The sequence below is a fragment of the Mirounga angustirostris genome, unplaced genomic scaffold, assembly GCF_029215605.1.
Source record: "Mirounga angustirostris isolate CCGP_5_RB_7025 unplaced genomic scaffold, mMirAng1.0.hap1 SCAF_3, whole genome shotgun sequence".
Classification (NCBI taxonomy): Eukaryota; Metazoa; Chordata; class Mammalia; order Carnivora; family Phocidae; genus Mirounga; species Mirounga angustirostris.
This window is the reverse complement of record NW_026991711.1, coordinates 98,870,081-98,942,169: the sequence shown is the minus strand read 5'-3', so window position 1 is coordinate 98,942,169 and position 72,089 is coordinate 98,870,081. Positions and strand designations below refer to the sequence as shown.

General features: G+C 37.5%; 1 pseudogene; it reads left to right on the top strand.

Moving 5' to 3' along the window:
• The first annotated feature begins 70,292 nt into the window (after positions 1–70,292).
• On the top strand, positions 70,293–71,317 carry LOC123839151 (nucleophosmin-like; annotated as a pseudogene).
• The last annotated feature ends 772 nt before the right edge of the window (positions 71,318–72,089 follow it).

The following is a 72,089-nucleotide window of genomic DNA, read 5'->3' as shown; positions in this document are numbered from 1 at the left end:
GTAGCTCATACACAAATGATTTCAAAATAGAAGTTACAATTATGGCAAAATGCCAATACCTATTAAATTTGGGGGGAAGATATAAGATAACTGATTTTACTCTTTCTAAATTTCTGCATGTTTAAGTTTTTTTTCTTTTAATGAAAAATCTTATTGACAATGTACTTAGGACCCAGAGTAAAATCATTTAGGATGTCAGTCTATGCAATCTCATCCTCAATTTACTGTTGTTTTAGTGTCCTCTATTTATTTTACTTGTTTAAAACCTGTATGCAGAAGACATCAGTAAGCTACATAAAGATCAGTACCCAGTTTCATACTTGTTTTCACTTCACCCAAGTATTCAGTGGATATTTGTGTAAATATATTAGTCGTCCAATTAAAGATGATATAAAGAACTTCTTAAATTATTATTGGTTAGTACATTAACAACTGTATATATAGCCCTTCTTTGTCCTTATTAGTAGAAGCATAGTCTATGTTTACGTGGTTTCTCATCCTAGGAATTAGTTGGTTAAATCTGCTTAAGCATTGCCCACTTGAACCACTAGTGAAGCCAGTCAACCAGCTGGTTTTAACTAGTTAGTTATCAGCCACTGCAACTGTTCAAGATTGCTCTATGTGTCAGATAATACAGAGAGCAAGGTAACAGCTTGTGTGTTTAAATGCCTAATGGGTCTACACAATTTCTTTCTCTGGGTTTCTATCATGCGACAAATACATTTTGAAAGGAGAATGATTGGGGTGCCTGGGTGGCTCAGTGGGTCAGACTTTTGGTTTTGGCTGAGGTCATGATCTCATAGGTAGTGGTATGGAGCCCCGAGTTGGGCTCCGCACTCATCAGGGAGTCTGCTGGAGATTCCCTCCCTCTGCTCCTCCCTCCACTAGTGTGCATGCACTCTCAAATAAATAAATAAATCTTAAAAAAAGGAAAGAACTATGACATAAACAGATATCAAGATATTCAAAATGATTATTTCAATAACAATAAGATGACCATCATATTAATATCAACAGAGTAGTTATACCATATTTAAAATCTTCTAACCAAGTGTCTCATACTTGTAATTGGCAAGATACTGGAATTGATAAGCTTTGCAAATTCCTCAAACATAATTTTTTTTAAATTTATTTATTTGACAGAGAGAGAGAGCACAAATGGGGAGGAGCAGAGAGAGAGAAGGAGAAACAGGCTCTCCACTGAGCAGGGACCCTGATGTGGGACTCGATCCCAGGACCTTGGGATCATGACCTGAGCCGAAGGCAGACTCTTAACCTACTGACCTATCCAAGTGCCCCCCTCAAACATAATTTTTCAAAAAGGAAGTACATAGTAATTTTAATATAGTGATTAGCCTTACATATTCAACTACTAATATCATGTATACAGGTTTCTCTATTGGTTTTTATAGCAACAGAGAGCCCAGAAAAGTGAGGCCTTCTTAAAAAAGATGAAAAGTGGTAGTTACTATCATGTGGATGTACTCTCTTCCAAATATTAACAATGAAGATGATGATGCAATCATTCATTTTGAAATGGCCAGGTCCCAGGAAACACCAGATACTCCAGGTTATTCATAATATTCTCATTAATACCCTGCCAGATCAATAAACTATTTCCTGTTTCTTTTTCACAGATGAGAAAACTAATGTGGAATGGAAAATAAATTCTGAAAGATCATTCGTTAATACAAAGCTAAGTAAAAACTTGAACTCAGGTCTCCTTGAGAATCTAAATGACACATTCTTCCCACTACTCTCTTAAAAATGTTTTTAAAGGTAATGGGCAGGGAGAAGTTTCACCAAAAGTCTGCATGTTTGCAATATTACTATTTTAAATAACAATAGTCCTGGTAGGGATTAAAACATAACAAAGCAAAATAATAAGTCATTAAGTTGGTGCCATGTAGACTTTATATGGAAGATTGCATTTTTCATTTTTTATTTTTGTGTGGCATTAGGTAAATTGAACACCAGATCAATATAATCAGTATAAAATAAAGTGGTATATTAAATCAAATATCCTAAGAATTAAAGCCAGAGATAGCACTCTTTATATGTAAAACAAAAGAACAAGGGGTGTTTATTTTTTTAATGGTCTAGATAAAAGCCACAATTTCTACAATACTCTTAATGTATAGATACAAGCTTGAGAGCTCAAAGTTAAGCATTATCAGGAATCATTGATACTGCTTAGAAAGAAGATGTAGCAAGGAAGCAATGGGTCAGCACATTGTAAAGGAAAGATCGTGTTGCGGGATATTGACAGGGATTTATTCCTTGTCAGTAAGACTGGCTGAATGATTTAGACTTTGTAATTAGGAATGAGATAAGAACTTTACAGCAGTGGAGAACAGTATGGATTATGATGAATAACCATCAGAAGGATTGGAGAATATACATTTATCCATATGTGTAATGAGGGTAAAATTTAAGAAAAATGGAAGGAAGTAAAATCTTTTGTTGTGGTTTAGAAACATTTGAAAACATGCAAGTATAATTAACATGAAGCATGGAAATATTTGACAGAAAGTCAAATGTAGTTTAAACAATCTAAAACAATAATATAATTTCCAAATAGCCAGCTGAAAATGCAAATGTCAAAGTGTTCTTAACATTTTTTCAAACATTAAATATTTGAACAATTTTGCTTCATCCATTGAAAATAATCCTATTTTATCTCTTCCCATTCCAACCTACTTCCCTGAATAAATTGATCTCCCAAAAAATTGCTTTCATCAGGTTCCTGCTAAGCTACCAAAAAAAAAAAAAAAAGGATAAAAAAATTGACAGAAGCTTCCCTTTAGCACATCGGTTCTGTGACTGCAAGAGATGAATCTATTCCGATATGCTTGTCAGTATATGATTCTCTTAAACCCCTTGTGAATACATTTTCTTCTGTTTCTACTTGCAGCCCCTCTGCATGGGGCTCAGATTAAAGGACCTGCGGGGCAATTTCTATAAATATTATCTTTATCACTACATCAGCATCAACAGCCCTATTATTACTAGTGCCATTTCCACTCTTCTTGCTACTAATACTATAGCCATAGCTTACTTGTTCTATTTAAACTAGCTTTCTCCTATCCTTTTCCATGTTAGCCCCAAAATGAAACCCTCATTTAAAAAATTGTTTTAGGACTGTTCACCAGTTATTTTTAAAAAGTCCTAAAAATCTATTTATGCTTAAGCCACAACTCCTACAGTATCATATTGTATTAAACTTAGTGTTTGCTATGCTCATCTTTTCCTATTAGACTATGAACTTTCAATGGTGGAAATTATGTTTTGTTAATTTTCTCTTCCTAGTACCCAGCCAGTATTTAGGAAAGTATGTTATATAAATGGAAAAGTAACTTATATGAAAAAAACTTGGAAAGACGAGTTAGGAAGTAAATCTCTGACCTCATAGGTTTTTCAGTGTGGCAAAGAGAAAGCAACATTTATACACAGAATATGTGAGCAGGACTTATCCCCTAGGTCTTTGGGATCTTAGGTGGCATATGAGGGACCTACTTTGCAGGAATATTTGAGGATTAGCTATAATAAGAAATAAGGATGAAACTTGAGGCAAAGAAAATAAAGGGCTTGGGTATGTCATTTTCAAGGAATAACTGGACCAGTTTTTCTAAAGGGAAAGGGAGTTGAGGTGGCTGTTAGGATAATGTTTATAGGCTCATTATTGCCTTATTTGAAATCATTTTTCCTATTCAGAACATTAATTTTACTGATTATAGTGGACTGACACTGTGATGATTTAATTAAGGTTAAGCAGGAAAATCTAGTATTTAATTAAGGGTGGAAAAAAAAACTATCATAGAGTATTCTAAATCCTTGTGCCTTCCACTTTTGCCTCAAGAATTATCTGGAAATTCTTTTTGCACTTGATAGAGCTAAACCCTATGTTCTATTTGGTTTTATGTCTGTGTTTTAAAGAGTGTATTCAGAAGATTTCAGAGGAAAGTACTAGAGCAATCAATGGGCAAACTGAAAACTTCAGATTGTGTCCCTGTCCCTTATACCCACTGCAAAAACCTCCTTTATCTATTCTCATAATGGACTTTTCACTCAGATGAACAAATATTCAGCACCTTGTTGACTTATGCGTGATTTTCTCACTCATCTTTCTATAGGTATCTGTGAATATCTTCAAACCTCTGCTTTTGGCACTAATTACATGTTGTTTCAGAAATCTGGTGGAATTGATAAAATGAGAATCAGCAACTGAATTATATTTTATTTTTAAATAAAATATATTTTATTTAAAAATATATTTTAAATATATTTTTATTTAAATATATAATATTTAATATATAAAAATATATTTATAATACTTGGACCATAATAATATTATTATGGTCCAAGTAAATACAAGCTAAAACTTAGATACAGATGAGAAACCCTTGTGGAGTTCTAAGAAAAGAGATGAACCTGGTCCTAGCTCTCATTTGATTTTTCTCTCCACTGAGAATGAAACCAATGGAAATAGGATTGAAAATAAAACAAGAATCAGCATTGAATTTACCCAGCTGGATATTAGGCAAATGCTTTTATGTGTAGTGTTCACTTTTCCCAAGATTAAGGAGATAGTTGTAATGCTTAGGTTTTGAATTTCTCTAAATCAAACCTAATCCCATTTATGTCTTATATATTCCCCAAATCACATAATGGTAAATCTTATCTTTGCTAATGTTTATTGCTTTCCCAACTGCATGGAACGAAGCTCTTTATTTGCACCATCTTATTTCATATTCGCATTCCCATATAGGTCCCTCACTACAAATTCTATAAGGCTTAAGAAGGTTATGTAATTTGCTTAATCTCACACAGATTCTAAATGGTGGATATTGGGCTGAAATCAAGGTCTGTCTCCAAAGTCTAACCTCTTAATGTCTATTTTATATATTAATGGATCATTAAGTATATATATTAAATTCTGTTTTTCCAGATGCAGGTAATCCCACTGCATATGATGAAATTCATAGGAATTAGAAGGGATCTTCAAAAGCCTTTTAGACCATCTTTAAAGTTTCAGTAGGATGGCCCTAACTCTTTCTTCCTGTACTTCCTAAACTTTCCTCCACTCCCTTCATAAATAAATAAATGCACAGAGGCCCTTTCATTTTATAGGTACAGTTTTCCTCAGTTAATCATTTCTTTTTCTTTCTTTTTTTTTTTTAGAGTAGGGGGAGGGGCAGAGGGAGAGGGAGATAGAGAATCTTAAGCAGGCTCCATACCCAATGCAGAGCCTGACATGGGGCTTGATCTCACAACCTGGAGATCATGACCTGAGCTGGAATCAAGAGTCAGTCACTTAACCAACTGAGCCACCCAGGCACCTCCCTCAGTTAGTCATTTCTATATTTATTACATCTTCTGCTTGTACATGCTTCCAAATGTGTAATCCAATTTTCTCAAAGTGTGATTTGATCTCACAGTCAGTCCAAGGATGCAGAGGGCCTCTGTGTAGAGTGAGTGATTGATTAGTCCTGAGCTAGGTGCTAGGGCAGGGCACAAAGAAATGATCTCAGCCGATAAGGAGCTTAAAAATTAGTTGGTAAGACAAGGCATTTGCACATCTAGCATATAGAAGCTGTACTTACTGTGTGCAATTAAGTGCTAAATTGTATAACGGGCTCTAATAGGACTTTAGCAGATACAGATGAGAAGACAGGAGTAGTGGAAGATGATTCCTTATATGAGATGAACCCATGCTTGGTCTTGAAGAACACTAGCTTTTATTAAGTGCCTACTATTTGGCAAGCAATTTGGTACATGGCAGATATTTGACTTCTGCTTACTCATTCGATCTTCATAAAGTGGGCATTATTGTCATTTCACATTTTACAGAGAAGAAAACAAGTTGAAAAGGAATTAATTGCCTGGATAAAACCACACTGTAAGTTTTTGAATTGGATATTGTCCCCATGTGATGAATCTATATTTACTGTTTTTGTTTGTTTTGTTTTGTTTCTTGCATTACCTTACAATTGTCTCAAGGATTGCTGTATCTTTTATAGGTAATATTTACTCTTTCTTGCCCAGAACCCATTGCCCTTCTGGTAATAGCTCTTCTATTTTTCTTTGAGGGATTATACCACCCTTACTCGCAGTGTGTGTCCTGGTAGTGCTGACATCTTTCTATCAACTCTAGGGCTGGACATGTGGCATAGGTCTGGACAATTAACAATATCAATTTCCAAGATCACAGTAACTAGTTCAGGTGGTATAAATGGCCATCTTTTCCTTAAGGATTTAAGCTCTGAAGATAGGAGTTCATCATTTTTAGTTGCCATCTTGCTACCAAAAGTGAGAAGATATTTGAGGATACCATTAGAAAAGAAAGCAAGGTCAAGTAAAGAGAACAGAAAGATTTGGGTACCAGAATTCACTTGTGTGGGCAGGGGTGAATTAACTTTTAATTCTTGTCTCAAGCAGTTGGGTTTGAAGTTCTGCTGTATAAAACCAAATGAACCCAGACATTCATGGAAAGTACTATGAAAATGGTTGACAATTTGGGTATGGCAAGATAAAACAAGGTTCTAATGAGGAAAGTGGCATGTTTTAAATAAAAGCATTCAGAATGTAAGGCTAAAATGAAGTGGAGGTCAACACCTCTTCATAAGAGATTGTAGGAGTCAAAACCCTTTCATTAGCTTTTACCTCTCACAGAAAAGGAGAATTTGACTGATCTAGGCTGCTGGCGTACTGACATTTAAAGGAACACAGCAAATATACACTGAGTATTATAATGCACGGTAGAAATAATGTGCATCCTCTATCTATGATAAAAAGAAAGATAGATATAATTGTAGTCACACTATCACAAGTAGAAAATCTCTTGTGAAATGTACTTACAGATACAGACAATATTTTGTGCATATTAAAACCTTCTCCAAAATGGTACCATTGCCAGCAGCACCATTGTTCATTTTAAAAGACAAATATATTCTAAAAACAAAATAGATGAACTATAAAACACATTATTTGTTCAAATTATATTCTGAGGTCAACCAAGATACACTCCTAGTTTCTTACAATTTGAGGTATTTTTATAAAACTGATTTTCATCTGAGATTCTGAGAAACACCAAGTCTGGTCAAAATCTTTCATGACCTTATTCAATCAAAAAATGGCAGTGACTTTTTTTCATCTTTTGTAAAAAGCTTTACAACAGCAAAGGTAACCAAGCAAAGAGCTCAAATAAAGAGCTCCATAGCACAAATAATTACTTGTGCTTTCTTCTGAGAAAAGTCAGACTATCAGTCTATTCCAGTAGGTGGATCTATATCACAGGAGTTATTCAATCCAAACATATTTATTGCATTATCTAAAAACTGCTGTTGAGAAATAGATTTTCTTTAAATAAATTATTTAAATTAGTTATTAAAATATCCAAATAATCCAGTGGTTACTGAGCAATTACTAGGTGCCTTGAACATCGTATTTAAAATATAAAAGCAAAATGGGGGCACCTGGGTGGCTCAGTTGGTTAAGCGACTGCCTTCACTTCAGGTCATGATCCTGGAGTCCTGGGATCGAGTCCCGCATCAGGCTCCCCGCTCAGCAGGGAGTCTGCTTCTCCCTCTGACCCTCCCCGCTGTCATGTGCTCTCTCTCATTCTCTCTTCTTCAAATAAATAAATAAATAAAATCTTTAAAATAAAATATAAAAGCAAAATGGATTTAATCCATCAAGGAAGGGCCTGGGTTTCCTCACTTGTCAAATTTGATGGTAGTGATACTTAAGATTGTTGGGGTGAAAAAATTAGTTTAATGTAGATAAAAGCATTGAAACAGTGACTGGTGCTTAATAAATATTCTATAAATGGTAGTTATTGTTACACTGTGAAAAGATAGATTCTGTGAATGTATCCCTTTACAGAACTGTGAAAGCATTGAAAAGAGAATGATTGGCTCTATTTTTGAGATTAGAGAAGTCTTTATAAGAAAGGATAATTTTAGGAAGATCATTAAGGATGAGTGAAAGTTAAATGGAAAAATTGGCTCTCCATAGAGCCATAGAAATGCTTGGTAAGTTCAGGGAATGATGAACAGACAGTTGGGTGTGAAGAGGTGCTTAAATTTCATCCCCTGGGGCATAGTAGATAATTGATTTTTTTTTTAATTTTAATTTTTTATTTTTTTGCAGACTAATGGTGTAATATGGTTTGGTCTCAGAAAGGCCTCTGATTGTCATGTGAATATTAAACTATAGGAATAGTATGGTATGAAGTCAGAATTGTCTGATTCCAAACCGAATCAACTATTTAATGATTTCTTCTCTTAAAAATGTGAATAATAGTTATATCAGAGATTTTAACTTAGAGATTTATAGACTCCCATATATATTAGGTATCATGTGGTGTTTTCCTGCACATCTGACAATGAGTAAATAAGATAAATGCATTATAAAAGTGTTACATACAGTATTATTACTAATAGGTTGATGTCCATTTTAAAAGTCATTGGCTTAATGAACAAATATGAGACTTTGTTAAACTCTTTAATGAACAAAAATTTCAAGCTAACAGAAACAGAATAGCATAACGAATTATAATGAACCCCATCATCCATCTTCAATGATTATCTATTCATGCCCATCTTGTTTCATCCATACTCCCATTTATTTCCCCCACTCCTGGATTCGAAGCACATGTCAAAGAAGTATTTTATTTGTAAATAATCAAACATGCATCTCCAAGAGGTGAGGACTCATGACTCATTATATATATATCCTAAAACCTTTATCACACATAAAAAAATAAGGATAATTTCTTAATACTTCCAAATATCCAGATTTTTCTCCCAATGATGTTCAGTTTGTTTGAATCATGATTCAAATCAAATTCAAATACTCTCTAATGTCTTTATCTACTTTTCTCTTTTTGTGTCTTTGCGGCCAATTATTTTATTGTTGGGTTTTTGAAGATACCAGGTTGTGTGTCCTGTAGTTTCCCACCTTATGGATTTTGCTTACTGCATTTTTGAGATCTTCTGGCTCCAATATTTTCTGTCAATTGTTGGTTAGATCAAGAGGTTGGATCAGATTTACATATGCCTTTTTTGACAAGATTGTTTTATAGGCAGTATTGTGATGTTTGTTACATTTTCTTTCATCTTTCATTTTGTGATATTATCAGTCATTGGTGACCATGATTTAAGACTTGCAAAATGGCAGTGATACAGTCCTGTCTTTCCTTCTTCATTTAAGCTGAGATACTGGTTACCCTGAGGTACAACAAGATACATGCTTGAAGTTTTTTTACTTCCCAGATTTCAAAACCATGAGTAGATACCCTAATAGTTTCCAGTGATAATCAATGGATTTTTAGAAAATACCGTTATGAATGAACGGATTGAGAAATATTTGATGTGTTTCAAATCGCTGCACTTGCTAACATTACTGAGGCTCACATTTTCCATCTTTGGGCACGGAGGCTAATTCGAGTCGGCACTTTAATACTTTTAGAAGCTTTTCTTCTGATATATAAGGTACTGCAGGCTCTCTCATGTATGTCCTGCTGCAGCTCTGGAATTAACCAGTTCTCCAAGAAACAGTGGTTCCTTTTTTTTTTTAAGATTTTATTTATTTATTTGTCAGAAAGAGAGAGCACAAGCAGGGGGAGTGGCAGGCAGAAGGAGAAGCAGGCTTCCCGCTGAGCAGGGAGCCCGATGCGGGGCTCGATCCCGGGACCCTGGGATCATGACCTGAGCCCAAGGCAGACGCTTAACCAGCTGAGCCACCCAGGCGCCCCAAAATGCAGGTTCTGATTGCGTACATCTGGGGTAGGGTCTGAGATTCTGCATTTCTTTTTTTTTTAATTTTTTTTATTATTTTTATTATTTTTAAAGATTTTATTTATTTATCTGAGACAGAGAGAATGAGAGAGACAGAGAGCATGAGAGGGAGGAGGGTCAGAAGGAGAAGCAGGCTCCCTGCTGAGCAGGGAGCCCGATGCGGGACTCGATCCCGGGACTCCAGGATCATGACCTGAGCCGAAGGCAGTCGCTTAACCAGCTGAGCCACCCAGGCGCCCCCTCATCACAGCTTCTAATTACCCTCCTATATAACAAATGTATATGTAAAGCAACAGTAGGGAATGCTTACTTATATGCCATATAAACAAATCTATTTTTTTATTTATCATATTCTTTTAATACTCAGGGTGCTCTAATTAAATCATAGTGCCAACTACTATGAATTAAAATACAAAAAAAAAAAAAAAGGGATGGCAATACTCCAGGTTAGGACTAGAAATCAATGGAGTGCCTAGAACTAAAAGAAATAGCACCAGCTCCTATGAAGGGAATGTTTGAGAAGGTAGAGAGTAACTACACAATTTGTTATATATTTTTTTGTAGTAGAAAAAAGAATAAATTTTTGTGGAGGACGCTTCATGTATCTCCTAATTATTTTTTTTTTAAAGATTTATTTATTTGAGAGAGCGAGAAAGTACATGAGAGGGGGGAGGGTCAGAGGGAGAAGCAGACCCCCCACTGAGCAGGGAGCCCGATGCGGGACTCGATCCCGGGACTCCAGGATCATGACCTGAGCTGAAGGCAGTCGCTTAACCAGCTGAGGCACTCAGCATCCCCCTGGCTCCTTTCAGTAGAAAATAGAATTTCTCTAGAGAGTAAGATCTAGGAATTAAAAATGCTTATTGTTACTGGGTTAGTCATTATTTCTATGTCTTTTCATTGACAGAGCATAAGGGATTTTCTAAAAAATTCATACGAGTTGATCTTGATGACCAATTCATATTCAGGGCTGTAGAATTTTAATGTAGTCTCACCAACTCTATTTTCTTACTCCCATGTCAAAAATCCTGGTTTTCAACAACACAAATCTAATTACTCTTGCCTTTAGCCCACACTATGTATAAAATACACACTAGAAAACTACCACCAACAATATGATTACTCAAAACACTTTATGACTTTATGACTTTCAAAGATCATTTTGCCCTTAGGGTACATCTCATTTATAGATGTACAGTGAAAACACACTGTGTTTTCTGATCGTTTGGAGTAGTTCCCTCTCTATAACTGTGCCTCAAATTAGATAAGGAGGTAAGTTTCCCTTTCCCTTTTAAAATTTATGGATTTCTTTTTAAATTTAAATTATACTTTATAATTATGTAAACTGCATACATAGCTTCAAAGTCAAATCTACAAACAAACTCTATTCAAAATCACAGGCTATTGAGACATGAGATCTGTTATTTGAGCTGCCTCCTTTCACCGGAGCATTTTGAGGGCAGTTGCTGGATGCGTACTTCTTTGAAATTTCCAGTTTAAGGGAAGGCTCAGGGGTCACCCATCTAGAAAACCGGGTCTTATCTAGGAATGAAAGGAATTGACTGGCACAGAGGACCAGGGAGAGTAGCAATATGAAAACACTTCTGAGATTGCTAGATCTCTACTGTGTATAGAAAAAGTACACTAAGTGTCAAGTAATGTTATGAAAAATTGGAAAATCAAATAAAAATATCAGTCAGAATCTTTCTACCATTGTGATATTTTACGTATTTGTTTTACAGAGCTGACGTTAAGAGATTGCCTTTCACTTGGGATTCTGCACTTTTATTTGATATTCTGTCATAAATATTTTTCATGTTGCAGTACATTCTTCCAATTATTATTTTAATGGCTGCATGCTATTCCATTTAGTAGATGGACACTAATTTAATTAGCTGCTATATAGTTGTAGAACATTTAGGCAGGTTCCAATTGTTTTGCTGTTGTAATCATCTTGCAATGAATACATGATCATTTTTAAAAATAACCTAGGTGTTGTCTTCAGCTGTGACAGCAGGAGCAAGTAGTATTTTTAATCATCTGGGTGCATAATACCTTACCAGGTCTTGTTCACCAGTTAGATGAATTATTTGTCAATTAGAATGCAAAGTAGAGCAAAAACATTGACTATTATTTTGTATCAGCTGCCAAGACAGCAGATGGAATCCAGTAGTGTCTGAAACATTTGACCTGAAGTTGCCCTCTGTGACCAAGTCATTCTTTTCAAGTTACATTTTCTATGTATTTCTCTGCTCCATAGAAAATGTATTTTCATCATTCTTTCCTCTTGCAGATTATACTGTGCGCTACCTCACTAAAGCACGCATGCCAGGCAAGTATGACGGAGTCAATCCTGCTGCAGATCTAGGTTGTTTTAGGGTAGACCAAACCTGGTAAATACGCTGCTAAAATCATCAGCCCCAACACTGAACCCCAAGGGAGCTCTGTGGTCTTATGTAATAATTATGCAGCAGTCAAGAAGGAAAATAGGAGGAGTAAGCTGGGGCTGTTCTGGAGATGGAAGTAAGAGCACATGATAAGAAAATATGCAGTAATAAGGCTAAGTGGATAGAAGCTAGGAGACCCCAAGGCCACTGGGCACAAGAGATGGAGTGTTGCAGGATCTTTGAATGATCAAGCACTGCAATCTTCCTGGGTACCATCCTTAATTTAATTGAAGTCAGAGTTCAGAATTTGTACAAACTTAGTGCTATTAGGGTACAAGACTAGGAGTATCTTGGGAATGGGGTTAGTGAACCATATACAGAGCTGTGATACAGAATGCCTATCAGAAAATGAGCCATGATGGTTTCACGGAGTTAATTTCTGGATGGATTCAGGGTGGTATGGAACATCCCTAGATGTTGCCATAGTTGGTTGGAGCTTGGATTTTGCAGACCACTAGTGAGGAGAATTTTTGGAGATATAAGTGAGTAGAGGCAGAGTATTAAAACTTACTCACTAAACATGGCTATGTTTGTCATTTAAACTCTGAGTGGCATTGTTGGAGTTCTAGGGAGTTATAATGCACGTCCCTGATAGGCGACATGAATTTTTTTACATTGGGCCTTGAACTAGATTAAAGAATTATGATTTGAGGGACACCTGAGTGGCTCAGTCAGTTGAGCATCTGACTTGATTTTGGCTCAGGTCATGATCTCAGGGTCCTGGGATAGAGCCCAGGGCTCCTCACTCAGCAGGGAGTCTGCTGGAGATTCTCTTTCTCATTCTCCTTCTGCCACCCCCCCCCCATTTGCTCTCTCTCTTTCTCTCAAATAAATAAATTTTTAAAAAAAGAAATATGATTTGAGATAAGGTGAGGTTTTTTTCTAAATTGTGAAATTGTGGGTTTTGAATGTTTTATGCTTAATTCTTCCCAGATTAATTTCTTTGTAAATCAGAAAAGGTGCCTACATTTTGAACTAGACATTCATACTATGCAGGAGGCAATTTTTCAACAAAGATGATTCCTGCTGTGATTTAAATGGGCAGGACCCTAGTCATATGAGTCAGGAGACATGTCTAATTGTCTCATCATTTTATTGGAATATTATTTCATTTGAAATTTTACCAATTTCATGAAGACATGAAAACCAAGAGAGGAAGAACAATTCAGCTAAAATAATTAGCTAGAATTTTTCATTTGGGAGGTCTTTTGCCAACCTTAATCATTAACCTGGCCTTTAACAACTTGTGCGTACTTACTGACAGCCTGACTCTCATCCTGAACTCTCAAATCTAACGGGAATTCTCCTTCCTTGAGATAATTTGTGCACCGCCTCTTCAACCATCTGAGCTGCTGGGGAAATCTTAGTCCACATTGAGATGTATTGAGAGGTGTGTGAAGGGCTATCCTTGACTAATTCAGGATGCTCAGGAAGCCATTTTGTCCTTCTGTGGAGCCATCTCTTAACATCACATTTTGAAATACATGGAAAAATTAGACAAAAGGTGGCGATTTGACGTTTTCCATTGTTCTTGTCTTTGTGTCAATTACAAAATTTCACACACAAGACAGATGGTAGCTCAAGAGCTGCCTCCTCCCATGGGTTATTTTAAATAGCTCCTCAGGTGTTTTGGATGTGCAGCCAAATTTGAGAACAACTGGCTGGTGGGGAGAAGATGGTATAAGGGTCATAAGTCCTGTCTCTAGAAACAGCAAACTATATAATCTGAAACCTGAATTTTAAAATTTAACAACCCTGAATAAATATATCCTCGTTTATAAGATAAAAGCTTTAGAGTAAAATATTGCTAATGTTTCCTTTCTTTTCCTTTTTTTTTTTAACTGAAAATTCCTCTATTCTTCTTGCCTTTACAATCAACTGTTAGCCTGCCTCTCTGCCCTTGCTGAATTATGTAACATTCTCTCAGTGGCTCACTGGGCCAGATTGATTGCATAAAAACTTTAAGATCATTCAAAATCCAAATGATAACATAATTGAAAGAAATGCTTATTGGATAATTTTAATAATGGCTCTTAAAGGGTTAGTTAGGGTTCTTCAGATACAAAGGACTCATTAACAACTCTGAAAATGGGCTTGGGTCACAAATAAACAATTTATAAAGAAATAACAATGGGTAATAACATTTGAAAAGAGGTCTAACCCAATTAATAAAATAAATATAATTGAAATAATAACAGCTTAGGTTTGTGTGTTGGGTCTCATTACATTGGCCAAAGTAAAAGAAGGAAGATACCCAGTGGTTGTGAGATGGTGAAAATGTTGCATTGCAGGGGTGGTCTCAATTAGCACAAACATGTTGACGTGAGTTTAGACAACATAAACCTAAGTTCTTAAAAATGCAGAGCTGTACTTCTGAAACAAATAATACGTTATATGTTAAAAAAAAAAAAAAGAAGAAGATAGCAGGAAGGGAAAAATGAAGGAGGGGAAATCGGAGGGGGAGATGAACCATGAGAGACGATGGAGTCTGAAAAACAAACTGAGGGTTCTAGAGGGGAGGGGGGTGGGGGGATGGGTTAGCCTGGTGATGGGTATTAAAGAGGGCACGTTCTGCATGGAGCACTGGGTGTTATGCACAAACAATGAATCATGGAACACTACATCAAAAACTAATGATGCAATGTATGGGGATAATATAAGAATAATAAAAAAAAACTAATGATGTAATGTATGGTGATTAACATAACAAAATAAAAAAATGAACATATGCATTCAGAAAATAGTCAAATATTCAAAGATATTTATACAAGGGTATTTATAGTAATATATATATTTTTAATATTCAAAATTCAAAATATAAAAACAACCTCAGTGACCATCAATTAATAAATTTTTGAATATCCTTTCAAAAGACTATGACATAGCCACAAAAAATAATAATGTAGATGTATGGATGTATGCTTATATAAATAGGTGTTTGATATATAAAATTAAGTAAAAAACATGCTATAAACCATATATATATACATACCTACATATACATCTAAACATAATTAACTAGTAAAATTTGGAAGATTATAAATGAATATTTTAGCAATAATTATCTCAGAGATGATGCCACTTTCCCTCTTTTTTTTCTCTATAATTTATAATTGGGTTCTAAAATTCTAAAGCACATTATTAACTAAATTTTTAATAATTTAAAATTGTTCTAGTTTACATAAACATCATAGGAAGGTATACTATTTCAAAATGCGCTGGTGACCACTTGCGGGTTTATCCTGAGTTTTTTGAAAGCCTCAGAAGGACAACTGGAAAGACTAAGGCAGCATTTTTTAGTCTGTCTATTGTCCAGGCCAATATGAATAAACCTAAGATAATTTCGAAGTTATAGGGCGAGCAGAGTCTGACCTGGAAAGGTCAGTTTATTAAGTGAAAGTGTCAATTCTCCTGTCCCCCCATCCCATTCCATTTTAATTTCATCATTTAAAATTAAATGAAAGGACAAATAAATTAGTATGAAAAAGACATTATTAGAAATCTGTCCTGTGAGTGGTCTAAACCCCAAGAGAATAGCTGCCAAGCATGCCCATGTGCCAAAGAGAGGTATGTGATACCAGATCATTAGAACAGGACTTGTCAATGAGGTGGCCAAGGACCAGTTTTGTAACCCTTAGATGACCAACTATCTCTACCCTGTTAAAGAGATTTGAGAGGCTGAGAGAATTTGCTGTAGGTTAGAAGAGGGTTTTAGGAAAGATCCATCAGACTACTGTGTGCTTCCCCGACCATGTGCCTTCCCTCCCCATCATGGAGGAGCTTTCCCCTAATTTCAAGTCTAAACAAAAAGGCTGTACTGGGACTATTTTGAATGTTTGATTTATGTTCCCTAGAGCTGGGATGCTGGTGCATTCATGTCCAGATGATGCCTGAGAGAAAAGCTAGAGATTGTGGCTGGCTAGTTGCTCCCACGCAGAACAAAGATTTGCCACAGTGAAAACAAACTGCTGGAATGTCCCAAGTTTATCAGAATTTGGTTTATATTCTCCAGGGACCAAATGTGAGCAGGCTATAAGGGAGAGAGAGAGAGAGAAGGAGAACAGGGAACAGAAAGGAAAGGACAGGAGGCAGAGTGGGAGGGAGAGTTTGATTCTGGAATTATTTTAGAGGGGTGCGAAAATCCCAGTAGAAGGAGGGAGATGTGTTGAATGACTAGGACTGAGGGAGGAATGAAGAGCCAGAAAGGTGCACTTGCCTGCAAGGAGAGGATTATAAATATGATAGTTGGGTCTCTGACAAGCCCACACATGTGCCCCCATTGATAGTTAACTTTAAAAACTTGCCATGCTCAAAGGTAACACCACACACACATTGAAAGGGAATCTGTCCTCCACTGTCTCACCAAAATCCCCTGTTGTGCCCCTGACCTCCATCCTGGATAGGACTGTGAGTTGGGGGTGGGGGGTTGACCTGGGGAAATGGGCAGTAGGTATCTCCTTAGACTATCCTTTTCCATGCCTGACCCTGGTCTGAGCAGGGGAGGGAAGATGGTTTCATGTTAAAATATGTTTTTCCTTTTTTTTTTTTATTTTAAATATATTTTTTAAATTTTTTATTCTTATATTATCCCCATACATTGCATCATTAGTTTTTTTTAATATTACATTCTTTTTTTTTCTTTTTAAAAACTTTTATTGTGATAAAAATACCTAACATTAAATTTACCCTCTTAACCACTTTTTTTTATTTAACATTTTTTTTATTCTTATGTTAATCCCCCATACATTACATCATTAGTTTTAGATGAAGTGTTCCATGATTCATTGTTTGTGCATAACACCCAGTGCTCCATGCAGAGTGTGCCCTCCTCAATACCCACCACCAGGCTAACCCATCCTCCCACCCCCCTCCCCTCTAGAACCCTGTTTGTTTTTCAGAGTCTATCGTCTCTCATGGTTCGTCTACCCCTCTGATTCCCCCCCTTCATTCTTCCCCTCCTGCTACCTTCTTCTTCTTCTTCTTCTTTTTTTCTTAACATATATTGCATTATTTGTTTCAGAGGTACAGATCTGAGATTCAACAGTCTTACACAATTCACAGCACTTACCAGAGCACATACCCTCCCCAGCGTCTATCACCCAGTCACCCCATCCCTCCCACCCCACCCCCCACTCCAGCAACCCTCAGCTTGTTTCCTGCGATTAAGAATTCCTCATATCAGTGAAGTCATATGATACATGTCTTTCTCTGTTTGACTTATCTCACTCAACATAATACCCTCCAGTTCCATCCACGTCGTTGCAAATGGCAAGATCTCATTCTTTTTGATGGCTGCATAATATTCCATTGTATAAAATATGTTTTTCCTTTAAAGGCACTTCACATCTAAATACTTAACATGCACTTCCTGAGAACAAGGACAGTTGCTTCTAGGACCACATGACCATTATCAGGACTAAGACAATTATCAATAATTTTGTATCATCTAATATCTAGTTCACATGCAGAATTTCCCAGATGTTCCACTAATGTCTTCAGCTGTTAATTAATCATTTATTTATCCAGTACCCTATTAGGCATTACACATAAGTGGCTATACTTCTTTGGTCTCTTTTAGTCTAGAACATTCCCTCCATTGTTTTTTATGACACTGGATTTTTGAAGCATCTAGGATATTATTTTCATAGGATGTCTCACAATCTGGATGTGGTTGATTGTTTCATCTTGCTTCCCTCTAACATTTTCCTCTATTCCTTATATGTTCTATAAGCTTAACTAAATTAGCTTCAGGTTAAATATTTCGTCTCTGTCTCTCTCAAGGATAGTTCATAGATGATGCTGTGTATTTCCTATTATGTTATATAAGATTGTCCTGCTATTAGGGATTCTGAATTTAATCACTTGGCTAATATTGTGAATTCTCCATTGTGATGTTCTACTTTTACCTTTGTATTTAGTAAGAAATCTGTGAATCCTGTTTCCCAACAACCACTTCTCAAATAATGGTGATACATTTTTTAACCAATTACAATATTCTAGGTTTGCAAAATTGTAAGTATATTTTTCCTTCTACATTTATTAGCTGTTTTTGTTGTTTAAAAAGGACTTCCTTTTCATTCTCTTTTTTCCTTTTGTTTGAGCATTACTAAGGCCTTAGGGATTTCAATTTAAATTAATGGATACCAATTAAGTACTGTCATGATTATTTTTGCTGTTATATCTATTGCAAATTTGACAGTGGGTGCTCCTTCAAGCTGGCTCCTTTATCTATTTGTGACATGACTACAATAGCTACTTGATTACTTCCTTGTCAGGATTCCCTCGTACTTTCCAAACCATTGGAATCAGACATTTGTCTAAGTAGTTCTCGTTCTTTTCCATGGGAAATGATAATTAGCACAATCTAGGTGCTAGGTGTGCTTATTGTTACTCAGATACCATTGCTTATGGGTCTTTTTAGTGGACAGAGGCAAGTGACATTTTGAAGAGGAAATTAAGTATTTGACATTGATATTTCCATTACAAATTTAATGTTATAGATTTTTATTTACTTATTTTATTTAAATTCTTTTTATTACCCTGAAAATCTTGGCTCTTAATTTTTTTGTGGATTTTGGTTTATGTCATTAGGTTATAATTTACTTCGTCCTAATTGTGTGTTTATGTGTGTATTATTATTAAATTTACTGATTGAGATTTAGTTATAACTTCATGGCAGGTATGCTTAACATATATAATACTTAAAAAATACCCCACTAAGAAAATACAGAAGTGATGCTGTGTCCAACAGTTATTTGAAACAATTCTTTAATCTGCATGACTTTGTTATCAAACTCATTTGTTTCGCTGTTAAATTTTAGCATCTGCTATTTCTTTTTATTTTTGATATGATTTTATTTTTTAAATATGCAAAACCTCTACATGGCTCAAAGTTAAAACAATGTAAGATGTATATTCAGAGAAAGCTTACCCTAATCCCTGTCCTTCTCACCCATTGCCCCTCGGGAGACATTTCCTTCAGTTTCTTATTTGTCATACCTATTACCCAATCATGAATAGGTCACTGTGGCAGAGGAATTATTGGCACAAATACGTCGGCCACAGACTGACAGTGTGATGCATTAAACCAAGGCAGCCTGCTTGCAGAGGTAGAGACCTGCACGCCTTTGCAACAGCCTTGGTGAAGTAATGCTGTGGAAAACACAGGCTTTACAGCCAGTAAGTTCTGTCACTTACTGTCTGTGTGACTTTGGGCAAGTTCTTTAACTTCCCTGAACTTCATTTTCCCCAGTTATGAATTAGGGATAATAATGCCAGCTTTGCAGAGATGTAACAAAGTTTAGAACTAATGTATGCAAAATTATTATCCAATTGTTGGGCACAGAGTAATTATTCTGTGTATGTTGTCCATTATTATAAGTAGCAAAATCATAGTGATGTCAGTCATACAGAGGACAATAAAAATTTTTACTGTGGTCAATGAAGTATTTTATGATCTGATTGCAATCAGTTCTACTTAATAAAATTAAAATTTCCCACGAATTGGTGAATTTGGAGTATTGGGCCAAAAACAAAACAAAATAGAACAAAAAACAAACAAGCCTGGGTTTAGTAATTCATGATTTCAAAACGGTTAAAAGAATCTCAGAGGGTTGTCCTGACATGGCTTCATTTTCAAAATCAAGGTTTTATCATGTTAGGGGAAAAGAAAGTTCACTACTTATAGAAGGACTATAAAAACAATAGAGTAATTTCTGGCTGAAATGAGACTTTTTTAAATTTTTTGTTAATTTTCTCATTGTTTTCCATCTCTGTTTGTAATAGAAGATATTTTTATGCTTCCTATGTTTTAAAGAATTTGCATCCTGTGTTTAACACAAAAAAAGTTTGAACCATGCAGAGGTGGAATTTAATTTGTATAAAATTCTCTTAATAGCATGGTCTAATTAAGATACCCATTAAATTCATGTAATGCTAATTTAATTCGGAGGCAAATGTAATTGAGCACTATTGGATTTCTTTTAACATGAAATTAACACAGTGGACATAAAATGGATGGGCTAATTGGATAATGTTATCAGAAATATTACATGAATGAAAATTATGACTGCTATCTTTTTTTTTGTTTGTTTTGTTTTAAAAAAATTATTTACTTAATTCCAGTATAATTAACATAGTGTTTTTTTGTTTTGTTTTTTTCCCTTTGCTTAAGCTGTTTTTTTTATTATTATTATGTTATGTTAGTCACCATACAGTACTTCATTCGTTTTTTTTTAAATTTTTTAATTGTTATGTTAATCCCCATACATTACATCATTAGTTTTAGATGTAGTGTTCCATGACTCATTGTTTGTGCATAACACCCAGTGCTCCATGCAGAACGTGCCCTCTTTAATACCCATCACCAGACTAACCCATCCTCCCCCCTCCCCCCCTAGAACCTTGAGTTTGTTTTTCAGAGTCCATCGTCTCTCATGGTTCATCTACCCCTCCGATTTCCCCCCTTCATTCTTCCCCTCCTGCTATCTTCTTTTTTTTTTTTCCTTAACATATATTGCATTATTTATTTCATAGGTACAGATCTGAGATTCAACAGTCTTGCACAATTCACAGCGCTTACCAGAGCACATACCCTCCCCAGTATCTATCACCCAGTCAGCCCATTCCTCCCACCCCACCCCCCACTCCAGCAACCCTCAGTTTGTTTCCTGAGATTAAGAAGTCCTCATATCAGTGAGGTCATATGATACATGTGTTTCTCTGATTGACTTATTTCGCTCAGCATAATACCCTCCAGTTCCATCGAATATCATTCTCAATGGGGAAAAACTGAGAGCTTTCCTCCTAAGGTCAGGAATGCAGCAGGGATGTCCACTGCTATTCAATATAGTATTGGAAGTCCTAGCCACAGCAATCAGACAACAAAAAGAAATCAAAGGCATCCAAATCGGCAAAGAAGAAGTAAAACTCTCACTCTTTGCAGATGATATGATACTTTATGTGGAAAAACCCAAAGACTCCACCCCAAAACTGCTAGAACTCATACAGGAATTCAGTCAAGTGGCAGGATATAAAATCAATGCACAGAAGTCAGTGGCATTCCTATACACCAACAACAAGACAGAAGAAAGAGAAATTAAGGAGTCGATCCCATTTACAATTGCACCCAAAACCATAAGATACCTAGGAAGAAATCTAACCAAAGAGACAAAGGATCTGTACTCAGAAAACTATAAAATACTCATGAAAGAAATTGAGGAAGACACAAAGAAATGGAAAAACGCTCCATGCTCATGGATTGGAAGAACAAATATTGTGAAAATGTCTATGCTATCTAGAGCAATCTACACATTCAATGCAATCCCTATCAAAATACCATCCACTTTTTTCAAAGAAATGGAACAAATCATCCTAAAATTTGTATGGAACCAGAAAAGACCCCGAATAGCCAGAGGAATGTTGAAAAAGAAAAGCAAAGCTGGTGGCATCACAATCCCGGACTTCCAGCTCTATTACAAAGCTGTCATCATCAAGACAGTATAGTACTGGCACAAAAACAGGCACATAGATCAATGGAACAGAACAGAGAGCCCAGAGATGCACCCTCAACTCTATGGTCAACTAATCTTCGACAAAGCAGGAAAGAATGTCCAATGGAAAAAAGACAGTCTCTTCAACAGATCGTGTTGGGAAAATTGGACAGCCCCATGCAGAAGAATGAAACTGGACCATTTCCTTACACCACACACAAAAATAGACTCCAAATGGTTGAAAGACCTCAATGTGAGACAGGAGTCCCTCAAAATCCTAAAGGAGAACGTAGGTAGCAACCTCTTCGACCTCAGCCGCAGCAACTTTTTCCTAGAAACATCACCAAAGGCAAGGGAAGCAAGGGCAAAAATGAACTATTGGGACTTCATCAAGATATGACTGCTATCTTGATGGTAATCATTGATTTACAGAATGAAACATACTGAGCTTACTTGGTTTACTAGCATAATTTATAGAAGTCTGTATGAAGAAAACTGTCAGTGACTGTTTTTCTGAAGATAATGGTCACCCTACAATTTTTTTTTTTTCTGACATTAGTACATATCTTGGTCCCTGCCTTAGAGGGTTTGTTATATTGCTGAACTTTATAATAGTAGATTGAGTGTATTGATTTGCAGTAAAGCAGCAAATTAAAAAAAAAAAATTTTTACCTCAAGACTCTTTTACATTCTTAAAAATTATCCAGGGCTTCAAAGAGCTTTCATTGATGTGGATTTATTTTTATTATTTTTTTAGAATAATAATCAATTTTTGTTTACTAAGATTTGATGTGGATTTATATCTATGATATTTATCATATAAGGAATTAAAATTAAAAAAATAAATATTCATTAACTTATTTAAAATAACAAAACCTGGGGCACCTGGGTGGCTCAGTTGCTTAAGCATCTGACCCTTGATTTCAGCTCAGGTCATGATCTCCAGTCATGAAACCATGCCCTGTGGCAGGTTGCACGCTGGGTGTGGAGCCTGCTTGGGATTCTGTCTCCCCTCTGCCCCCCCTTGTTTCCTCACTCTCTTTCTTTCTCTCAAAATAAATAAATAAATAAATAAAATTATAAAACCAGGGGCTCCTGGGTGGCTCAGTCATTAAGCATCTGCCTCCGGCTCAGGTCATGATCCCAGGGTCCTGGGATCGAGCCCCACATCGGGCTCCCTGCTTGGCGGGAAGCCTGTTTCTCCCTCTCCCACCCCCCTGCTTGTGTTCCCTCTCTTGCTGTGTCTCTCTTTGTCAAATAAATAAATAAAATCTTTAAAAAAATAAAATAAAATTATTACCATTATATATTAAGAAATAACATATTTTAGCAAAACGTAACTGTATTTCTCAAAAAATACTGAAAAAAGTGACATTATTTTACGTTTTTGCAAACTTCTTTAAAGGATGACTTCATAGAGGAAATACAGTTTCTACTAATTTTCTCTGCATTAAACGTGTGATGTGTTGCCTTGGTTGAGGTATATATACCAAGAAAATACTGCCTCACTTAGCTATGTAGTCAGAAAAGTGAGGAATATGTTAGTAGGCTTTTCAGATCATTTGTAGGTATTCTTCTTTAATGCAACACCCAAACTCTACAGGCAGTGCTTTCCTAAAGAGCAGCTGTGATGTACTATGTGAAACCATAACAGGGAAATTTTAACACTTGTTACACTCAGAAGGGGGTCTTTATTCACGCATGATTGTGTAACATCATGTATTGGTCATGAAAATATTTGTTTGCTGAGTTATGTAGAGCTTCCAAATGTTTTGTTATAAAACATCAGAAAATGACACTTGTTAATATCACAGTGTTCTCATCAGAAAAGTCTGTAAGTACTTAGGAAGCTGTTAGTGTTGGGTGGCAGATCACATTTTCCAGAATTTGATTTTTTCCTTAAAAACTGTCTGTTGTTTTCTTGAAGTGATAGATGCACTGGTTTATTTTTGAGAAAGTATCTGCTAAAAACCCAAGTCTGAATAACTACAGTTTTTGATAATTCTTTCAAGTAGGAATCATGTTAAATTAAAAAAGAAGGAGCCAGTTAAGCTCACAACTCAAACAATCGCACAGGTGCTTTTCCTTGAAATAACCACTACGTGGGGCGCCTGGGTGGCTCAGTTGGTTAAGCGTCTGCCTTCGGCTCAGGTCATGATCCCAGGGTCCTGGGATTGAGTCCCACATCGGGCTCCCAGCTCGGCGGGGAGCCTGTTTCTCCCTCTGACCCTCTCCTCTCATGCTGTTTCTCTCTCGCTCGCTCTCTAATAAATAAATAAAATCTTAAAAAAAAAAAAAAGAAATAACCACTACGCTTCAGTATGCAGAATTGTGTATACAGACACCCCTCTTCACCGAAGGAATTAACAAGATAGGTAATCAAAGGTTGTAAATAACTTTTAATAATTTATACAGTTTCAATAAACATTTTACTTATGGATTTATTTATTTGAGAGAGAGAGAGACAGAGTACAAGCAGAGGGTAGGCAGAGGAAGAGGGATCAGGAGGACCCTGAGATCATGACCTGAGCCAAAGACAGACGCTTAACCATCTGAGCCACCCAGGCGCCCTTCAACAAATGTATTTTAAAATAAAACTGGCATTTTTTCCCCCTGCGAGTGAGTGGTTTTGAAAACTACAGTGACTACTATTACAGTGTGGTGCTCTGCTTTGACTCATGTGAAGGCACTGGCAGTTTTACTCATGATTGCTTTTGCATCATTAGTACACATGTCAATGCAATGAAAAGGCTAAATAATGTCTTAGAATTATTATGGAAGCAGTTTTGACTATGAGGATTACTGGAAAAATGTCTATGGACTCCCCAGGGGTCTGTGACCCTTACTTTGAGAGCACTATGGTTAGGGCTATATATGCCGAGATGCACTGGAATGAGGGCATGGATGACATTTACAAAGAAAGGTGGGCTTACTTCTGGGATGCCATCAGCACAGTGAGACTGTGGGAAGTCTAGGAATGTCTGTCCTGGCCCGGCCCACATCCTTTGCCTTCTCTTCATGTTAACCACACATCAGCCACCACCAGATGAATGAATACAACAGAGAGTATCTAAATGAAATGTTTTTAACAGATCATTTGGGGGAGGAAAATGGATAAACTACAGTAGATTGCAATTTTTTTTTTTCTAATTTAGAACAAGTGAATGCTCTTGTGAGTTAATCTTCAGATAAAGTCCGATTCAGTGTGTTAGTCTCAGCTCTTGAGGACTGGTGGACCCTGGGGCTTCATACTTTAAGACATAGCACAGGTGGGGTGCCTGGGTGGCTCAGTTGGTTAAGCAACTGCCTTCGGCTCAGGTCATGATCCTGGAGTCCCGGGATCGAGTTCTGCATGGGGATCCCTGCTTGGCAGGGAGTCTGCTTCTCCCTCTGACCCTCCTTCCTCTCATGCTCTCTGTCTCTCATTCTCTCTCTCTCTCAAATAAATAAATAAAATCTTTGGAAAAAAAAAAAAACATAGCACAGGTGTTATAAATGTAGAGATCCATCAACTTTGTTTCAAAGAGCAGTCTTGAGAAAAGAACACTGCTATTGATAATTATTTCTAGTTCCAGTATTCTAGGTGTCCAGGCGGGGACAATGCAGTTGGGGATTGGTGTGAGAACATATCAAATGGTCCACCTGCCTTCTTAAGGATTGACTATTCCATTCAACACAGAAGCAAAGTATTCTGGAGACATTAAAATGTATACCTCATTCAGGCTTCCATTTCCATTTTCAAAATGCTATTTGAACTACATATTGCCTAGGGGTGCCTTTGTGGCTCAGTCTGTTTAGCATCAGATTCTTGGTTTCAGCTCAAGTCATAATCTTAGGGTCATGGGATCCAGCCCATGCTGGGCATGCAGCCTGCTTGAGATTCTCTCTCTTCTTTTCCCTCTCCCTCTGCCCCTCCCCCACTCCCTCATGTGTGCTAAAGGCATACATACACACATACATACATATATATATATATATTGCCTAGAAAGAAATTAGAAGTACAGATTACTTTCCATGTTCTTTGAGAATTTGGGGGTTAATATGATGAACTTTAGTAGAAAGAACAGAAATTTTCCTGCCCCCAAATACATACAATGTATCTCTGGTATTGGTTTTTGATACAAGATTTGGGTTTTAAACAGTCCAGAAAGAGGACTTCACTTCAGCTATTTGGAACATGAGGAGAGTGACAGTGAATAGAATAATTTGGGAGGTTCAAATCATTCAGTGGTGGAACTTTTGCTACTGCCCATACTTGGAAAGACAATTAGAGATAAATATCTGGGAAGAACCATCAGTGAATTAATGTACATAGCGTACTTTGCTTAAGTTCATTTTTTAAAGAATATTGTTTTTCTTTGACTAGTTTGAAAAGAATGTTTGCTAAGATGGGGGTGAAATTTTGATTTCTTATATTTTAAGATCCTTAAATAAGCGGGTTTTATTTAAAATATTTAGCCTTGAAATAAAGGGCCAAACAAATGCATAATATTGATAATCATGTTTTTAAAATGCTTTTTGTCACATAGGTGACAATTACTGGGTGAAAGGGAATTTTTATTTAGGGCAAGTTTCTTACAACATTGAAGGCTTCAAGAAGATCACCCGGCTCCTGGGTGAAGCATCTACTCTTGATTTCGCCTCAGGTCATGATCTCGGGGATGTGAGATTGAGCCCCGAGTTGGGCTCTGCACTAGGTGTGGTGCCCGCTTAAGATTCTCTCTCTCCCCCTCTCTCTGCCCCTCTCTCTGCCCTTCGCCCACTTTCTCTTTCTCTCTCTCTCTCAAAAAAAAAAAAAAAAAGGCACCTGATCTGTTACTTTTACTACTTCCTTCAACCCATGCAGGAGTTAGTTTAGCATAATGCAGAACAGGCTGTCCAGGGAAATAACGGTACCCAAAAGCTCATAGAAACTGCACTGAAGATTTTATTTTATAAAACAAGCAATTGGTTAATTTGCAAAAAAATAATAATAATTACAGGTTTAGGCTTTTATTCTGTCTTGGGTTCTTCTAAAGATATTGAGCAATTTTTTTTTCTTTTCTCAAATTAAAACCCTATCATTGATTGTTTTCTTACTTGCAAAATAATTATAAATCCCAAATATTTCTCCTTGGGGAAAAAGGAGATTTCAAATGGATTTCTATTTAAATCAATTAACATCTGGAATGAAAACTTGCTGAAGGTACTGGGATTTAGTCTGCCAAAGATTCCAAAATATTTTGGACAGTCCTGTCTTTCACTGTTTCTAAAGGAATTATGGAAAGAATGAGATGACAAAGGAAAGAAAATGGGACAAATAGACTGTAGTCATCAGAATATTGGTTTGTATAGAACAGTGCATAGATTCTGTTGTCATCTCTGCTATTAGCACATTGTGATCTTACGTGGATTTTGAAGAAGTATTAGACAAATGATTCCCTGTCAAAATTCTCTGAGGACAGGTGGAGGACTAGAAACCGTGCTTGACAGTGGTTCAGGTGGCTGGTGGACTCATTCAAGGAAGCATGCTTTGGTGGTCTTTGGGAGGCTGGATGGAGTCTGACACTCCAGAGAACATCACACCCTATATGACATTCTCTCTGACCTCAGAATGCCTTCTCTCATTCTAACATCTATCTTCCTTGCCCATTTGATTAGATGTCAAGCTGATCTGATTTTTTTTACTTCTATTTCCAAAGACTCAGAAGTAACTTACATCAACCCTAGTGTATACCACAGTATCTCTGATTCTTGTGTAGTGTAAATATATACAGTAGAAGAGGACACACCCAACCATGCCTCAATTCAGCAACCCAACCTCATCTAAAGCTCTAATGGATATCTATTTGTAACAGTCATCCTCTGGACTCTCCTATCTTTATCCTTCCTATTCCTTACCTTCAGGTGACCTCTTGCTCCACTACATCATGGACACCTAGGGTAGCTCCAGCTTGAAAATATTTCTACTAGTCAGCCATATAGAGAATAAGGAAAAGAACTGTCTTTGGGAAACCCTTGGCTCTATAGACTGGTATCTCTTTTCTTGCTCTTAACTTTCCTTCTTGGTGGGCCACAGGGAAGGGGAGCAGACGACAAAGTATCAAGTCAACATGGTCTTAGAATGAAGGGGAGGGAGGTGCCCCTCTGTCCTAATAATACTCCAGAAGAGCCAAATATTGTAGGAGCCTCAAAGTGACAGGATCTGTTTGACACTTTCCATGCCTCTGTCACTATTTCTTTCATTCTCTGATTTTAATTTTCTGTCTGTCTTGAAGAGGAGAAAGACAGAAGAGATTAAATGGCTTGTAAGCATCCATTACATTTTATGGAAGCTCATTTCAATTGTCTCAACAAGCCTGGATGATGATCACTATTATCCCTATTTAATAATAACAAAATGGTGGCTCAGGGAAGGTAAATAATGTTCCCAAGATTTCATTCCTAGTAAGTCTGTCTAAATTCAAATTTTGTTTTCATTCTTCTGTCCACATCATGTTGTTACCCAGTTACTATATTCTTTTAATATATCATTCTCTTTTCAACTCAGATCTTCCTTTTTTTTCTGATAGGTCACTTTGTTCTTGTCACTGCTTTCAATATTCATGACCAGCAATGTCCTTCCCAGCTGTGTAAAGCAATGAAGAGCTTTTTCTTATGGGATTTTCAGTAGAGAAGTCATGAATGGCATTGTTCATGGAGGCCACCTCCAAAGGATCCACACTTACGTTAATAGCAGATGAAATGACCTAATGGATGTTGCCAAAGTGGGCGCTACTTAATGTTGTTCTTAAAAATATTATTCTAAATTTTAAAATAATCTCAAGGTCTTGCCTTTTAACTTGAAGTCAATGCCATTTATCTATTTTATAAAGATTCTTGACCACAACTATACTTATTTTAAACTGTTAGTGTTCTCTAAAGAGGAACTTTATAAAGTCTCAATAAAAGCCCACAATTCAGGAGTTGGAATAACTCAGTGAAATTAACCATGTAAATGCTCAATGAAGCAAATAATTAAAAAAGAATGGATACAAAATAAAGATTAAAATGGATAAAATTACATTTTGTCTTTTTTGGTACTGCTTATAGGTCATAATTAAATCATGGTGGCTCAAAAGCACAAAACCAACTTCATCACTCACCAGGTGTGGAAAATAATGTGGAATGTTTTCTAGCATTAGAGGGATGACACAGATCCTATTTTCTTTCACTTTAAAAAAAATTCCCTCAATGCATCATTCTTTAATATTTACTTTCTTTTTTAAAAAGATTTTATTTATCTTGGAAAGAGAGAGGGAGGGAGGGGCAGAGGAAAAGGGAGAATTACAAGCAGACCCTACACTAAGTGCAGAGCCAGATGCAGGGCTTGATCTTACAACCCTGCGATTATGACCTGAGCTGAAATCAAGAGTTGGATGCTTAACCGATTGAGCCACCCAGGTGTCCCTTTAATATTTACTTTCTTAGTGACCACTAAATGTAGCTACTCTTTTGATTTGGGGTGATTTTAAGCCTTTGCTTTGTTGACAACCACAGACCTAGGCCTGCAGCCAGAACTGAAATACATTTGTAGTTGAACATCCTGCTGTCCTCTCTGTATACCCCTGTATTGGGGTATATAAGAAATAATCATATTTATGGCTTGAGGTTAAAAAAGATATTTTCCAAATTCTTTTTAGTTTACTGAGCTCCTTAACATGCAAGACCTCTTTTTTTTAATCATTACCTAATTGTGAAAGGAAGCTAGTATAGTTAGAACCATCCCTGTTTTACAGGAGAGAAAACTCAAAATCAAAGAAGTGGCTTTCTCAAGTTCCTCAACTATAGATTTTGAAAGAACTGAGATTCAGATCCAGATGGGTTGACTTTAAAGCCTGTTTTGTTAATCAAGATTGCAGTACCCTCCCATGAGTTGAATTAAACAAACAAACAAAAATTAAACCAAGAACTAAGTAGGATTGTGTTTTCAAACACATCCTCTTTCCATCATTAAGCAGCTACTAGGTGTCAGCATTGCTCCCAGCAGGCACTGCAGATGGGGGAGTTAAGACAGTGCATGTGCCCTCAGGCTGTAGGTATGTTAGCAGCTATGGAAACCACAGTAAAATAAATGGCTCTCATGAGAGCAGCAGGAAAAAATCACCAGAAGAGCACAGTGAGGAAGTAAAAACCTCACCATCAGGAATTTCACTTAGCCTAGAAAAACACCCTTCCTCACTTCCAGTGTGTTTCTTAACCAAACAACTGCTTAACACAGATAGAAATCATCACAGCTTTCTTGTACATGTTTGTGTGTGAAGCTGGAAACAACCCTGATCTCACTGGATCACCTGTGGAAACACTTGGAATGAGCTCATCATGTTTTCATATTCCCCGTTCTTTCTCTCTCACTTTCTGTGATGTCATTGGGCCTATGGATTCCTGGTGGCCTCACAGGGGATAGTATACTTATTCCCTGCATAACACAGCATAATACTGAGTGTGAAGACAGAAGTTGTAGTATAAACTCAAAAGCTTTCAGTCTAACCACATTCATTTTTGCAAACACCAAGCTGCTTCTAGGACACATAAAACTCATGGGATATTTTTCTGTGGTGTTCTAATCATGTTGTTATTCTAAGTTTCAGTCCTGACTTCCTGTTCACCTTTATGAAGGGTTTTCCAGACTCCTTGGTGGTAGCCAGAGGTAAGAGGTCACTCCAGGAAGCAAGATCACACAGTCCCCCATTGACAAAAGCCATTATCTTCTCTCCCATAAAGCAATGTCATCTAGTAGAATAAATGGGACAATGTAGTTACACACTTAGTTCATTCACCCTGGTACTACAGCAGTGTAAACCAGGCAGGCTATGACCATTCTCATGGTTTTCTTGAGAATGCAGGATGCTGATAAGCTTTTGAGTTGTGACCCAAGGTTTAGTTCATGGGAGTTTACACTTTATCTTCTGCCTAAGCCTTCCAAAGCCCTGTCACAAACCCTCCTCTAAGTTGAAGTTCACAAGACCGTGCATTATTTCTAACCTGATGACTTTTCCTTCATTGGCCTGTGACTCTTCTCAGATAATATTATTACTTTGGGCAAGGTTCCCTGTAGTGAGAGCAACCAGTGGTGGTTTCTTTGTGCTGTGTAATAGGCAGATCCTCTGTTCTTCTTGGTTAAATTCCATCTGAGTTCTGGTTTATTCCCCTTTTTTTGGATGATCCATACTCTTCCCTTCTTCTCACTATTTTACTTATATTTTACTAACCAAAGCCAGTTCTTCTAAACTTGCTCATATAGTATGTTCTACTTACATCAGACACAGAATTTTTCACAGAATACAGAACCACACGATCATATCTATATATAGGTTTTTATCAAATATGTGTGTGTGTGATTTACCACTGACTGTATGCGTCTTTCTAAATCTCTCCTTGTAAAAGAGGTTCTTCTCCCCTGATTGCCACACTTTATAACTTGGAATCTCAAGTTCCCTGGAGTGGGACTGGTGATTAATTCTCATTGCTGATAGGGTTAAGTCAGTGAATTACTATTTCTTGGCCATATCAAGGTCTCTGGGTGAAGGGCTCTGAAATTGGTATTCCCCAACAGCTGTGGGGGTGGTTTTAATGTGAAGGCAGGTTCTCAGTTTCAGCCTTGTGGAAGGGCCTGTTGATTTGCTAGGCTCAACAAATTGCCTGTCTTCTTCATTTATTCAGTCAATATTTGTTGGCAACAGTTATTCAGTAAGCAACTCAAATTAAATTCCCTGCCTAATGTAGGGGTAACAGTGGTAGCTTTGAAGGTAGAGGACATGCTACTGACTCAATTTTAGATTTCTCTGATTGAGTGAATGGAAGAACAGGGCAACTGTTTCCTGATTCTCTAACAAAGATACAAATCTCCCTTCCCACCTTCTATTTTCTCTTGGTGACATCTAGTTATCATAAATGTAAATTAAGGCCCTAACACATGCTGGACAAACTCTTGGGGTAAAGTAGTCAAAATGAGATGCAGACCTTTCCTTGCCAAATTAAGTCAATTAGAAGTACCTACATATAATGAGTGACATGAAGGAGAAGTCCAGGACACTCACTTCATCTAAGAGGTGTACTAACCTGGCTTTGAATATGGCAGTGTACATTCTTTTTTTCCTTTTAAGTGAATTTTTCCAAACTGTTTTTGGATAAAAATTCTACCAAGAGAGTTCATTTTTCCCTATATGGTATACTTTTATTTGTTACCCACCTATTATTTTTATAGCTAAATTAAGTCTCCTGAGGTAAGTCCTAAAAAAATGAATTAGCCTAATCCACAAGCCAAGCAAGCTGAAGATCATATGAGGTGACAGGATATGGATTTTTGAGGAATTTTTCATGGAAATCTATTTCTTGAGATTTTTCTCCATCAGTGGTTCTCGTTCAGGTTAAATCATGAGAACTGACAATATATCATACCTCTTATAAGACGAATAGTGGGGCACCTGGGTGGCTCGGTTGGGCATCTGCCTTCAGCCCAGGTCATGATCCCAGGGTCCTGAGATGGAGCCCTGCATTGGGTTCCCTGCTCAGCCGGGAGTCTGCTTTTCCCTCTGCCTCTCCCCGCTCCTCCTTGGCTTGTGCTCTCACTCACTCTCTTTCTCTCTCTCAAATAGGTAAATAAAATCTTTTAAAAAAATAAGATGAAGAGCATATTTGGCTCAATTTTTTTCTCTCAGTAAAAGCCAATTGGGATGTTTCCAGGTTGATTTTGAGCTTGTCTTTGACATTTGGAACACATTGTTACAACCTTTTCGGTCTAAGTTCTATGCCTATGGCATAAGGAATGGAAGGTTCTACCCTGTATCTGTGCCTTTCCTGTTTATACACTGGTTTTCCCACTAAAGTTCACAGGGCCAGAGCTCTTAATATAGAAAATCTTTCCTTACCAGAATCTTTATTATTTCTAGCTTTTATGGCATCTGTGAAACAAACCAAAATGTCTTCTTAATTCCAAATTCAGGTCTTCTCAGAAAAGCTGAAGAAAGAATTAAATGAGAATAAAAGCACTGTTTTTTTTTTTAATCCATTCAGAGTCATGCGTGGGCAATGGCATACCAAGCCAGCCCTTAATGGCACAGGACTCTCCAGTCACACCAGGTGGGTTTCCCATCCTCCCTTCTTTTTGCATGTGGATGAGAAAAATTGAATGGGAAAAGCATTTAACTAAAATGAGAATCTAGTACAGAAGAGGGTGTCAAAATGGTGGGAGTACATAAATGATGAGAGATACTTCACCTGCTTTGCATTAGTGATGAAGCTCCTGCAGGAAGACTGTATATGCATTATCTATCCCTAAATTCCCTTCCTAAGAGATAAATGAACAAGGAGACCACACTAAAACACTATTCATTCCCAATTAAAGCCTATATGTTATTTCCCAGGAGGTGTAAGGGGAACTCCCTTTCAGGGTTCTGTGTCCGAACCTCTGAATGAATCTTGTTGGGTCACCAAGGGAGTTTTCCTTTATTATATAAAACTAAACTCTGACTCCCTGAAGACTTATGGCCCCCCATTTTTTGTGTGTATATGTGTAGTTGTTGGTTTTCCACTAGGAAAAAAATTAAAAAAAACTGATAGATTGTTAATGGTGAAAATGACCAGAGAGATTTTTGTTCCAGTATTTATTAAATTCATTTTGGCAGAGGATCCTTAACTAAAATTAAGTTTTATAGGTATATTAAATATGTAAAATAGATACCATTTGGGCTGGTTGAAGGGAAAGGTGAGGCCTGGTTTGTTGGCCTTTCTTTTCAACCTGTTCTACCCTTCACCAGGTCATCCTTAAAGTTTTCCATGGAATTGTCCCACGTTCCAGAAAGACATTTTAAATACCATAGATTTAGTGAGTACCTCATTTCATCAAGGAGAAAAGTGAGATTGGAAGCAAAAGGGAGCCTTGTCTAAGGTCCTCTTGCCAGTTAGTTGCAGTTTATGTTCTGCTACACTGTGTTGCTTGGCATGACATCATCTTTGAATTATCTGTGGTTATTGCTTCACAATTTATTCGATCACATCCTGGGGCACACAAGCTGAACATGTTTCCCAATCAATGAAGGTAGCTGTGAATGAAGAGAAAGGTCATGGGAAGCTTATGGGATGGCTCCAGGTGTCCATCTTTCTACTTCGCCTTTGCTACCACTTTCCCTGTCTCAGGGGGCCCATTTCCCATTGGCTGTCCTTCAAAGTGAGCAGAAATTGAGTGTGTTTAATTTAGATTTTCTTCAGGTTACTTGACTTGGAATCCACACATCTTTGTACCCTTACCTCTCCAGCTGTTCTCTGTGCTGACCTAACCAAGACTGGAAAATGCCAGAGCCATTTAGTGTCAGGAAATTTCCCCAATGGCTTCAACGTTCTTTTTTTTTTTAATTAATTAATTAATTAATTTTATTCTTATGTTAATCCCCATACATTACATCATTAGTTTTAGATGAAGTGTTCCATGATTCATTGTTTGTGCATAACACCCAGTGCTCCATGCAGAATGTGCCCTCCTCAATACCCACCACCAGGCCAACTCATCCCCCGACCCCTCTCTCCTCTAGAACCCTCAGTTTGTTTTTCAGAGTCCATCATCTCTCATGGTTCGTCTACCCCTCCCAATTTCCCCCGCTTCATTCTTCCCCTCCCGCTACCTTCTTCTTCTTTTTTTTTTTTTCTTAACATATATTGCATTATTTGTTTCAGAGGTACAGATCTGAGATTCAACAGTCTTGCACAATTCACAGCGCTTACCAGAGCACATACCCTCCCCAGTGTCTATCACCCAGTCACCCCATCCCTCCCACCCCACCCCCCACTCCAGCAACCCTCAGTTTGTTTCCTACAATTAAGAATTCCTCATATCAGTGAGATCATATGATACATGTCTTTCTCTGTTTGACTTATTTCACTCAACATAATACCCTCCAGTTCCATCCCTGTCATTGCAAATGGCAAGATCTCATTCCTTTTGATGGCTGCATAATATTCCATTGTATATATATACCACTTCTTCTTTATCCATTCATCTGTCGATGGACATCTTGGCTCTTTCCACAGTTTGGCTATTGTGGACATTGCTGCTATAAACATCGGGGTGCATGTACCCCTTCGGATCCCTACTTTTGTATCTTTGGTGTAAATACCCAGTAGTGCAATTGCTGGATCATATGGTAGCTCTATTTTCAACTTTTTGAGGAACCTCCATACAGTTTTCCAGAGTGGCTGCACCAGCTTGCATTCCCACCAACAGTGTAGGAGGGTTCCCCTTTCTCCACATCCCCGCCAACATCTGTCATTTCCTGACTTGTTAATTTTAGCCATTCTGACTGGTGTGACGTGGTATCTCATTGAGGTTTTGATTTGGATTTCCCTGATGCCGAGCAATATTGAGCACTTTTTCATGTGTCTGTTGACATTTGGATGTCTTCTTTGGAAAAATGTCTGTTCATGTCTTCTGCCCATTTCTTGATTGGATTCTTTGTTCTTTGGGTGTTGAGTTTGATGAGTTCTTTATAGATTTTGAATACTAGCCCTTTACCTGATATGTCATTTGCAAATATCTTCTCCCATTCTGTCGGTTGTCTTTTGGTTTTGTTGACTGTTTCCTTTGCTTTGCAAAAGCTTTTTATCTTGATGAAGTCCCAATAGTTCATTTTTGCCCTTGCTTCCCTTGCCTTTGGCGATGTTTCTAGGAAGAAGTGGCTGTGGCTGAGGTCGAAGAGGTTGCTGCCTGTGTTCTCCTTTAGGATTTTGATGGACTCCTGTCTCACATTGAGGTCTTTCAACCATTTGGAGTCTATTTTTGTGTTTGGTGTAAGGAAATGGTCCAGTTTCATTCTTCTGCATGGGGCTATCCAATTTTTCCAACACCATTTGTTGAAGAGACTGTCTTTGTTCCATTGGATATTCTTTCCTGCTTTGTCAAAGATGAGTTGACCATAGAGTTGAGGGTCCATTTCTGGGCTCTCTATTCTGTTCCATTGATCTATGTGTCTGCTTTTGTGCCAGTACCATGCTGTCTTGATGATGACAGCTTTGTAATAGAGCTGGAAGTCCGGAATTGTGATGCCGCCAGCTTTGCTTTTCTTTTTCAACATTCCTCTGGCTTTTCGGGGTCTTTTCTGGTTCCATACAAATTTTAGGATTATTTGTTCCATTTCTTTGAAAAAAGTGGATGGTATTTTGATAGGGATTGCATTGAATGTGTAGATTGCTCTAGGTAGCATTGACATCTTCACAATATTTTTTCTTCCAATCCATGAGCATGGAGCGTTTTTCCATTTCTTTGTGTCTTCCTCAATTTCTTTCATGAGTATTTTATAGTTTTCTGAGTAGAGATCCTTTGCCTCTTTGGTTAGATTTCTTCCTAGGTATCTTATGGTTTTGGGTGCAATTGTAAATGGGATCGACTCCTTAATTTCTCTTTCTTCTGTCTTGTTGTTGGTGTATAGGAATGCCACTGATTTCTGTGCATTGATTTATATCCTGCCACTTTACTGAATTCCTGTATGAGTTCTAGCAGTTTTGGGGTGGAGTCTTTGGGTTTTTCCACATAAAGTATCATATCATCTGCAAAGAGTGAGAGTTTGACTTCTTCTTTGCCGATTTGGATGCCTTTTATTTCTTTTTGTTGTCTGATTGCTGTGGCTAGGACTTCCAATACTATGTTGAATAGCAGTGGTGATAGTGGACATCCCTGCCGCGTTCCTGACCTTAGGGGGAAAGCTCTCAGTTTTTCCCCATTGAGAATGATATTCGCTGTAGGTTTTTCATAGATGGCTTTTATGATATTGAGGTATGTACCCTCAATCCCTATCCTCTGAAGAGTTTTGATCAAGAAAGGATGCTGTACTTTGTCAAAAGCTTTTTCTGCATCTATTGAGAGGATCATATGATTCTTGTTCTTTCTTTTGTTAATGTATTGTATCACATTGATTGATTTGCGGATGTTGAACCAACCTTGCAGCCCAGGGATAAATCCCACTTGGTCATGGTGAATAATCCTTTTAATGTACTGTTGGATCCTATTGGCTAGTACTTTGGTGAGAATTTTTGCATCCATGTTCATCAGGGATATTGGTCTGTAATTCTCCTTTCTGATGGGGTCTTTGTCTGGTTTTGGGATCAAGGTAATGCTGGCCTCATAAAATGAGTTTGAAAGTTTTCCTTCTGTTTCTATTTTTTGGAACAGTTTCAGAAGAATAGGTATTAATTCTTCTTGAAATGTTTGGTAGAATTCCCCTGGGAAGACATCTGGCCCTGGGCTTTTGTTTTTTGGGAGATTTTTGATGACTGCTTCAATTTCCTTAGTGGTTATAGGTCTGTTCAGGTTTCCTGGTTCATCCTGGTTCAGTTTTGGTAGTTGATACATCTCTAGGAATGCCTCCATTTCTTCCAGGTTATTTAATTTGCTGGCATAGAGTTGCTCATAATATGTTCTTATAATTGTTTGTATTTCTTTGGTGTTGGTTGTGATCTCTCCTCTTTCATTCATGATTTTGTTGATTTGGGTCATTTCTCTTCTCTTTTTGATAAGTCTGGCCAGGGGATTATCAATCTTGTTAAATCTTTCAAAGAACCAGCTCCTAGTTTCGTTGATCTGTTCTACTGTTCTTTTAGTTTCTATTTCATTGATTTCTGCTCTGATCTTTATTATTTCTCTTCTCCTGCTGGGTTTAGGCTTTATTTGCTGTTCTTTCTCCAGCTCCTTTAGGTGTAGGGTTAGGTTGTGTACTTGAGGCCTTTCTTGTTTCTTGAGAAAGGCTTGTCTTTCTATATACTTTCCTCTTAGGACTGCCTTTGCTGCATCCCAAAGATTTTGAATAGTTGTGTTTTCATTTTCATTGGTTTCCATGTATTTTTTTAATTCTTCTTTAATTTCCTGGTTGACCCATTCATTCTTCAGTAAGATGTTCTTTAGCCTCCATGTATTTGAGTTCTTTCCGACTTTCCTCTTGTGATTGAGTTTTAGTTTCAAAGCATTGTGGTCTGAAAATAGGCAGGGAAAGATGCCAATCTTTTGGTACCAGTTGAGACCTGATTTATGACCTAGGATGTGATCAATTCTGGAGAATGTTCCATGGGCACTAGAGAAGAATGTGTATTCCGTTGCTTTGGGGTGGAATGTTCTGAATATGTCTGTGAAGTCCATTTGGTCCAGTGTGTCATTTAAAGTCTTTATTTCCTTGTTGATCTTTTGCTTAGACAATCTGTCCATTTCAGTGAGGGGGGTGTTAAAGTCCCCCACTATTATTGTATTGTTGTCGATGTGTTTCTTTGCTTTTGTTATTAATTGCCTTATATAATTGGCTGCTCCCATGTTAGGGGCATAGATATTTACAATTGTTAGATCTTCTTGTTGGATAGATCCTTTAAGTAGGATATAATGTCCTTCCTCATCTCTTATTACAGTCTTTGGTTTAAAATCTAATTTGTCTGATATAAGGATTGGCACCCCAGCTTTCTTTTGGTGTCCATTAGCATGGTAAATTGTTTTCCACCCCCTCACTTTCAATCTGGGGGTGTCTTTGGTTCTAAAATGAGTCTCTTGCAGACAGCATATCGATGGGTCTTGTTTTTTAATCCAGTCTGATAGCCTGTGTCTTTTGATTAGGGCATTTAGCCCATTTACATTCAGGGTAACTATTGGAATTTAGTGCCATTGTATTGCCTGTAAGGTGACTGTTACCGTATATTGTCTGTGTTCCTTTCTGGTCTATGTTGCTTTTAGGCTCTCTCTTTGCTTAGAGGACCCCTTTCAAGATTTCCTGTAGGGCTGGTTTTGTGTTTGCAAATTCCTTTAGTTTTTGTTTGTCCTGGAAGCTTTTTATCTCTCCTTCAATTTTCAATAACAGCCTAGCTGGATAGAGTATTCTTGGCTGCATATTTTTCTCATTTAGTGCTCTGAATAGATCCTGCCAGTCCTTTCTGGCCTGCCAGGTCTCTGTGGATAGGTCTGTTGCCAATCTAATGTTTCTACCCTTGTAGGTTACATATCTCTTCTCCCGAGCTGCTTTCAGGATTTTCTCTTTGTCTGTGAGACTCGTAAGTTTTACTATTAGATGTCAGGGTGTTGACCTATTTGTATTGATTTTGAGAGGGATTCTCTGTGCTTCCTGGATTTTCATGCCTGTTTCCTTCCCCAAATTAGGGAAGTTCTCTGCTAGAATTTGCTCCTTTATACCTTCTGCCCCTCTCTCTCTTTCTTCTTCTTCTGGGATCCCAATTATTCTAATGTTGTTTCGTCTTATGGTATCGCTTATCTCTCGAATTCTGCCCTCGTGATCCAGTAGTTGTTTATCTCTCTTTTTCTCAGCTTCTTTATTTTCCATCATTTCATCTTTTATATTACTGATTCTCTCTTCTGCCTCATTTATTCTAGCAGTTAGCGCCCCCATTTTTGATTGCATCTCATTAATAGCCTTTTTGATTTCTACTTGGTTTGATTTTAGTTCTTTTACTTCTCCAGAAAGGGTTTCTCTAATAACTTCCATATTTTTTTCAAGCCCAGCTAGTATCTTTAAAGTGATGATTCTGAACTCTAGATCTGACATCGTACTAATGTCCATATTGGGTAGGTCACTGGCAGTCGGTATTATCTCTTGTTCTTTTTGTTGAGGTGATTTTTTCTGTCTTGTCATTTTGTGCAGAGGAGAATAGATTAATGAGAGAACAAAATGCCAGCAGAGTAACAACGTCCCCAGAAAATATACTCTAAACAAATCAGAAAAGACCTGAAGCAGTGGGAAAAGAAAGGGGAAGAGAGAAAAAAGAGAAAGAAAAAAAAAAAAGAAAAAGATAAAGATAAAAACAAAAACAAACAAAACAAAACAACAACAACAAAAAAACAGAATGTGATCAAATATGATCAGGCTGGTATATAGATCAGTGCCACACACTATATTTGGGGTGTATTTTGGTCTTTTAAAAGAAAATGCCTCCCAAAATTTTAAAGAAAGAAAAACTTATATATGTACAAAAATAAGGGTTGATACGATAAAGGGATGGAATATGACTGTAAAGATGGAAATTATAAAAAATTTTATAAAAGGAATTGATAAGAAGTTGTTTGAAAAAAGAAAGAAGAGGATTTAAAAAAAGAAAAAAGAAAAAAAAAGGAGAGGATGTGATCAGGCAGGGGAATAGAAAACACCATATACTAGAGATTTAGGGTATATTTTAATCTGTTAGAAGAAACTATCTCAAAATTTTAAAGAGAGAACAACCTATATATATAAGCCAAAAATATGGGTAACTACTATGAAGGGATAGAATATGACTCTAGAAATGAAAAATAAAATTTTTTTTTAAAAAAAGGGAATGATAAGATGTTGGTTGAAAAAGGGAAAAAGAAAAATTCAAAAAGAAATAAAAAGACAAAAAGACAGTTAAAAAAAATTAACTTTGAAAGACTAAAGAATCATGGTAAAAAAGCCATGAATTCTATGTGCAGTAGTCCCCTAGCGCTGGAGTTCTGCCGTTCTCATTGATCGGTAAACTTGGTCTTGGCTGGCTGTTCTCGCTGATCTTCTGGGGAGGGGCCTGTTGCCGTGGTTTCCAAATGTCTCTGCCGGAGGCGGAATTGCCCCGCCCTTGCCGGGTCAGGGCTAAGTAATCTGCTCGGGTTTGCTCTCCGGGGCTTTTGTTCCCTGCGAGCTTTGCGTACAGCTTTGGAGGCGGAGAGTGAAAATGGCGGCCTCCCAATCTCCGCCCCGGAGGAGCTGAGAACTCGGGGCCCCGCTCCTCAGTGAGCCCGCAGAGAAAAGCCGTCAGTCACTCCCGTCTCCCGGGTCTCCAGCTGCACTCCGTGCTCACCCGGCCTGTGACCGCGCGTTTCTATCTCTGGCACCCGACCCCGTGTGGAGTCTCCAAACCCAGCAGATCCCTGCAGTGCGCTCCCGCGCGGCTCCTCCCGGGGGAGGAAGGGGAGTCTCCCCGGATCTGCCGCTTGTTGGGTCCCTGCTGGAGGAGCAGGGGCCCGACTGTGCCGCGGATCACGGTTTATGGCCACCCCGAGCTGAGAGCCTGCGCCTGGGCTCCGTCTCTGCAGCCGGCTTCCCGGCTCCGTTACCTGGGAGCTCTGCCACATTCAGGCACCCCCGGTCTTTCTGTGACCCCGAGGGTCCTGAGACCACACTGTCCTGGAGGGTTCCACCCCCCGCTTAGCCACCAGAGTGATGTCCCTCGGCAGTGCAGACTTTTAAAAGTTCCGATTTTGTGCTCTGCGGCTCTATCACTTGCCAGAAGTGGCCCACGGAGGCCCCTCCCCCGCCGTCTATCCTCCCGAATATCGCCTCGGATTCACTTCTCCGCACGTCCTACCTTCCAGAAAGTGGTCGCTTTTCTAATGAGAGAGTTGTTGCCTTTCCTTTCTTCGATCTCCTGTTGGGTTTGTAGGTGTTCAGAATGGTTGGATCCCTATCCAGCTGAATTCCTGAGAGGAGACGAAATCCAGGTCTCCTACTCCTCCGCCATCTTGCTCCGCCCCCTCGGCTTCAATGTTCTTAAAGTGACTAATTTAATTGGAGTTGTAAGGCATCAAATAATAATGATCTCCTTTGGCTATGTTCTTAGTAGACTGTACACCTGTAATAAAATCCATAAAGGAAAATTGAAGTATATTTGGGAAGCAAACCTATTGAATTTCCTATGCAGCAGGTAAAAATGTGTAATGCTTTTCCTTTGTTTTTACCTTCAGAGACTTATGAGTCTGGTTGTAGGGTAAGGGCATTATATTAATAGAGGCAGTGTAAATTCCTATATATATCCTAAATTCACAGAGTATTTCTCTAAGCGGAAACCCAGTTCATTAGTCATTGGTCTTGTAAAACAGATATTGTGCGTTGCTAATTGTATTAACTATGATTAATTTTTTGCCTCTTTTTCTTACTCCTCGTTTGTTCTGGAGTCTCGTCTGCTATCTCCTTGTTCCTCATGCTGGGTTAATTTTCCATGATATTTATTTTGGGGGGGGAGCATAAGGGGAAGAAGGAAACTAGTTTATTATAATTTCTCCTTTTGTGCTACATGCACAGAAAGCCTGATAGCTAACTGTTCATGCACGTGTACACACACATATACACACACACAGTCCCTTTCCAATGATGGCCAGACTCCGCAGAGAAAGCAGACAGGCAGGGAGATCAAGTGCTATTCTTCTGCTCACAGATCCACTTCTCCAAACACAATATCTTGGATACCTGTGATGGCAACAACATCTACCAGCATGGGTCTCTTAGACATCCTGTCTAAACCAGCCAGGTGGGCATAAGCAGGAGCCTTGATCTTGCAGTGATAAGGGCGGCTGCTGCCATCAGACACCTGGTACACCCCAAACTTTCCCTTAGGATGCCATCGTTTCTCTGCATTGTCTTTCTGGTATTTCCTTGTACTTTCTTTCTAAGAATGTTTGTATAGCAGATAACCTTGGAAAATAGAGGTATCTTCCCTCTAGGGCAGAGGGCAATATACTAATGATAATGTGTCCCTAGGGTAAAAATTGGACAGGTCTGCTTTTGGCCCTCTTTATAGATTGGGTGTTTTATAATCTGAAGGTTCCTCAGCTCTGGCACAAACCTACCATGTGAACAGCACCCTGAGTCCTAGCTCTACATGATCCCCACCCACTCTCCCCATGGCACTTGAGGGACAAAGGCAATTGATGTGAGCACAAACCTCATGCTCCCTCCTATGCTCTCAGTAACAGAGTCCTTTGTCTCTGATCCAGGAGTCTCATATCTTATTTGAACATCTATGAAACAAGCAGGCTAATTTGTGAATCTCTGACTGGTAAATGTGAGACTCTTCACAGTTCTTGATACCTGGTTTCTTCCTTCTGGAACCTTGGTCTTAAACATAGGTTATCAATTCCTGCTGCACCATCTTCACCCCAGCATCTTTCCCCAGTTTCAGGGGTTCAGCCCATATTTCTAGTATAATTTCCCACTGGATTAACCATCAAAATGTGGCTCCCTCCCTGTGTCACAATGAAATAGAAAATTCCTGTGGGTATATTTCAACTTATATGACAATTCTAATTTTTTGATTTTTTTTATTGTGTTAATCACCATACATTACCTCATTAGTTTTTGATGTAGTGTTCCATGATTCATTGTTTGCATATAACACCCAGTGCTCCATGCAGTATGTGCCCTCTTTAATACCCATCACGAGGCTAACCCATCGTCCCACCCCCCTCCCTTCTAGAACCCTCAGTTTGTTTCTCAGAGTCCACAGTCTCTCATGGTTCATCAACCCTTCCAATTTCTCCCCCTTCATTCTTTCCTTCAAGCTATGTTGTTGTTGTTGTTGTTGTTGTTGTTGTTGTTGTTGTTGTTGTTCTTCTTCTTCTTCTTCTTCTTCTTCTTCTTCTTCTTCTTCTTCTTCTTCCTTCTTCTTCTTCTTCTTCTTCTTCCTTCTTCTTTCTTCTTCTTTTTTAACACATAATGTATTATTTATTTCAGAGGTACAGGTATGTGATTCAACAGTCTTCCACAATTCACAGCACTCACCATAGCACATACCCTCCCCAATGTCTATCACCCAGCCACCCCATCCCTCCCACCCCCACCCTCCAGCAACCCTCAGTTTGTTTCCTGAGATTAAGAATTCCTCATATCATTGAGGTCATATGTTACATGTCTTTCTCTGATTGACTTATTTCACTCATATTAACACCCTCCAGTTCCATCCACGTCATTGCAAATGACAAGATCATTCCTTTTGATGGCTGCATAATATTCCATTGTATATATATACCACTTCTTCTTTATCCATTCATCTGTTGATGGACATCTTGGCTCTTTCCACAGTTTGGCTATTGTGGACATTGCTGCTATAAACATAGGGGTGCACGTACCCCTTTGGATCCCTACATTTGTATCTTTGGGGTAAATACCCAGGAATGCAATTGCTGGATCATATGGTAGCTCTATTTTCAACTTTTTGAGGAACTTCCATACAGTTTTCCAGAGTGGCTGCACCAGCTTGCATTCCCACCAACAGTGTAGGAGGGCTCCCCTTCCTCCACATCCCCTACCAACATCTGTCATTTCCTGACTTGTTAATTTTAGCCATTCTGACTGGTGTGAGGTGGTATCTCTTTGAGGTTTTGCTTTGGATTTCCCTGATGCCGAGTGATGTTGAACACTTTTTCATGTGTCTGTTGGCCATTTGGATGTCTTCTTTGGAAAAATGTCTCTTCATGTCTTTTGCCCATTTCTTGATTGGATCATTTGTTCTTTGGGTGTTGAGTTTAAGAAGTTCTTTATAGATTTTGGATACTAGCCCTTTATCTGATATTTGCAAATATCTTCTCCCATTCTGTCAGTTGTCTTTTGGTTTTGTTGACTTTCTTTTGCTGTGCAAAAGCTTTTTATCTTGATGAAGTCCCAATAGTTCATTTTTGCCCTTGCTTCCCTTGACTTTGGTGATGTTTCTAGGAAGAAGTTGCTGTGGCTGAGGTCGAAGAGGTTGCTGCCTGTGTTCTCCTTTAGGATTTTGAGGACTCCTGTCTCACATTGAGGTCTTTCAACCATTTGGAGTTTATTTTTGTGTGTGGTGTAAGGAAATGGTCCAGTTTCATTCTTCTGCATGGGGCTGTCCAATTTTCCCAACACCATTTGTTGAAGAGACTGTCTTTTTTCCATTGGACATTCTTTCCTGCTTTGTCGAAGATTAGACAAAGATAGATAGAGTTGAGGGTCCATTTCTGGGCTCTCTATTCTGTTCCATTGATCTATGTGTCTGTTTTTGTGCCAGTACCATGCTGTCTTGATGATGACAGCTTTGTAATAGAGCTTGAAGTCCGGAATTGTGATGCCGCCAGCTTTGCTTTTCTTTTTCAACATTCCTCTGGCTTTTCGGGGTCTTTTCTGGTTCCATGCAAATTTTAGGATGATTTGTTCCATTTCTTTGAAAAAAGTGGATGGTATTTTGATAGGGATTGCATTGAATGTGTAGATTGCTCTAGGTAGCATTGACATCTTCACAATATTTTTTCTTCCAATCCATGAGCATGGAGCGTTTTTCCATTTCTTTGTGTCTTCCTCAATTTCTTTCATGAGTATTTTATAGTTTTCTGAGTAGAGATCCTTTGCCTCTTTGGTTAGATTTCTTCCTAGGTATCTTATGGTTTTGGGTGCAATTGTAAATGGGATCAACTCCTTAATTTCTCTTTCTTCTGTCTTGTTGTTGGTGTATAGGAATGCCACTGATTTCTGTGCATTGATTTATATCCTGCCACTTTACTGAATTCCTATATGAGTTCTAGCAGTGTTGGGGTCGAGTCTTTTAGGTTTTCCACATAAAGTATCATATCATCTGCAAAGAGTGAGAGTTTGACTTCTTCTTTGCCGACTTGGATGCCTTTTATTTCTTTTTGTTGTCTGATTGCTGTGATACACAACCTAACCCTACACCTAACGGAGCTGGAGAAAGAACAGCAAGTAAAGCCTAAACCCAGCAGGAGAAGAGAAATAATAAAGATCAGAGCAGAAATCAATGAAATAGAAACCAAAAGAACAGTAGAACAAATCAACGAAACTAGGAGATGGTTCTTTGAAAGAATTTACAAGATTGAGAAACCCCTGGCCAGACTTAGCAAAAAGAAAAGAGAAATGACCCAAATCAATAAAATCATGAATGAAAGAGGAGAGATCACAACCAACACCAAAGAAATACAGACAATTATAAGAACATATTATGAGCAACTATATGCCAGCAAATGAGATAATCTGGAAGAAATGGATGCATTCCTAGAGATGTATCAACACCAAAACTGAACCAGGAAGAAATAGAAAACCGGAACAGACCTATAACCACTAAGGAAGTTGAAGCAGTCATCAAAAATCTCCCAACAAACAAAAGCCCAGGGCCAGATGGCTTCCCAGGGGAATTCTACCAAACATTTCAAGAAGAATTAATACCTATTCTTCTGAAACTGTTCCAAAAAATAGAAATGGAAGGAAAACTTCCAAACTCGTTTATGAAGCCACCATTACCCTGATCCCAAAACCAAAGACCCCATCAAAAAGGAGAATTACAGACCAATATCCCTGATGAACATGGATGCAAAAATTCTCACCAAAATACTAGCCAGTAGGATCCAACAGTACATTAAAAGGATTATTCACCACGACCAAGTGGGATTTATCCCTGGGCTGCAAGGTTGGTTCAACATCCGCAAATCAATCAATGTGATACAATGCATTAATAAAAGAAAGAACAAGAACCATATGATCCTCTCAATAGATGCAGAAAAAGCATCCTTTCTTGATTAAAACTTTTCACAGTGTAGGGATAGAGGGTACATACCTCAATATCATAAAAGCCATCTATGAAAAACCCACAGCGAATATCATTCTCAATGGGGAAGATCTGAGAGCTTTCCCCCTAAGGTCGGGAACGCGGCAGGGATGTCCACTATCACCACTGCTGTTCAACATAGTATTAGAAGTCCTAGCCATAGCAATTGGACAACAAAAAGAAATAGTTTTTTTTTATATTGACAGCATGGAGTTTTTGATAGAACGATTCAGATGTTATGTCTACACTCGGGGTGAAAGGGTTACATGGTCTACAGAGCTAGAAAGGAGAAGTGGTCTAGTTTTTTCAAGGCCACAACCTCTGCATTAAGGCTCTGGTGTCAGGCATACCCAGTGCTAAATGATATGGAGAAATGGTGACTAGAGCAGTACATATACACAACATGAGATTACCTGTTTTGATGATGGTGAAACCACTGTTTATCCAAATATATAACTACGCAAACTGTTTATAGAGGATAAATTTGCTGAGTTCTCTATGATCCTGGTCCTGAGCACTCTATGGCCAAACAATTAGGATCCTTCTAACTAGTTTCAAGGTTGGAAAGCACAACTAGCAAAGACATTAGTTTTATAATGTCACTGTCATTTAATAAGTTTATAGGATGCACTATAAATTTATGAAGTTTTTAAGTGATGACATTTCTCCCTATTTTTCAACACGAGGGAAACTGGTAAACCTTCTGAACATTGGTTTTTGGTTTTGTTTTTCTTTTTTAGATTTTATTTTTAATGATTGGGCTTGAATTTACAACCCTGAGATTAGGAGTCACACGCTCTACTGACTGAGCCAGCCAGGTACCCCTTGGCCTTTTTTTTTTTTTAAATGAAATTTTATCAGTTACTAATAACTTATTCTTTCCTTTGACTGCTAGAAAGATCAGGATCACATTTCTTTATTAACAGTAATGGTTCTCAAACTTTGTTACACATTGGAAACCAGAAAATCTTTAAAAACACTGATGCTTGGGTTCCACCCTCACAGATACTTACTTAGTTGGTAATGTAAAGGATCCTGGAATTTTTTTTTTTAAAGATCACCAGATGATTATAATATGTAGTAATAATTTAAAAGAAACTATTTTATAAGATTTTCCATTTATCATTTTAGACTATCCAGAATTTAATTTTGGACTGTGATATAGTAGGGTTCTTACTCTAATTTTCCCAAATAGTCAAAATTTCCAACATTATTTATGAAGTCCTTCATTTTTCTAAAACTAGTTTTGTTTTTCTTACTGATTTTTCAATGATATTCTTTTTTTTTTTTTTAAGATTTATTTATTTATTTATTTGACAGAGAGAGAGACACAGCGAGAGAGGGAACACAAGCAGGGGAGTGGGAGAGGGAGAAGCAGGCTTCCCGCAGAGCAGGGAGCCCGATACGGGGCTTGATCCCAGGACCCTGGGATCATGACCTGAGCCGAAGGCAGACGCTTAACAACTGAGCCACCCAGGCACCCCTCAATGATATTCTTAGAAGTATAAATCCACATGTCTGACTCTATTTCTGGATTCTCTTTGCTATTCCATTGATCTATTTGACTATTGCTTAACCAATATCATGCTATTTAAGTTGCTATATACAGAATGTTATGATAGCTAGAACAAGTTCTGCCTCTTTGCACTACTTTTTAAAAAAATGTTCTTGGCCAAGTTATTTTTCTTTTTTAGAAAAATATTAGAATAAGCATCATTTTCCACAATCTAGTGTTTTTGTGCCATTCAGAATAAGCCACTGTGAGCAAGGAAGTATGGCATTTTAACTGTTCAAACCTGAGTTCCATGCTCTAATCTTGAAGTGCCATCTAAGATCACATAATCTGAGATCCAGAAAGAGGGTTTTAGTAGATAAGGTGTGCTGTCAGGACTGTAGGGTAGGGAAAATTTGGGGTTCTGTTACTTAAAATGGCAAAGATGGTTGTGAAGCATCAAAAAGGCATCAAGTGCCATTACATTTTATTTTCTTTTTATGGCATTGGGAATCTGCCCAGGATGTGATACTAAATGGTAGTCCTCCAAGAAGGAAGCTATAGTTACAAGTGAAGGATGCCATGCAACCATCATTAAATTTGTTTTTCAACAATTCATTACTCTAGTAACCTTCAAGGTTGTGTTGTATTACAAAAATTTCCCTACTTTCAACTTTTTAGTTATTCAGAGCATCCTCTTAGTTTACATTAAAATAAAGAAATTAGAAAGATGGATGAGGAATAAAAGAGGCCTTAATAGTGGGGAGAATTCTATTACTTATAATCAGGGAGGGAATCTCTTAGAATTAAATTGCAGTTTCACAGTCACAATTCCTATCAGTCTGTCCTCTGCAAAATCAGCTTCCCAGATGAGCACTAAGACCTTGAATTTTGAATGAGTGCTTCATGATCTCTGATTTGATATTCTATTGAAGATACCATGGCCTTTCCTGTCTCAGGGCCTTTGTACACACTCTTTTCAGTGCCTGAAAATTCCTCTGTTATCTTCCTTCCCTTTATTGAGCTAACTGCAACTCATACATTAGATATTTTTTCTGGTATATTTTTAGAAACACCTTAATGTCTTAGAGTGACATTTAAGTTCCTCCATAGTCTGACTACCACCTGTTTATTTTTTTGGTCTCTCTCCTCAAATCAATCTAGTTGCCTAAATGCCCTTTTCCCTCCTATTGTTTATGCTGTGTCACCTGCAGAAATTTCCTCTTTCCACAGAAATCCTTCCACTTGGGAGTAACAGGTTGGTTTGTTTTGCTTTTGTTTTCTTGTTTTTTTGTTTCTGTTTTTTCTATTCACATTCACTTTGCTTGTATTTAGTCACATTCTGACTAGAATTATAGGGCTCAGATAGTATGTGTCTTGTTTGCATCTGTCTATGGTTAAGGTGTTTCCTTCAGGTAAATTTTTGTTATTCCATGGTAAAGTCCAGACTTTATTCATTTCTGTGCCTTCCATAGAACTTGAGCAATTGGCAAGAGATACTTGATGGCAGTGTTTCTCAAACTTCAAACCTCATCACTGTCACTTGGAGGACTTGTCAAAACACAGCTTGCTGGGCCCACCTCTGGAATTTCTGGTTCAGAAAACCTGGGATGGAGGCAAAGAATTTGCATTTTCAGCAAGTTTGGGTGATGCTGATGCTGCTAACTCAGGAACCATACTAAATCACTATCTTGTGATGACAGTGTTTTCAAATGTGGTTATATATTAGAATTTCCTTCTGAAAGTTAAATAATAAAAAAAGAAAGACTGTGTCTGAGCTCCATCCCAGACAAATTAAATTAAGATCTCTGAGGGGTGGAGCTTTTCTGATAACAATAAAAAATCAACAACCACAACTCCTCAGGTGATTTTAATGTGCAGCTAGTGTTAAAATCTATTGCTCTGCACAAATAGCAGATGAAGAAGTTGAGTTTTGAACAAGGAAACATGCTTGCTGGGAGGCCAGACCAAAGCAAATGTCATAACTTAGTAAGCAAGTGTGAGTTAGAGAGTGCATTCAGACTTTAATGTGCTCATGGTTAGGATGCAGATAGCAAATCTGGGATAGCGTCTGAGGTGCTGCCAGTCTAAAAGCTTATAGGTGATTACAATCCAGGAAGCATATGTATTAGGGAAGAATTTGGGTATCTGTGAACAAACATGGTGGGGGAAAGCAAGGGATGCCAAAGACAGGTGGATAGATGAGACTGGGAAAGTGAAACAAGACTAGAGGACACACATCTAATAATACTTTCAGAATTCCAAAGTAGGAAGGAAGGGGGAGTGCTGGGAGATTCCCCTGCATGGGAAACTACTTGAAAGCCATTGGTTTAAGATTTTAAGTGAATTTTTGGAGAAAGCATCCAATTTTGCCAAGATTGGCCCAGACTAAGTACATAATTTCTACTTCATTGAGTAGGCAGGTATGTGAGCAAAAAGGCAAATGCAGCTTCTAGAGACACATCATAAAAGAGTCCCAGAGAGATTTTGCTAAAGCCCATGGGCTTTCTCCATCTTCTTAGTTGCCTTAGTTGAGAAGGTAGTTTCCATTGCAAAAAATAGGATTTTGCTTTATTCCCAGTAGCTGGCATTAAATTAGTCCCATAGAATGTGTTTGGGGACCAAGTTGTTGAGCAGAGATTGTCTAAGTAGCAGGTGCATTAGATTAATTTAATCATTTAAGCCACATGCCCTGCACATATTTCAGCTTTCTTAGTTGGGTTGACTTTTATTTGCAAAACTCCTATCTGAATGTGTGCTATAGTGGATGTCTAATTGATGACGCCTGTCGGGTTTTATGTTCTATAAATGCCAAGTGCATTTTCCCCAAGTATACTCTTCCCTGATCCATTTTTCCAAAGTAGGCATTTGAAAATTTAATTCTTTCGAGATTCTTAAGCAGGACCCACTTTCTCACAGATATTTAGGGTGAAGAGGGGAATTGCAGTCTCCAGGTTCAGCCTAAATCCACTGTACGCAGAAATCTCATGAATACAGAAAACAGGAGGGAACCTCTGTGTCACTGATCCAGAGCCAAGACTGCTGCCTGTGGGTGTTTTCCCTCTTCTCTCTCATTAGTAGTGTGTGTGTGTGTATGTGTGTGTGTCTGTGCATTCTCTACATGTGATAGTTTGAATGATGACCTCCCGATAGATATTTCCACATTTTGGAGCCTGTGAATATGACTTTATTTGGAAAAAGTGCCTTTGCAGATGTACTTTATTTAGGGACCTTGAGATGAGATCATCCTAGATTATGTGATGCATCCTAAATCCATTGCAAAGTGACCTTATATAAGAGACAGAAGAGAAGACACAGAAAAGAAGGCCATATGAAGATATAGGCAGAGACTGGAATGATCCAGTCATAAGCCAAGGAACACCTGGCACCACCAGAAGCTGGAAGAGGCAAGGACCAGAATGTGCCTAGAGCCTCGGGAAGAAACTGGCCTTGTGGACCCCTTGCTTTAGGGCTTCTGCCCTCCAAAATTGTGACAGAATACATTTCTGTTGTTTTTAAGTCACCCAGCCTGTGGTAATCTCTTACAGAAGCCCTGGAAAACTAATACACTAACTAATAGCGGGGGTGTGAACCTGAGAGGGAAAGGGAAAAAAAGGAAAACAAGTTCACTGGCCCTCTGAAAGGTCATTTTGTTCAAAGGTTGTTTCCATGCATCTGTTGTGTCCTCCAAAGGGGACTCCTGCTGACAACAGATTGTCAACAGTGCTTCAATAAGACAGAGCCTTTCTTTACTTTGATTCTAACCTTAAAGCCAAATACAGCCTAGTGGGACCTGAAGCCAAGGGGATTCTCTGTGGTTGGGTCAGTGGGGAGTTTTGGGTGTCTGTGTAGGGTTGCAGCCAAAGTCTTCAGACCTCTATGGACTAAATAAAATGCTTGGGATTTAAAAGAACATTCTCTGTGGGAATGCCTGTACACCAGCTTCTCTGTGTAGTGAATACTCTTACTTTTTCTCTCATATAATAGCTCGAAAGATACTAAATCCCCTGGAGGAATCCACAGACTTCCAAGTCTATTTGCCATGTCTGGTTGATGTTATTAGTGGTGACATAGTACCCCTTCTCACTGTTGTTCAGTCTCACTGTGGAACAATCAGTATTCATCTCTCAAATATTTTTAGGGAATTAATAAAAAATAAATAAATGATTCTGATCTGGCCCATTTTTTCCTGCCCTTACCATCCTGTCATTCCAACAAAGACTTACCAGTATTCTACATACAAGTAAACTGTTTGATAAAAGATTCTAGATGTTCCTGTGCCTACTTGGGTCCCCAGGTGGGTAGGCAGCCTAACTAGATTATAGATGAGCTACATGAGGTTAGATGACTTGCCCACTTATATAACATTTGATTCCTTTCATTGTCTTGAATATTCAGTGCTAAGGTTTGGAAAGAAGGAGAACCTACCTGCCACTGAGAAGGATTTGTAATAACTTAAAAATGGCAAGAGATAGATGAACCATGAGAGACGATGGACTCTGAAAAACAAACTGAGGGTTCTAGAGGGGAGGGGGTGGGGGATGGGTTAGCCTGGTGATGGGTATTAAAGAGGGCACGTTCTGCATGGAGCACTGGGTGTTATGCACAAACAATGAATCATGGAACACTACATCAAAAACTAATGATGTCATGTACGGTGATTAACATAACAATAAAAAATTTTTAAAAATGGCGAGAGAAGCAAAGAACAGAGATAAATTCTGTAAAGTGATGAAAACAGTCTGTGGGAGCCAGGATCCCAAACTAGAGAGAGGATGGTTCAGAAATCATGCAGTCCTCAAGTGTTGTAGCAGAATTTAAAGCAGATGGTATAAATTGACAATCCCTGGGCCAGGTCTGACTTGTACATGTGCTTTTGAAAAATTTAACCGATATTTTGAAAATCAAGATATTTCACATAAGAAAATGAATTTTTCTCTTGAAAATATTTGGCTGATATGGCAGCACTGCATTGCCAGGACCTGGGTTATGGAGGCCCTAACCTACCTGGCCAAGTCAGACAGAAGGAGGAGCATAAGGACTGGGGTGATTATGTGAGACCTTGAACAAGTTCATAAGTTAAAACTTAAATTAAGGGGAGGGGATATTTGTAGGAGTCCTATTTTCTAAGGAATAGATGTGGAATTCAGAAATTAAGGTTAATTTCGGTTCCTTTTTTATCCCAACTTCCCCACCCTGTGAGCCATCCTCTAGTCACTAACTTGGTGTTAGAGCTTAGATAAGTGGTTAATATTCTTGGGCCCCTAGTGCCTCATACACAAAACAGGAATAATAATACCTGCCTCATAGGGTTTTTGTAAAGACTGAATAAGACAATGTATGGAAGGTGCATGCCATGACTGGGACATAATCAGCACTTACATAGTAGCTATTATTATGATTGTTATTATTAACAAAGTGATATTACTTACCATTAATGACTTTGGAAATGGAGGGTTCAAACAAAAAACAAGATGTTGAATGGTGTAGGCAACCAGTACGGTTGGAAATAATAGGAAAGGTAGTTACTGCTATACTGCACTAGCCCTTGAAAAAATTGCATGGTGTTTAAAGAAATTGCCTGCTAAACTTCTGTATGGCTTCAGTAAAAAATTACGTTCCATTTTCACAGCATGAAAGAGGCAGTTAAAGCAAGAAAAGTACGTTTAGAAGTTTGAAGAGTGCAAGTGTCTGATGCGTTGAGAAATGAGATTAACCCTTCACTGACTAGTGCTTCATTTTCTGTCAGAGTAAATTCTTTAGGAAAAAAGTGTATGATGGCTCATGGAAGCTCAAGATGGCTCAAGAGGACCGTGTCCTCTTGGTTGTTTTCTTTTTTCTTTCTTTCTTTTTTTTTTTTTTTAAAAGATTTTATTTGACAGAGAGAGAGAGACAGCGAGAGAGGGAACACAAGCAGGGGGAGTGGAAGAGGGAGAAGCAGGCTTCCCGCAGCGTAGGGAGCCCGATGCGGGGCTCGATCCCAGGACCCTGGGATCATGACCCGAGCTGAAGGCAGACGCTTAACGACTGAGCCACCCAGGTGCCCCCCTCTTGGTTGTTTTCTATCTGTCTTTCTCCCCCAGGTCCATTTCATTATCAAAAGTAGCTTCTTTTCCTGGTCAATTTTGGTAATATTGTTCTTAAAGTATGCAGTTGACATAATTAAGTGTGCTTTTGAGGTTTCCTTGTATATCCCAAGGTGAGACCTCCATGGGATCTAATTATTGTTTTTTTTTTTTTTTTCATTGAAAAGGTGTTTCACAGAAGCTATAGATCAGGACTCATTACAAAGGCATGTCATTATTTTTAATGAGCAATTCCATTATTTCTGACTCTGCTGAGAGCGGGACATAATTCTGTTAAGGAGAGAATCTTGTTAAAATTTGGTGGTCAGAAACAGGGCTTCCTCAAATTCTGCAGTCTGGATTACTAAGTTTAAAGACATAATATTATGTTTATGCAGACTTCACAAAGATATGTTGATATAGGGAGCATACTTCCATTGAAGGAATAATTAGATATATTGTGATTCAGTGTTATTTATGTCTTTGAAATTCTAAAAATGAGTAATTTTTAGCAAACATTCTCAGTATTCAAATTAATTGAACTAGTCAAAAATTAATCATTTGATAACTCTAAGATTTGGTCTGGGGTCTTAGAAATCCTCATTTTCTTCCTGACTTTTGGGATCTATCTGTTGTTAAAATTTAGATAGGTAATGAGTTTGTCTAAAAATTTATGGAAGAAGATCAGTAAAAGGAAAGAAAGGGGGTCATATATTTTTAAAGCAGGGGAAAGTGATTTACAGAAGAAAAGAAAGAATAGTAAAGAGAGAAGAGAAAGGAAAAATAATGTTCACATAAATTGCTTATCACTGATACCATGAAAGTGAACAGTCTTGTAGTAAATACCTGCAATCTATTGTTCCATAGTTGACAAATGGAGAAAGGAAACCAAATGTAATTGAATACCTGTTATGTGGTGTTGTGCTTGGTGATAAGGATATGTAGCAAATAAGACATTTCTGTTTAAAATTATAGTGTGTTTGTGTGTGGATGTGTGTGGTATGGGAGACTCTAAGGAGAAGCATGGCTGGAATGAGTAGATGAGAATGTAGACAATTATAATAGAGAAGAAAGGCACACAAACTTTCTTAATTTAATAGCTTAATTAATAGCTTGATTCCGTTTGTACTTTGAGAACAGAATGACACCCTCCAGAGGTAAATGTATTAAAGACTTAAGAACAAAGAGTCATTCAGCCTAAGTGGTCAAACCCAGTTAAGCAAACCAAAAAAACTAAAGCAAACAAAACAAAAACAAACAACAAACAACAACAAAAAACCCCACGAAGATAAAATCAAGTATATAAGCATCGTTTTTGCCTCAAACTCTTTGTGGAAAAGCTTGGGAAACAGGACTCTACCTATGGGAAGATTGTAAACCTGGACCAGTCAGGGGTCTGAAGAGCCCATGGAGTTGGTACCAGGCCTCCAGACCTGGAAGATCAATGTGTAGTTTCAATTTATGGGTAATTATTCATAGGCACAGACTTAGACCTGTTAAGATCTAAAGATATAATAAAAATTTTATCAGAAAATTTGTAATATATGCAATTCTACTTCTATTTCCATGCTTGTTTTTTCTTTCCCTGTGGTCATTAATTTTTTTAAAAGGATTTTTGTCAGCTTTAAACTTTGTCAAGAAATAAGCATTTCCCCCAAATATGTTTTAAATGGAAACTTTTCAGTGCACCTTTTCCTAACTAGTCATAATTTAATTTGATAACTTGCGATATTGCCATATTAATTATTAGTTGCTATTATTGGATTTTTATACACTTAGTTAAATAAACCAGCTTGTCAGATCTATATACACATTATTTTCAAAGTTTTTTTCTTTTCTCTATAATTTAAAATCATAACCTAAAAATAATTGTGTTCTTTATACATAGGTTAGGAATAACCCATTGTGAGAAGGCAAGGTATAATTATTATTCAACATATTATTTTTGCCAAATAACATGTTACTAAATTTGATAAAATTTCTTTGTGCGTGATATGTGAAACCAACTCATTAAGCAATGTTTTGTTCAGATGTATCAGCATGTAAAAAATTTGTTCAGCTTCTTGGTGTTTTATGAAATTCAAGCACAAGTTGGTTCATGCGTAATCAGTTTGGGCTTAAAAACTCATACATTTATTTATTCTGTAAATATTAGTTAAGCCTCTGTTATGTGCAAGACATTATACTAATTGCTATAAAGTTTATCAAGATGGATCAATTTTCTTACCTTAAGGAAATTTCAGTCTATCATATTCATATATGTATATATACCCATATATGATGTCAGATCACTCACAAAAAAATGAAAAAGATAAGCAGACTTTTTTATAACAGGAATAAGAGGATGAATTGAGCATCACTCTCCAGATGTATCCCATAGCTTGTGTCATGTACATCTCGTGTTGGTGCCTGCTATTGAATGAAATTATTAAATCTTCTAGAATATGAGCAGACACTGATTTGTGTCAGACATCTTGGAATGCCTCTGTCCTGTGTAGCAGGAGGGTCTCAGTGTCCCTTTCAGATAAACAGACAAAAAAGAGACTATAGCTAGTTTAAAATTCTCTAGTAAGTAAATATTTAAAACACAAAATTCAGAAATTAATGTTCCAATGAATTGTAGTAAGGGTGTTGGAAAGACCCATTTACCTGGAAGTATTATCTGATCTCTGCACTAGTCATGAATGGTCTGATACATTAGGGATGGTGCCTCATTTCTGAGTTTTAAAAAATTCTCATACCAGAATGGATAAAGAAGATGTGGTATATATATACAATGGAATATTATGCAGCCATCAAAAGGAATGAGATCTTGCCATTTGCAACAACGTGGATGGAACTGGAGGGTGTTATGCTGAGCGAAATAAGTTAATCAGAGAAAGACATGTATCATATGACCTCACTGATATGAGGAATTCTTAATCTCAGGAAATAAACAGGGTTGCTGGAGTGGTGGGGGTGGGAGGGATGGGGTGGCTGGGTGATAGATACTGGGGAGGGTATGTGCTATGGTGAGCACGGTAAATTGTATAGGACTGTTGAATCACAGATCTGTACCTCTGAAACAAATAATACATTATATGTTAAAAAAAAAAAGATAGCAGGAAAGGAAAAATGAAGGGGGGAAATCGGAGAGGGAGACGAACTATGAGAGACTGTGGACTCTGAGAAACAAACTGAGGGTTCCAGAGGGGAGGGGGTTGGGGGGATGGGTTAGCCTGGTGATGGGTATTAAGGAGGGCACATTCTGCATGGAGCACTGGGTGTTATGCACAACCAATGAATCATGGAACACTACATCAAAAACTAATGATGTAATGTATGGTGATTAACATAACAATAAAAAATTTTAAAAAAATTCTCATACCAAATAGGGTTGGTATCAGATCCAGATATTCTATTTTTGTTTTTTATGAGTTGGCCAAACATGATTGATTCAGAAAGCAGTCATCCAAGAATCCATCCACTGTCTCCTGTAACAGTGCTCCCTTTATAAAATAAAAATAATAATTTGGGAGCTCTGGTGGGTTAAATTTGGTCCCCAGAAAGGATGTGTTGAAGTCCTAATCTCTAATACTATAATGCCACCTTATTTGGAAACAGGAACTTTTTAGTTACAATTAAGCAAAAATGAGATTACACTGGATTAGGGTGGGCCCTAAATCCAATGGCTGGTATCCTTATAAGGAGAGGAAAACTTAGAGCCACATAAACACACATATACACAGGGAAGGAGTCCCTGTGCAAATGGAAAAATTGAAGTGGTGCAGGTGTAAGCCAAGTAACACCAAGGACTGCCAGTGACCACCACAGGTAGCTAAGAAAGTAGCATGGAACAGATTCTCCCTCAGAGCCTTCAGGGAAAACATGACCCTACCAACACCTTGGCTTCAGATTTCTAGAATAGTGGGAGAATAAGTTTCTCTTTTAGATCATTCAGGTTGTGGTACTTTGTTACAACAGCTCTAGGGAACTGATACACAAATGAAAAAAAGAAGGACATGAGTAGGTTATGTCATGTTTCCAGCCTGACCACCATCTTCAATAAATCTACATTTATATTAAGAGATTTCCTATCAAATGTGCTTCATATTAACACCTACATGTGTCATCTGGAGAAAAATCATGATGCTGTCTTTGTTGTTGTTGTTGTTGTTTGTTTTTTAGAATAATTAGGCTTTCTCATTGACCTCTACTTAGATCTTCTGGAAAGGGAGATTCTCATGAATACTGTGTCTTCCTAAAAATCAGTGACCACACAGTAACCCACTATAACCTGCCCTGATTTTGGGTTTGAGACAAGGTACCCTGGCTAGATCTTGGACATGAGATCTAGATTTACTCAGTATCCAGTATGGCCTAGCCAAGTGTTTCTTAGAAACTGCAAAGGACGGGGCGCCTGGGTGGCTCAGTCATTAAGCGTCTGCCTTCGGCTCAGGTCATGATTCCAGGTCCTGGGATCGAGCCCCACATCGGGCTCCCTGCTCAGCAGGAAGACTGCTTCTCCCTCTCCCACTCCCCCTGCTTGTATTCCCTCTCTTGCTGGGTCTCTCTCTGTCAAATAAATAAATAAAATCTTAAAAAAAAAAAAAAGAAAAGAAACTGCAAAGGACTTGAAGACAGTAGACCTTGATTTGATTCCTAACTCTCTAACTTTTTGGAAAGTGCCCTTGTACTTGCTGAGGAAACCCTCCAAACCTCATCAGTAACATGAGGGTTTTGTAGGAGGTCCTTTTCAGCTTTCTGATTCAATGACTTAGTAGGTGAATAATTTCCCTAAAGTCACTCCTAAAGAATATGAGTTACGCAACTACAATTTACAGTTTACTTACCTATAAGCACAGGCTTTCAAATAATTTTAATTAGCTCTTGTTAACTTATGAAGTTTATTTTATTTGTGTTTTGTTATAAATGAACTGCACTCTTAGATGATTTTGCTAAGAATAAAGGGAAAGGTAGTCATTTGAATTTCAAATTTCTAGCCCATCAAATATGAAATGAATATTTAAAGATGAACAATAAAATTAAGCCACATTTTTGAAAAATATTTCCGCTTGCTGAAGTCAGAATTATACAGCCATGACCTTTAAAATAAAATACAAAGTTTCAAATAAATGCAGTACTTGTATATTATAGTTTCTGGAGAATTCTGCCCAAAGTGATACATGCCCATTCATCTTTCCTTTCAAAGAAAAAAAAATTCTTTAAGTCAGATGAGTGTTCTAGAATGCTAAAATAATATGAATGGCTTCCACTCTCTCATGTTAATATGAATTTCCCCCAAAGGTTTATAATCTTTGATGTCCAGTCATGCTTGATTTGGCATTTAAAAATTCTCCAGTAGATTTGCATCAGAATATGATTAACTACTAGGGACTCTGGAAAGAACACGGGGCTGCTTGTTTTTTGCTTTCTCTTTAGATCAGATGCTATACTGAGTGATATATTACTGACAGTCTCAAGGTAAATGGAGGCAGAAACAAGGTAAATGGAGTTTCCCATAGCAAATTTGATTTTGCTTGAGATATGATAATATATGTACATAATAGATATGACAATTACTCCACAAATTGGGTCATATGTGTTAATGTCATGAAAGCACCAATGAAAAATAAACCATAGTTGTATGGGGGGTAATTATCACATAATTTATATGGTAAGAAAGAAGAGAGTCAGTGTCCCTGAAAGGACTCAGAGTCCATACAAGTCAACACATAGCATTTCTCCATCTTTAGTATCTTCTCACATCTTACTTCACCCACATTCATTAGCTTAATAATTTAGGGCTTCCTGTTTCTTTTATGTATATATTTTATTCTGTTGCCCAAATGTAGTGCAAATCAATCTTTGCCTGATACAATAAAAGTACAAGAGAGATTCAGGGCATTTATAACTCACTATGCACTCCTTGGCATTTGGATGCTCAATAGTGTCATGGTACTTTATGAAAATGTGGAGAGTGGTAAGATTTTTGCTACATGTGTTCCAACAACACCATGAAAACATTGCTTCCTCAATGAAATAATGGCACAGTAATAAAGATTCCTGCTGCATAATGAGCCAGGGGTTAACAAAGGAACTTAGTCATTAAAAGCTTGGGCTTCCCAGAACCACACTACCTGGATTTACACAGCCCTGCTACTTACTAGCTGTGTGACCTTGAGCAGTTTATTTAATCTCTCTGCAGATTGCATGCCATAAAATGTAGAATGGGAATGATGAGAGGACCTTCCTCTGAGGACTGAATTAATACATGTAAAGCCCTGAGAATAGTATCCTTAACAAAATAAGCACTTGATAAATCATAGTTGTTATTACTAATGAGAGTTTAAAGATAGGTAAGAGAGGCAATCTGGGGGGAGAGACATAAGTATATATCATCTGCAAACATCCCAGGGAGCAATTAGATAAAATTCTACAGTTGAATCTTGCAGTTTGATTATTTTAAACATAGGGTACCAAGTTTGAGATTCTTCTTGTGGTTAGCCAATCCAGAGCATGTTAAATTGAATTTTGATTATATTTTTTGCACCCACAGCTGGCTCTTTCAGAGCTGGTCTCTGGAACTCAGGCAGCACGTGGAAGTGAAAGTCTAAACTCCTTTTCTTTCCTCTCACTGAAGAAGCACGTGGGTAAATGTAGAGCTAGCAGAAGGGTCATAACAACTTTGAGAGACTCAAGAGTATAACTAAATAGGGAATGGTCATTTTATTGGCAGCATTTGTAGTCCCAGGCACAGTTAGGGGGATGAAAAGGAATAGTAGCTTAGGGTAGACAAAGGATGCTATGGATGCTACAGAGGGGGTCTGGATTCCCCTAACATAGCATAGGCTTCCCATAAATTCATAAAGTATATTTCCTAACAAGAGAAAATGTATGCTGAGTAGTGTGTTTGAATATTGCATGCTTTGCCATGTTGGACATAGCCTTATGAGTGGGCTCCACTGACCAGAGAAACCAGCACAAAGTTAAGAAGGTGGATGTCATACTGTTTGAGATAGGACAATAGGTCTGTCTTTCAGGAGCCTCTGCCTAACAGCCTGATCCAAGGGTAGCCTCTCTACATCCTTGTCCTTCCCTCTCCTCACTCATACATGATCTCAGCCAAAAGGGATATGAGCTTATTCTTTTCCTTTATGCTTTTTCTTCGTCGTCATTTTTTTCCTTCAGATTGTTGCCCACAACTGCTACAAGAGATACATAAAAAGATTCTTCCCCAGATGCAAAGTGCTGTGTCTGTTGTTACTTCCTTGCTTCTGAGCAAAGGTAGAAGTGACCCATGGCTTCTTCACGTCTGTCAAAGAAAGAAAGGCAGCTGTCTTTTGGAATGCCAGGACTAAACTTGTGTGAAACAGCCTGACAGAAAGTTGTTCCTGTCACCCGATTAGCGGAATTAGTTTGGAATCTATATAGATACTGGGGGCACTGGCATTCTTAGCGAGCTGCAATTCCTAGAAATACAAACTTTGTGATCCCAAGAACGTGTGCTTGTCCACTGGGATGGACTTGAACAGACCAATGCACTGGAGAAGCAGTGGGGTCCGGCTGCCCTCACTCACAACAGTTATTGCATTCTATTCACACAGTAATATATTTTTAAACTTGGGGGCAGTCATGGAGTCTAAGGGATTTATTTTTGCTTAAGCAGTCCAATGACAATAGTAAACTCATGGTTCTGTCTCTCTGTCCAAGACCCTACATACCACTAAGCTTGAACATAATTGGAGCTCATAATATACAGCTGATCAGGTCAGAACAAGTATTACATTTAAACTAAAACTAAAACAGCTTCTGTAGGCCTGTATGATACTGAGTTTTGTTTTAAATATAATACTACTTGGTGAGACTTATCTTCAGGATTTAGAGTTTAACTCATCATCAAGCACTTCATCTGTATAATATCCATCTCACTTGTGTTTCTCTCTCCAATGCATAGCCTAATGGTAGACACATATTAGGCATTTAGCTTTTTTTTTTTTACAAGTGTATGAATGAGTACATGAATATAAAGTTAATATTCTATTTATATAAACATTTCAGTGAGCAGATTACAAGTGTAAAAAGCTAAGAAAGCCAAATACATTGTGATTTCCTATTATATTTTATTTCTGAAGTTGACATACTTTGGCTTCTTTGGGCAACTGTTTATTTATTTATTTTTGACTATGAAAACATGAAGCTCTAGACCTATTAGTAGGAGCTGTATGATGGGTGTTCATCAAAGACCCAGAGTCTTTCAGTTTTGACTATAAGAGGAGAATTTAGAATCTGGTTGCTCTGCTGCCCTCAGATATGTTAGAATTAAATAAGTGAGTATTTTTAACTTTTAAAAAATTAAATGAGCGTTTTTTAACATTGTACAGCTGTGGAAGGGAGACAGAACCAGAGGGTGCCAGAGCTGGAAGTATGTTACAGTTTATGTGTATGAGTCTCCTTATCCCCCCAACCATGAAAACTGGGGTAGGGGAGGGATGGTTATACAACCTATCTACACAACAGAATACTAACTCGGGCTCATCATGGAAAGTAGGTGTATGATATAGTAAATAAAAAGTAAAATACTGAATTTTGTATATGCTTTCATTGTTTTTTGTTTGTTTTTAAAGATTTTATTTATTTATTTATTTGATAGAGAGAGAGGGAGAGCACAAGCAGGAGGAGCAGCAGAGGGAGAGGGAGAAGCAGAGTCCCTCCTGAGCAGGGAGCCCGATGTGGGACTTGATCTAGGACCCTGGGATCATGACCTGAACTTGAAGGCAGACGCTTAACGGACTGAGCCACCCAGGTGCCCCTATATGTTTTCATTGTAACTACATAAAATTATGCTCATGGAAAAGACGACTAGTGATTTTTTTTTTCATTTTTCAAGCATTCTCCTATGCAGGTATTAGAAAACATTTTTTAATAAAGAGCCAGATAGTAATTTGTTTTAGCTTTGTAGGCCAGGAAGCCTTCGTAGCATGAAAGTAGCCATAGACCTTATGTAAGTACACAAGCACGAGTGGGTTCAGGGTCTGTACAAAATAAGGGATGGCCAGATTTAGCCCAATGGGTACAGTTTGACCACCCATGGTTTCTTCTTTCAACAAATGTTTACTTATCAAACAAATGTTACATGCCAGGCGTTGTGTTATGTACTAGGATACAAAGGCAAATAATATCTGACCCTTATGTTCAACTACATCCCAGTCCAGCTATAGTCATTGTCTTATTTTTAAATTAAAGTCATCCATGAATTAATTTTCTCTTTATCTTGTTGACATCTTTCTAGTTGATAGAACCTGAAGGATAGGCTCCTTCTTTCAACATGCTTTGAGAGTCTAGGGGAAGAACAAATGCAAATGAGTAAGGCAGCTTTGAGCCTATATGAATAATAATTCTTCACTGAATATAAATTACCATCAAAGTATGTGGTTACTACTATTGTTTAGCTCTGCAAAGGAAGAACAGAACTCAGTATTAATGTTGAAATTTGCCTTCAAAGACAATGGAGTCAGTGAACTACAGAATCCTTGCAATCCTTATGGAATATTCATGCTTGGCAAATCCCATTCTGTGTACTATTATTGCTCAAAGAGTGCTCAGGGGATATTGAGTAAATGCTGCTAGAGAGGAGATAAGACTTCAGAAAAGAAGAGTGCAAATAGAAACGTACATTTTTACAAAGGACTGAATTGTGTGAGTGCTAATAAGAATGCAATCTAAGTTTAATTAGGAGCACCTTGTAGCAGTGGGGTAAGTACAAATCTGAAACATCCTGATGGCTTTGCCAGAGGATGTTCTACATGCTAAAACTTGGGCAAAAATTCTTATCAAACAATGTTGTGAGTTTTAAAAATATTCAATAAGCATATACTGATTATCTTTTGTGTCCTGTAGTCAGTGACTTCTTGAGGTTTGAGGGAACGAAACATTACTTTTGGCCCAATGGGAGGTAGTCCAGTGGGGATTTAGCAATCTAACACAGAATGTTGGTCATGAGCTTGCTTTTTCCCACATGGAAATTTTGTTAGCCTTCCAGGTCAGATGAGTCTAGGTAGCAGAGGAAAAACCACCTCAAATCCTTTCCGTCCCACATGAAATCATACCTGAAAACTGAACAGTATGTTATAGAGACATTTGCACTCATAGACACAGCTGGTTCTCAAAAGACATGGTAAGTTTAAAGTTCTTTCAAAGTAATAAAGAGCAGGTTAAGCCTGCTGGTCCCATGATGTTTTAAAGCTATGCACAGTTTTCTCCTGCTTAAGGATTTACATAGTGTTTGCCATCTTGTAGCCTTCTAACCTTGATAAGTTTATCTTTGGCAAAAGACACTCCGCATTCAGTGCTTACCACTCTGTTGCGTTATTTCCCAGGAACATGCTAAAGAGGGAGAATGCACATCTGGGCTGCATCAAAAGATCCCGTGTTTGTGTCCTTGGAATTGCTGCCAAGCCTTTTATTTTCTTTATCTCTAAACGTGGATAAAGGCTCAGTCAGTTAAGCATCAGACTCTTGATTTTGGCTCAGGTTATGATCTCAGGGTCAAGACATCAAGTCCTGGCTAGGGCTCCCTCCTCAGCAGGGACTCTGGCTTGAGGTTCTCTCCTTCTGCTCCCCCCCCGCCCAGCTCTCTCTCTCCCACGTGCATACTCTCTCTCTCTCTAAAATAAATAAATATTTATAAAAAAAAGTAGTATATACTTTATGGGGTTACTAGAGTAAAGGTAGGTAAAGCACTTAAGTGCCTGACAGATAATATATTTTCATAGAAACTAGGAACTATTATTAAGAATACCAATAAAAATATATTTATGGTTAGAAGAAGTTCAAGCAACAATTCAGTCCTTGTGCTTATTATTCTGAAATTAATTTCCAAACTTTTCCTGAATTATCAGTATGCTAATAAGACATTGGATAGGGGGTGCATGGGTGGCTCAGTCGTTAAGCGTCTGCCTTTGACTCAGGTCATGATCCCAGGGTCCTGGGATCGAGCCCCACATCGGGCTCCCTGCTCAGCGGGAAGCCTGCTTCTCCCTCTCCCACTTCCCCTGTTTGTGCTCCCTCTCTCACTGTGTCTCTCTCTGTCAAATAAATAAATAAAATCTTTTTAAAAAAAAGACATTGGATATAATTAACAATCCTGGAGGTAAAACTTCGACTTTTTTTTTTAACTTATTTTGTCATTTAGCATAGTCTGGCACTAATGATTTTTAGTTTAGAGGTAGAGTTCTTCACATAGTATGTGGCCATATCATTCATGAACCAAATAGGGTCATTTGTAAAAGTAAAAAGGTTATTAAAATAATTAAATTCCATAATTTTTAATATTGACCAATACAATGGATTTATTGGTTTTGTAGACCTATATAATTATATTCAAAAACTATTTTCAGAAATAAAATTATTTCAAAAAATAAAAGTAGCATATGCATTTTATTAAAGCAAAAATAATCCTACTTTATATTGATTATCTGGATAGTAAAAAAGTAGCATTCACAGTTTAATTATTCTTAGTACACATTTTCATACTTTAATCAAAATCTTATTTGTATCGGTTTCGTACTACATTGCTAGTATATTTCTGAAGAATGCATATTCATTTGTGATAGGGGCTTATATAAATTATTTTTCATAAAAATATGAAATCAAAAATATGTAATTTTCAAAGTTGCATTTTGTGGTTAATAAATTTGAGATTGTTGACATCTTCAATCGACTATCTTTGTAGACCATAATATTTTTAATTGAGAATGTACTTTTTTTACATATGCTAAACTCCTAATTATGAGTCAGTTTCTTAAAATCTCTCTCTCTCTATATATATATGTATATAGATAGATAAATAGATGAATATATATCTTTTGGTTCTGTTTCTCTATTTTTGGTTCTGTTTCTCTAGAGAACCCTAATACAAACATAATAAATTTTTTACAGCTCTACTTTGATTCCATGAATTGACAGAAGCAACGACAAAAAAATGGAACCACTACAGGAATTAACTTTCTGTTTGATGAGTCTAACGATATTGATATAAAACTAGACTCATTTAACTAATTCCAGAGTTCTTCTGTTATTCAAGATAATAAATTAACAGCTATCACTTTATATTTTATTCTTACACATGAAAAGTTGGAGTTAAAAGTGAGCAAGATTAATTTAGAAGAATAGTAATTTGATCTAATCAAAGAGTCACATTGCATAGAATGTTATATAAATACATCTTTTGTTGCTGTATGTATTAAATCCTTATTTTCCAGTATAGGCATCTTAAATTAACTATAGCATTTGAAGGCCATGGAGGTGCTTTTTAAGACTTGAGTTTTCCAGTTTTAATAAGATCAGTGATATTGCTACAATTCCTATGGTGGATAGTGAATGATGACATTTTGTGATTGTTACATTATCAACTTTCTTGAGAAGCAGGAATCTAATCATTAAATTTTCATTAAACATGTACTTTTTTCATTTGTTGCTCCTAAAATGGTTTATTGTGAAATAAAAAATAAACTAAGTTTTAATTTTATGCCACAAAACAAGGAAACAACCATTGTGGCAACAGACATCAGAATACTCTCTCACTTGCTAAGGCAGGACTTCTTGGCTTCTATTCCCCTCTCAAATTTTACATATGCCCTTCCAGTATTTCCTACATTTTCCACAGCCTTGGGGACTGACATCTTGGTGGCTTGAACTTCTCAGGACAATGGGACTGGTTATGACCATGGCAAAAGTAGATGGTGCACCAAGAGAGTCCTCAAGGGGCAGGGCCAAATTCTCCCCACTCCACAAGAGATTTGCTGCGTTTCTGAGTGTGCTTCATTTTATCAGCAAGAGCCCAGCAACTATGCCTGAAAGAATTAAGTTAATGTTGCATTTGAAAAGGGTTGGGAAAAGAAGGTATTGATGTTTGTCTTTATACTTAACTGCCAGTTAAAGTGAGAACTCTGTTCCATGAGACTAAATACCTCATGCACTAAAAGAGATCACAGCAGAAACTCACAGTATGAGGTGGAGAACTCCCAAATCTATACCAGATCATTTGAATTCAACTATTTAAAAAAATAACATTGTTTAAAAATGAAAATTCTGGAACACATGCCAAATAAGAAAGTCAACACCTATAAATTGGACCTGTCCCAAACCTGGACATATGGTTAGCCTGTGCATGAGTCACCACCAGATTTTCTGAATTACTGCCACTCACAAATGATTTATCTGATACATATGTAAAATGTTTGTCAATTTCATTACTTTCCAATTTCATTATCTCAACTTTCATTTCCATAATAATTATGCTCTTCATATATATTCTTAAAATATCCTTAATGCTTTTGTAGTTGCTGGATATCATAGGAATAACAACATGAGTTGAATACTTCAAAATTAAACCCAAACTCAGCAAAACGTGATATTTGCTCATGATTCCCACCACCAATTGTTGGTATGGGCAGAGCTAATGTATTTTGCTATGGAGCATAGCTTTTTTTTTTTTTCCCCCATATGTGTGAAAGTAAATGACAGATCACTAGGATAGAAGCTTTTTGTTTTAATATTGAGTAAATTATACAAAAAATTAAAAATTAAAAAAAAATTTATGGTGCCTAGGTGGCTCAGTCAGTTAAGCATCTGCCTTCAGCTCACGTCCTGATCCCAGATCCTGGGATTGAGCCCCAAATTGGGCTCCCTGCTCAGCGAGGAGTCTGCTTCTCCTTCTCCCTCTGCCCCTCCTCCCTGCACATGCTCTCTCTCTCCCAATAAATAAAATCTTAAAAAAAAATACAAAAAATTCAACCCACATGAAGTTACATAAAAAGAAGATTGAAAGAATATGACCCATCACAGAAATGCTCAATTATAAATCTGTGCCCCAAAACTGAAAACTGGACCTTTAATAGCAGGGAGAATATTGGCTGACCTCTTGTTTCTGTATTGAATGACCATTCCACTCTTCTCTGATAGAAATCTTATTATGTTTCAAGTTTCAAAAGTCATGCCTTTCATTACCTACTCTCTCCCCCATGTATTTATCTCAGGTTGTAGCTACATGCAATGAATCATCATCATGTTCTCTTATAAATATTTGCTTATTTTTCTGTATTGTATAAGGCTCTGTCTAGGACAAGGTCAAGTCTTATTCCTTATATATAAACATCCACTTAGTGTGATTTAAAACAGTAAATAGCTCAAGACACGTTTGTTGAAAAAACGTCAAGATTGCATTAATTTTCTGGTCATAATTGTCCTACTAATCACCTAAATGATTACCATTTTTAAAATTCAGATTAATTTATAATACTGAAAATTTTTCAGATTCCAGTGTGACAGTTGGATTCCTAATAACTGTCCTTGAGACAAAAACAGTATCAAAAACTCTTCTGATTACTGTAATACTTTTAAATAAATGCATAGGCAAGCAAAATTTGTGTAATTTTTAAAAACCAGTAATACACATGTTTAAGACCAGTTGTTCAGCATAGTAATTGGTGTACATATATATTTCTAGCAGCCTGATAATAAATATGTTGCTGCTAAAGGGCACTTTGGTATTGTGGATGGAAAGATGGTCTTATATCAATAAATAAGTTGCGTCTTTCTGCAGAAACTTTGTCTCTCTCATATTACAGAGTGTCAGATTCAGTGTTGAGTTGTTGGCACTATAATAATGAATAGCAATTTTCACTTGAAAGATTTTATAAAATCCTTTCTTCTGCTTACTACCTACACAAGAGAATAATTTAGTTCAAGTACTTAAAATCACATATTTAGGGGCACCTGGTGGCTTTTGGTTTTGGCTCAGGGCATGATCTCAGGGTCCTGGGATGGAAGCCCACATCGTTCTCTCTGCTCAGCATGGAGTCTGCTGGAGATTCTCTCTCTCTCTCCCTCTGCTTCCTCCCCGCATCATGCACTCTTTCCAAATAAATAAAAATAAATAAATAAATAAATAAATAAATAAATAAATAAATAAATAAATAAATAAATCTTTTAAAAAATAACATTTAAAATTATTTAGTAATTTTTCACTTACTCTGCCTTTAAGTCATCAACATTTTTGGCATATGAAACAGGCTTTCTCACATAAAAAGGACCATTTTTTAAAATTATGAAGTACATAGAGTGTTTCAGGGAGAAACCATGTTAAAGCATCTCCCTTTGTCAATGTCATTAGGCTTACCCTAATCACAGCTCCCATTTAATGTCTGCAAAATTTAAAGAGTGTCTTTAAGCACAAAATCTACACATGCCAACATACAGACCACGTGGTGTTTCTATTTCAAGGGAAAATTGTGTTTATCCTATTACCTGTCATCATAATACCTGTCTGAATTGTTGTTGCAAGTCATTCATCATCTTAGAAGTACATAATTTTCTTGATGTGTTGTAGGAAAAATACATCAATACAGAGAATGATGATGGTATGATTATAGTAATTATCACATGTAACATGGGTACTTACTACTATTTACTTCCATTCTAATTCATTATAGAGCTAGTAAAAGTCACACTAGGGAGGATACAAGGTGAAATAACATTAAGGGATTTTTGTTCACTGGAAATGAAATGAATAAAGGGCTTTGAAGTAGATTTGATTTACAGTTTTTTTCTGGCTAAACTCTAGGGCAAATTTTAATTACCTATATTATGGTTTTGAGAGGGATTAAAATAACTTTCAACTGGTAACAGTATTATAAATAGTCATCTAAAAGATGAGAAAATCAAGAGGATAATAGACTTTAAAATGTTCTATTTTTCCAGAAGTTATCATTTGTGTTGTTGATTATCATTTTCTTTTACTAGATCCTAGATTATCTAGAGGCAAAAACCACTTTATTTTTTTTTTTCCATAATGCCAAACAAAGTGGTATATGGAACATACTGGTATATGGAAAGCGATCTGTGTGTGCTTGGTCTTACTCATGCTGATGTGTGAGAGCTGATTGTTAGATTTTTCAGAAATTGTACAGGCTGGTGTTGCCTTGGTAGCTTGATATAAGGCATGGTGGGAGCATTTATAACATAGAATTAGGCAGGGAGAGGACTTTTCCCCAGAGAGCAGATTATTAAACACTTACCGGCATACCACTACAAAGCTTTCAATTAATGGTGAATGAACAAAGAATGAGTGATTGATTTAAAAAAAAATAGTGATAATCTGCAATAATACGAAGAAATACAAACTACTTATGAAATAAACACACAGCATTAAATAAGGTAAAATATTTGTAATTTGGTGTCAAACAGGCTTCCCATTCTAATGTGGGTTCTAGCACTGACTGGTTGTATATTCTTATACAAGAAATTTACCTTCTTTGAGGTGGAAGCTTCTTCCACCATGTGAGGATACAAGGAAAAGTCTGCACCCTGGAGGAGGGCCCTCACTCGCCCATGCGGACACCTTGGTCTTGGACTTCCAGCCCCAAGAACTGTTTTGAAATAAAAGCCAACAAAGATTATCACTTTAAAGTGGATAATAATGAAAATGAACACCTGTTTTCTTTTTTTTTAATTAAATATTTTCTTTTTCTTTTTTTTTTTTAAAGATTTTATTTATTTATTTGAGACAGAGAGAATGAGAGACAGAGAGCATGAGAGGGAAGAGGGTCAGAGGGAGAAGCAGACTCCCTGCCGAGCAGGGAGCCCGATGCGGGACTCGATCCCGGGACTCCAGGATCATGACCTGAGCCGAAGGCAGTCGCTTAACCAACTGAGCCACCCAGGCGCCCGAACACCTGTTTTCTTTAAAAACAATCAGGTTAGGGGTTTGTGCAAAGGCTGAATTGCACATTGTTGAAGCAGAGGCATTGAATTATGAAGGCAGTCCAATTACATCCTACTGGCAACTTTGAAAATGTCCATACAGCTGGTGGTTTCCCTCAGGGCTTTGAAATAACACCACCTTTGGTCTTATGGTTAAGTGTGGTTCAGGGTCTGCACATATTAGTGGACAGTGCTTAGTGGCTGTAGACGAAGATACAAAGTCATGTGAAGCCCCTCGCTATACCTGGAAAGTGATCTGCTCCTGGAAGTCGTAGCAAGTTTCCACAGAAAAAAATAAACTTGCAGCTGATAAAGATGATGATGAAGATAATGATGATGATGATTTTGATAATGAGGAAGCAAAGGAAAAGCTTCAGTAAATAAATGTAAGTGTAGGGGCGCCTGGGTGGCTCAGTCGGTTAAGCATCTGCCTTTGGCTCCAGTCATGATCTCAGGGTCCTAGGATCAAGCCTCACATCGGGCTCCCTGCTCAGTGGGGAGCCTGCTTCTCCCTCTCCCTCTGATCCTTTCCCACTCCATCCCTGCTTGTGTGTGCTCTCTCTCTATCAAATAAATAAAAATAAAATCTTAAAAAAATAAATGTAAGTATAATACTCCAGCCAAAAATGCACAAAAATCAAACGAGAATTAAAAAGACTCAAAACCATTAACACTAAGATCAAAAGTTGAAGAATCCTTCAAAAAACAGCAAAAAAAAAAAAAAAAAAACCCCAAAGCCTCCTAACACACCAAAAGAACCTAGTTCTGTAGAAGACATAAAAACCAAAATGCAAGCAAATATGGAGAAAATGTGGCTCTCTTCCTAATTTGGAAGGCAAGTTCATCAATTATGTGAAGAGTTGCTTCAGGATGACTGACCTGGGAGGCTATTCAAGATCGCTGGCAGTGAAGGAAGTCTCTTAAAGGAAATATTTTAGGTAGTTTGTTAAAATTTTCCATTTTATTATTTCATTTATGTAACAGTTGATATTTGGCTGTCCTTTTTATAATGCAGAGCATGAACTTTCCCTACCATGTCTGATAAACATTGTCCAGGTCCCATTGCCAAAAATGTGTTGTCCAAAATGTCTGTTTAGTTTTTAAAAATGGAATTTTACCCTTGCTTGGCTTTAGATATATGTGGAATGTCATAATAGCAGTGGTGAAACAAACAAATGGTAGGGAGACAAAAATATACTTGTGAAATAAACTCAGTATTTTAATAAAGTAAAAAAAAAATAAATTCTTTGAAGTTTAAGTAACTTGTTCAATGTGTGTGTGTGTGTGTGTGTGTGTGTGTGTGTGTGTGTGTGAGGGAGAGAGAAAGTGAAAGAAAGAGAGAGAAATGGAGTAATAATGTTCACCATATAGGAGTACAATAGAGATTGTCTAAAGTTTATGAGATCGAATCATAGGGAATGGATTTTATTCTACATCAAAAACAGGTCAATTATTTCATATGGTTTGACTTTTATAGGTGTGCAATAAATATTGGAAAGGAGACAGAAAGAGAGAGAAATAAAGTAGGTTAGGAAGAAAGAAAAACTACAGAAGCTATCCTAATTTTATTCAATAAATTTTTTTTCCACTATGTCCATACACATCCTGCCCAACCATCCAGTTCACTACTATGGTGGTCAGTGACTTAACAAAAACTGATGTTCTCACAGTCTGACTTAAGGTATTAAAGTTTCTAGAGATGCCTTCTGAACTGTGCAATATATGTTTAAATGTGTAATGTGTATTAGTATATTGTAATC